At 42.1% G+C, this 60,948-nt stretch overlaps 3 protein-coding genes across 7 annotated transcripts in view; 2 read left to right on the top strand and 1 right to left on the bottom strand.

Annotated features, from left to right (window-relative positions):
* Positions 1-7,665, top strand: part of LOC111217206 (calpain-5-like) — a 42,087-nt gene extending 34,422 nt beyond the window's left edge. The window contains exons 7-13 of the mRNA XM_022738975.1: positions 809-886; positions 1,648-1,843; positions 1,962-2,084; positions 2,183-2,379; positions 3,278-3,399; positions 5,263-5,399; positions 7,483-7,665. Of these exons, the coding sequence (XP_022594696.1) occupies positions 809-886; positions 1,648-1,843; positions 1,962-2,084; positions 2,183-2,379; positions 3,278-3,399; positions 5,263-5,399; positions 7,483-7,665 (1,036 nt within the window). The remainder of the gene's footprint in view (positions 1-808; positions 887-1,647; positions 1,844-1,961; positions 2,085-2,182; positions 2,380-3,277; positions 3,400-5,262; positions 5,400-7,482) is intronic.
* Positions 7,666-20,404: 12,739 nt separating this feature from the next.
* LOC111217060 (unconventional myosin-VIIa-like) lies at positions 20,405-46,785 on the top strand. Of its 3 annotated transcripts, none has more exons than XM_022738748.1 (47): positions 20,405-20,422; positions 23,470-23,583; positions 24,574-24,726; positions 25,430-25,614; positions 25,757-25,878; positions 25,991-26,133; positions 26,278-26,391; positions 26,525-26,678; positions 26,800-26,876; positions 27,299-27,418; positions 27,672-27,814; positions 27,925-28,135; positions 28,218-28,353; positions 28,596-28,702; positions 30,186-30,323; positions 30,558-30,716; positions 30,975-31,067; positions 31,161-31,255; positions 31,505-31,589; positions 31,741-31,959; positions 33,460-33,777; positions 33,882-34,091; positions 34,365-34,541; positions 34,662-34,751; positions 35,243-35,370; positions 36,116-36,242; positions 36,942-37,061; positions 37,364-37,537; positions 38,825-39,052; positions 39,699-39,869; positions 39,946-40,063; positions 40,166-40,292; positions 40,372-40,541; positions 40,981-41,171; positions 41,575-41,699; positions 41,902-42,059; positions 42,349-42,502; positions 42,657-42,812; positions 42,915-43,020; positions 43,715-43,828; positions 44,177-44,264; positions 44,461-44,567; positions 44,734-44,919; positions 45,160-45,276; positions 45,401-45,484; positions 45,674-45,793; positions 46,432-46,785. In XM_022738748.1, exons 1-47 carry the CDS (start codon positions 20,405-20,407, stop codon positions 46,522-46,524), a joined length of 6,543 nt encoding a protein of 2,180 aa, XP_022594469.1. In that variant the 3' UTR covers positions 46,525-46,785. The 3 variants fall into 3 exon arrangements, with proteins under 3 accessions (XP_022594469.1, XP_022594471.1, XP_022594470.1); XM_022738750.1 differs by having other exon boundaries at positions 45,160-45,270; XM_022738749.1 differs by having other exon boundaries at positions 39,702-39,869.
* A 1,047-nt stretch (positions 46,786-47,832) lies between these two features.
* LOC111217061 (glycerophosphodiester phosphodiesterase domain-containing protein 5-like) lies at positions 47,833-60,737 on the bottom strand. 3 transcript variants are annotated; one of them, XM_022738752.1, is made up of 17 exons: positions 60,646-60,737; positions 59,740-59,859; positions 59,211-59,429; positions 57,750-57,853; positions 56,775-56,868; positions 55,748-55,807; positions 54,230-54,328; positions 54,044-54,137; positions 53,710-53,855; positions 52,934-53,016; positions 51,917-52,067; positions 51,253-51,477; positions 50,935-51,092; positions 50,692-50,839; positions 50,053-50,135; positions 49,804-49,883; positions 47,833-49,163 (listed from the first exon to the last, which is right to left on the bottom strand). In XM_022738752.1, the coding sequence occupies exons 3-17, from the start codon at positions 59,382-59,384 to the stop codon at positions 49,081-49,083; spliced, it is 1,782 nt and encodes a 593-aa protein (XP_022594473.1). In that variant the 5' UTR covers positions 59,385-59,429; positions 59,740-59,859; positions 60,646-60,737; the 3' UTR covers positions 47,833-49,080. The 3 variants fall into 3 exon arrangements, with proteins under 3 accessions (XP_022594473.1, XP_022594472.1, XP_022594474.1); XM_022738751.1 differs by having other exon boundaries at positions 59,628-59,859; XM_022738753.1 differs by lacking the exon at positions 59,740-59,859.
* Between the last annotated feature and the right edge of the window lie 211 nt (positions 60,738-60,948).

Raw genomic sequence — 60,948 nt, forward strand, 5'->3', positions numbered from 1 at the left:
CAAACACAATTTATATGTCTGAACTTGATACTGACATTTTACAATTGAAATATTATTAAAAGATTCACGGCTAAATGCTCTGCTGTATATTTATATTAATATCATTAATATTATACAGATAAAATTATTAACTATTAACATCATGTCCGAGCTCAATGCTCAATATAACACATGACATACAGTGTAATATAAGCCCATACCTTGTTTCTCATCTTGTGTCTTCAGTGCCACACCTGGGCCACGCTCGGCTCAGGTGCATTACCTGACTATATAACTAGATGTAAACTCATTGTCTACATGTTCATTTCCACAGCGCCAATTCCATCAGTACAACAACACTCATCTGTACTTCTGAGTTTCTCTCTTTGCTTTTAATTTGCCATTTTTCAATTTTCAAATATTATACCCAGTATGTATTTCACATTAAAAGCCTTTCAGGAAAGTGAGGAATTAAAACAGTTTGAGCAGCTGGAAGGCTTTTCATGTGAAACATCTCTGCAGGAAGTGTAACAGATTATCATTTGAATGTGATGTGTTATTCTGTTGTACAAGAAAAAAAAGTACATTATGTTGAAATTATCAAGACAGCAACATAGAAGAATTACTGAGTTTTTATCAGTCAGGATCAAAAGCAATTAAAGCAGGATCAGATTAGAAAACCAGTGAGGCTCCTTATTAAATATGACCAAATATACTTAGAAATCAGGGGAAATTTGAAATAAAAGCTCGTCTGCAATGTAATCATGTTTTAATTAAAAGCCTGCTTCTCTAAATAAAGTGTTTGCTCGCTTGTCTTTGTTCACTGCAGCTCGGAGGAGTGGAACAAGGTGAGCAAGAGCGAGAGAGAGAAGCTGGGCGTCACCGTGCAGGACGACGGCGAGTTCTGGTGAGAACCATTAATGTACTGATTGTTGTGTTGTTCCCTTCCCCTCAAAGTGATCGTTAAGGAACTGCAGTGAAGCTAAAAACGTATGAAAGTTTGATTATATTTGAATGTTCATGGTCTGATTGATTAATACTGTCCTCACCTGAACTGATTATTCTGTTGTTAGTACAGAAGATCAATATCACTCTCCTGCCTATAGGTTTCAATATGAAGCTAAAGCCAGCAGCCGGTTAGCTTAGCTTAGCACAAAGACTGGAAACAGAGGGAAGAGTTAGCCTGTCTCTGTCCATCACCCCTGAAACCGATTAACACGTTATGTCCTGTTTGTTTAATCCGTGCAAAAACTGAGGCGTAAAAACATCAATTTCTGATTTTATGTGGGTGTTGTGTGCCAGAGTATTTCTATGGAAGTCAGTGTACCAGTGAAAAAAAAATCAGGCTGATGAGTGACATCAATCTTCTTATCTAATGGCAAGATGATGAAAGAGAATTTCCCAAATCATTAAAGTATTTCTTGAAAGAGCCTTTTTCCAAACGAACATTATTAAAGTCATGAGGGAAACACTGTTACAGTTACATCTCATTCCATGTCAACACCAGAAATCCTAGTCTCACTTTAACGTGTAACCCTTTCCTTTGTTCCTGGTTTCATTTCCTCTATTTTTACACCTGTTGAAACTTCTTCTTTCAAGCTCTTCCCTCTAGTCGGTATCCACTTTCTCCGGTCTCCTCTCTCCTCTTCTTTTCCTGCCCTCCTGCAGGATGACGTTCGACGACTTCTGCCAGTACTTCACTGACCTGATCCTGTGTCGCCTCATCAACACCTCCTACCTGAGCATCCACAAAACCTGGGAGGAGGAGGTGATGAGGGGCTCCTGGATCCACCGCCAGGACCCGCTCCGCAACCGATCCGGAGGCTGCATCAATCACAAGGCCACTTTCCTGCAGAACCCTCAGGTTAGCTGTGGTAGTGCTGTTGCGTGTGTGTGTGTGTGTGTGTGTGTGTGTTTTACGGAGAGGTGTGTGTGAGCAGTGTTGGAGTGTGATTTGATTTTCACCTTTTTACTCTTTGCAGTATGTGTTTGACGTGAAGAAGGTGGAGGACGAGGTGTTGATCTGCTTACAGCAAAAAGAAAAGAGAGCCACACCCAAAGAGGGCAAAGGGGAAAACCTCGCCATAGGCTTCGACATTCACCGGGTAGAAACACACACACACACACACACACAAACTAACACACGCACAAATACCGTGAAACCTCCAGAACACTTGAACATGAACGTTTTTCCATCTTGCAGGTGGAGCTAAATCGGAAGTACCGTATGCACTCAGCCCAGCAGAAAGTAGCGGGCTCCATCTACATCAACTCGCGCTGCGTCTTCCTCAGGAAGGAGCTGAAGGAGGGCCGCTACGTCATCATTCCCACAACCTTTGACCCCGGGCAGCAGGGCGACTTCCTGCTCCGCGTCTTCACTGATGTGCCTTCAGACTGCAAGTAAATCTGTGATCCAGTCATCTGTGTTTCTGTCACGTCATACCTCAGTCCCTCAAGCTTTGTAGAGTTCAATTTACCCAGAACACAATGAAACACCAAGCTGGTGTTTTTAAGATTTCAAAGCTTTGGAAAACGTTTTGATAAAGCTCCGTTTCTGTGGTAGAAAAATGCTGTTCCAGTTTGCAGGGAGGCTGAAACGAAGGAGGAAGAGCTTTGAACCTTAGAGCGGTTGTTTAGTACAATACATGTCAGGATAAAGTGACATACTGTAGGTCTGTCTGCAATGTGCACATTCCTCAAATTAAGCAACTTCTTGACTCTACATAGTGTAGACTTTTACTTCTATGTTATTCATTGTTTGGATAGGAAGAGAAGAGATGTACTGGTCAGTCAGACAGTTCAATCAGCAGAACTGCTAGCTAGCTACTCTTCCATTGTTTTATGACCAGGTTGCGTGTCAACAAGTCACAATGCTGATACGCTCACAGAAAGGATTTCACTTTTGTCAGGACAACAGATTTGTGCAGAGTGCTGAGCCTAACAGCCTACGTTGTCTCTCATGAGCTGGTAAACTTTCACAGCATTTACTGCTAAGAGAGGACACCTCTATACCCACCCACTTATCAGACAGTGAAGTCAGAGTCAGGGGTATGAGGATTGTGTGTGTATTAAAGGGTATGTTGTCAAGTTTGTGTGTGTTGTGTGTTGCATGTGTTCTCTTTGCACTTATTGACTAGATGTTGTACTTTGTACCTACACATAAATCTCCTACTGCACCGAACCTTCTGCCAAACGAGTAAATGCTAATGCTAATTTGGTTCTCTTGTATTCTCTTCATACATCAGTCCAGTTAGCTTCCACAGTTCTCTAACATACACATGTGCTCTGTCTTCTGCAGAGAGCTGACTCTGGACGAGCCTCCTCAGACATGTTGGACGGGGATGTGTGGCTACCCTCAGCTGGTCACTCAGGTCCATGTACTGAACGCTGAGGGTCTGCAGGGACAGGACTCCAATGGAGGTAGGACCTCGACACACAGTGAATAGTGGCTGTATCTTGGCTCCACTTTGGGTCATGTGCATTGCATCTGCATATTGAAGACCATGTTGCTGTGTTGTAAAGCGTTTTAAACTCCTACAAACACCCACAGAGCTTCACTGCCTCAATCCCAATAAGAAAAGACTCCTGAGCAAAGCACAAGGTACCACAGCGCCACCTGCTGAAACTACATGCAGAGTTACTTAGTTTAGTTATTGAGTTCTAGCCTTACCTCCTTAAATCTCTTAGTCACCTTTAAAGCCACTGTGTAATTTCAAACTGATTACAGCATCTTTCAGTTTATTCTGATGCCCCAGGTTATAAAAATAATGAGACAATCCCGGTGCGAATTGGTGCAGTCTGTGCACTGCTCCCAGTCTGTTGAGTCAGTCCTGGATCATCGTGCTGACTGCCACAGTGTCCAACGGATGGCACCAAACCAAATCTTCCATATCCTCCACATAGTGGCTTTAATATTGAGATTCCTTTGTTTAGTGAACAACAGTGGTGGAAGAAGTATTAGGATATTTTACTTATGTAAAAGTACCAATACAACAATGTTAAAATACTCAAAAGTGCTCCATTCAACATCCTGCTTATGTAAAAGTCGTTATCAGTTCCAGTATTAACAGTAAAATGTACTTAAGGTATCAAAAGTCAAAGTACTTTCTGCTTCTATATATTATTGGACTGTAAATACTCATACATCAGTTTACTGTTGTGGCTGATTAAGGTGCAGCTTTAGATATTTTATATACAGTTATGTAGTTAAATCCAGTGGTTCTCAACGTAGGGGTCTGAACAAATGACAAAATAAATCTGAGTCAGATTATTGTGAAAGGAAAGAAGAAAAAAATGAATGAAAATTAAAACGGATTTGCTGCAAAAATCTGTTTTAATTCTTTTTAAACCAGTACATTATTTCTTGAAATGAGTGGAGCAGTGTAAAGTAACACAAAATGATAATAGTCATGTAATGTACAAGTACATGGAAATTGTACTTAAGGGCAGTACGTGAGTAAATATCCTTTTTCCACCACTGCTGAGCAGGATGTGAGGTCATTTGATGAATTGTTGTAAAGATGAAGAGTTTGGATTCAATCTGAGACTGAAAAAAAAAAAAAAAACCCTAAAATTCATGTAGGCAAACAGCACTGTTACTTTTCTATAACCTGTCTACAGCCCAGGAAGATCACATCCAAGATAAATGGCTGCACCTCAATGCAATCTGTACTAATTAAGGCCAATGAGCTAATTATAAATGAAACCCTTTACAGAGCTCTTCCAGTTGTGAACAAGAATAACATGTTTACGAGTGTATGGACTGAAGCGTTGTTAATAAGCATTGTCAAACAAGTTATAATTTTTTTTAGAAATATAGAGTGAATGTTGTAGACACTAAATGATGAACTTCTGTTGGTTCATGATACAAATAATTGGATAAGTGGATTAGCAGAAAGTTAACCGGCTATCAATTATTTTGATTTGAATCAGTCAATTATTTTAAATGATTTATTTCAGCAGAAATGCATCTCATCTGTGAGGATTAACTGCTTTTCTTTCTGTCTTGTATGATGGTAAACTGAATATGAAGACGTCATCTTGTGCTGTGGGAAACTGTAACAGGCATCTTTTATTATTTCAACCAAACAATGAACCGACTAATCGAGGAAATAATCAGCAGATTAAAGGATAATGACAATAGTTGTACAGCTCAATATGTTGGAAATGAACTCTTCATCTAATCAACCTGTATAATCTGATGTAAAACCAAACCAAGTGCACGCATATTAATTAGTTTCCTTTATCAGCACAGTGCTCTGATTGAAACATTTTTCCCTGCAGCTGTGGATCCTTACGTGATCATAACCTGTGAAGGAGAGAGGGTTCGTTCGCCGGTTCAGAAGGACGCACGGTGCCCAAACTTTGACATCAAAGGCCTCTTCTACCGCAAGAAACCCAAGGAGGGCATCCACATCGAGGTGAGCTGTCACTCTGCACACATCGCTCCGTAGGACTACACACTGACACCTGGCTGAACTACAACGACCTGCAGCTCAGATCCTGTGAGTGGTTGAAGGGCCAGACCAGTCATCTGAGATGCTAACGTTTCACTGGCAATGATTACATTCCACACATGCCATGTTTTATTGTGCTGCCAACAAATGCTTCCAAAAGTTACACCTCCGTCAATAAAATAAACTATTAAAGATTTTAGCTATCCAACATCTGACCTCACAGCCTCGCTGACAGGAGACGCTCCTTCAGAGGTGGGAAGTCTCCTTATCACCTAAAACTCTTCTCAGCCAAGAGGCCGTTTACCTGCATTTCAAATGAACATGATATATTTTTCATTACCTCTGGTGGTGTCTAGTCATGCAGATCGTTCTGGTTTTATGTGCTCAGGTTTTATGTGAAGTCTCTGGGAAGACTTCAATTTAAAAAATTCAGCAACGTCGTCTCCTCAGCTGCAAAGGCCGGAACTAAACTAGAACCTGAAAGTTCCTTTTGTACGTTTCAGTTTGTGTTTCTCGTGAAGGATACATTCAACCAACAACATTCAAGTGGCATTTCAATCACTTTTTAGACATGAGGACTTAATGACAGTCATCCAGCTGTTTTTGTATTTACTGCACGACTCCATTTGAGTTTGGATGTAATGAATAAATAAAAAGGAGGATAAGTCCTTTGTTTTTAACTTTAATGAACATCAAGAAACGTCTGACTTTCATCCTAATATCAAAGCTGGAGTTCTTCCTTGTTTAATGAATGAAGCGGTGCTCAGGTTGTAGTTGCTGCAGTGTTTGAGGTTGACCAATCAGCGATGTTCAATCCTTTAAACACTTCCCCTTGACTATTAGAAAGTACTACCCCCAGAGCAGGGACCTTTTTACCCCTGGAACTCTAATCCAGGAACTAAATTTAATCCCTGATCATTCCTCCACTTCAAACACAGGTTAAATTTCTGAGTTCATCCCAGGGGAAGGTTCCTGTGGTGGAAACACCTTCAAACAAACATAGCCTGTCTTTGTCCTTTGTCCTGTCTTTGATTCATCTCAGCTTCTGAAACCTAACACCACACTTCTCACCTGTCTTTTCCACTTTCCCTTCATCATCTGTGTGTGTGTGCGAGTGATTATCTCTAAGGAAATTTGCTGAACATCCATAACCAATCAATTACAGCCTCAATATCAGACGATATGCGTGAGCCAGTGTTCTTGTTAGGGAATTATTGTTGGTAATGTTGAATTTACTCAGTCAAACCTGTGAAATTACCTCATCTGTATCACGGTGAAAGGATGCACCAATCTTCTCCCCTGATATTCAAACCCAGGGTATCAGCTGACAGAGTCCCAGTCTGAGGCAACTGCTCTGTTTGTTTTCATAATATAAAATCTGTAAACCTGTCGAACTGATTCAGGGATGTGTGAGATAATGTGAGGCTGTACGTTCTCCTCCATCTCTTCACTGAACTGCTCATCAGCGTAGTCTCACTGGTTGTGTCGTTTCTTAATTCCAGCTGCTTTTAAATTCATTGTTAACAAGATGTCCGTCGTTGTTTCCTCTCTTTTGTATTCTAATGTGTTCTGTCCATGCAAAGCTTCAAAAACAACATCTACACGAGCTTTTGCGTAGCAGCAGCTGTCCGGCCTCCCATAAGTCAGTCTGTCAGATCTTATATATGTAGCCCAATGTCGCAAATCACAAATTGAAAAGGGGATTAACGATCTGAGCAGCGATCGATCTCATGAAGGTCATTTGACCCAAACGTAGCTATAGACTAAAGATTTTCCCTTCTTTTCTCTGTCTTTCAAATAAAATATAAAGTCTTCTACAAGTTAATTATCTTTGAGCATGTATGAAAGGTTCATTCTGCTGCTCGACAAAAAGTCTCTTCATCAGCTCTTCCTCTAATCCTCAGTGTTTTTCCTCCTCGCCTATTTTCTCCTGTGGTTTCTCTTTTGTGACTGCTTATCGCCTTTTGTCTTTTCTCTCCTCTCTTTTCCCACTTTCCCCTTCTACTTTTTTTCGGATCTCTGCCTTCCTCCCACGAGCGGCCAACAGATCTACAACAAGAACATGATCGTGGACACCTTCCTGGGTCAGGTGATCCTGTTCAGCGACCCCAACGAGCGGCAGGAGCAGCACACGCTCCACCTCCGCGACAAGGGCAACCGCCAGGACAACGACCTTCCGGGCACGCTCACTGTGCGCCTCATCACCTCCACCACGCTAACCAACATCTGACGCGACCGTTTGTGCGGTTCTGATGATCGAGCGCTGGAGGGTGGCGTTCAGTCGTGCCCGCTCTTCATCCTTTGACCACCACGGGAGCTCACTGTGTCTATTTTCTGCCGCTTGCGCTCTCTTTGTGTCTCTTATACTTTCCCCGTTTTTCTTTTTTCTTCCGCTTTTAAATTCCACTTTGTTACATGTGTTTCTGAAGGCCTATATCTATATTTCTGGATGGGAGGTGTCCATATCTGGGGTTCGTACTGAATAACTTTGAACACATTCCTGCCAAAATTGTACATTATTTAGTGTTTAACATAATCTTCATTTCCGGTTCTGTAGCCACAATCTCCATCAACAACTGAGCTACAGTTAAACTGATTTTTAAGAAAAGGCTGATGTTAGCCTGAAGTTTTATCAGTTCATCAGTCTGAGCCTAATCCACAAACTTCTCTTTTCCTTTCTCCATTTTGTTATAATTAAAAAACACACACGCAAACACTCATATTCATGCACATACGATACATATGCAGACCTTTCTGCACTCGCCATGCATGTGCCAATGTTTCCAAGGGCTATGCATTGCCTTAAGGCTGAGTCTGGCTCTCCACCTTGAGGAAATGGTGGGTTATGTTAAATAGACTTTTATGTTCTCCATCAGCTTTCCTCGGTGTTAGCACAGCCTCCATACACAGTGTGTTCCTTAAAATCTGCATCGCGCCCCACCTCTTTGTCTTAGTTTTAGTTTTGTGTCTCCTGTATATTGACCTGACGTTTGCTCTTTTTATATCTGTGGATGATCCTCCCTCCCACCCAGACACCTCAAGTCTTCACCAGTTTGCCGGTGCTTCGGAGAGCATGCAGCACTGTCTGTCACTTTTTACTGTGGACTTTACAAACGAACGCCAACAGCAGCTATTCTCTCTCCCCTCTACTGAGAGCTTTCCTGTGTTGTTCTGTGAGCGTGCTCATGTGTGAAATCTTGCCTCCCGTCTTCCATCACTAGCACCGTTCGAAACTCCCTGAGACGCTTTTCTGCCGGTTGCTATGGACGATCTCCAAACTGCATGGCTTGAAAAAACAAAAACAAACTAAACTCTGCCTGTGCTGCACATCTCTTCAGTCGTAGCTTAGCAGCCGGTGCTTCTGATAGTGCTAACCCTTCCTCCTTTGACCGACCCCCCCATGTGTACACCTACCCAGCCCAGCGGAGTGCAAAGATTCACCCTGACATAAATCAAGTGCTTTATGGGACCAAAGATGAGCCAGGCCCTTTGCTCTCTTAGTCCCTTTCGGACCGGCCTGGCCTGGCCTGGCCCAAGCCTAGCTACAAACCACCACCCCCTGTGCCACATCATCTCTTAATGGCAACACCACTGCCTGACGCTTCCTCTGTCTTGAGTCTGTCGGCCTGGGCCAAGGACTCATGCCACGTGACCCCGAGAGACGGCAGCTGTGCTTTTGCTGTTGGCACAGAACAGGGGTGTGTGTGTGTGTGTGTGTGTGTGTGTGTGTGTGTTGGAGAGAGAGAGAAGAGAGTGTGTGTTTGTGTTGGGGCTGCTCGATTATGGCAAAAATCAAAATCAGGATTGTTTTGGTATATATGATTAATTAACACGATTATTAATTGATTTTGGAAACACTGTGCATTTATTGAACTTAAAAAAAACTTTTGAACATTGGATTTCCCTGAATATAAATACACAGACATTTACATAAATAATGTAAAAATAATAAGTAAGATAAACTATGTTATAGTGCAGCTCCACAACCCACTGAAAACACCATCATGTAACAAATCTCTCACAGAATTTGTTGTTGCTCCTCGTCAGACATTGAAACCAAAGTGTTTCCAAACAGCTGGATTGGTTTTACCTTTCGTGTTGACCAAAGGCTCATCCTGGCTCGAGCTAAAACTAAACGTGCCACAGCCTGAGAGAGAGAGAGAGAGAGAGAGAGAGAGAGAGAGAGAGAAGGGGTGCGCTGGATTCTCAACACAAGACAAAACACGAGCGTCATTGCGAAACAGAATGCGGCACAATAATCGTTTTATCTTGTTTTTATAATCGTCGGAAGCCAAAATCATAATTGAAAATTAAAGCTGATTAATCGCCCAGCCCTTGTGTGTGTGTGTGTGTGTGTGTGTGTGTGTGTCCTGCTAGTATCTGTGAGTGCTTGGATGAATGTATATCTGTTAATCCACGTTAAACCGGGAAGAAAACGATCTCTGAGGAAAGGTGTGGACCGAAGGGAAGAGAGCCCTTTAGGCGAAAACACACCTTTGCACTTTACTTAGTTTTACTGGGGTAAAAAAAAGACCCTTAAGGATTAAAAGAAGAGGAGACGTCCTGCCAAACAACCTGTGCCATTGCCTTGGTCCTGGCTTTGCCTCCACAGCAGGAAAACAGCGCGGAACATGGGATGAACTGTTGAACACTTTCAAAGGGATTTCAGACGGATTTTGCATACTGAACCAATACTGGTATAATGTAATCTATCTCTGATGAACCATGGCATTTGTTGCGTAGCTCATGTTGCCATCCAGTTTGACCTTTTTAGCACATTGTGGACTGAAAATCTCATTTTATGTTTTGTTTTTGTTTAGTTTTTTTCAAAAGTGCAATGTCACTACAGAGACTTTTCATTCCACCTTTTATTGACTTCTGCCCCCCCCCCGTGTTTCATAACAAGAATTCAAAATGTAAGTTACTGTCATTATCGAGACATTTCCTTTTGAATGTAAGACAGTTAGTGGACTAATCTCTCAGACAAACTATCAAGTCCGTTCTCCTGATTTCTTTCAGCGCCTTTTTCCATTACTTGAACTGTCACACGTGGCATTTAAATGATCACACACCTTTGTGTACAGCATCTTTATAAATGTGTCTTGCATGGGTTATTTTCTAATATGTTCATGGCCTTGTATTGTACTGTTCAATTGTTAATAATATATATATACATATATATTTATTCTTTCTATCTCAAAAGTCTTGGAGATGCTAGTTCTGAGCAGTCAGCATGTCTACACGAACGCACCTCATGTCAGTCTGATCATATCAACCGGTCTGAAACAGTTATGTCTTGTAACACAGTGATGCATTCATCATGCCTCTAGTGTCGGTGAACATTAGCAGCAGTTGTTGACTATTTAGGTGCTATTTATCTTCTCTGTGCTCTTTTTTTTCTGTTGTTTTTAGTCGGAGAGGGACAGAAAATGAGAGTGAGGTAATAGAAGACGTCACGTCAGCTTGCAGACGGACAGTGCTAGAAACTGTGTAGTGCCAAGCAGCGCGAGGTTAAGACACGGGAGCATGTGCCTGAATAGCTACTGGTTTTAATTTACACACCAGGGTGGGGAAAGAGAGGAAAACCTTCTCCTTCCCTCGCTAAGTACTGCTGAAGTGTCCTTGTGCAAGGCACTGAGGTCTTAACTGCTCCAGTGGAGCCTCCTCACGGTCGGCTATTTGTACAGAGCAGCTTCCAGGTGTGACTGTCCATATTTGTGTAACTCTAATCCCCCACAGGTCAATACTGTGAATCTTTACAAAAACAGCTTGTCGTGTGGAAGGCAGGCTGGGCCGCAGGGTTTATAGAGAGAGATTATTGGTGCCAAAGGCGTAGGTGGCTACATGGATTTTGCTGAAATTGATAGCGCACAGATCAGGGGGGCGACAGTTTGTGCCTCTCATGGATCACCATTACATTTCAGTCACACAGCTAAGCATTGGATTTTCCAAAAAAAAAACAAATATCCAGCGACCTTCAAAGAACCCAGAGGGCTGTTTAATAAAACGGATTACTGTTCTGAAGGTATTTCCAGGAAACTGACGGACTCTTCTGACCATGCAAATGAAAAAAATAAAGATTGAAAATGTTTTTAATCTATATCCTAATCCAAACTAAATGCTCAGTTTGTGCTTGTGCTTGCTCAGTTTACCATTTGTTTGTCTGTATTGGTTTTACTTTTCTATTATCAAACAAAAATATCATGTCGACATACAGAATATCTTCTGTTTTACAAAGAGTCATTTCTGGCTTCCTGGGTAGAAAATACTATGAACTGTTGAGAATCACGGTGCTTACAGAATATTTTTTATTTTTGAGGATACTGGAAATACAGTTTAACGACCATCTGGGTTATTCGGAGATCATCAGGTATATGTTTTATGTTTAGCTTGAATGTAACGGTAACACATGAGAAGAACAAACGGGGATAAGATCACACTGGCATCAACTAAAGAACAAACTAGATGAAATAGCCTCTTTTATCCTGCCTCCTTATTAATGTGGTAACAAACAGATAAAACCACACGGGTTTTAATTATCTCTTTGTATTTTAATTTCACACAGAAGTTTCACAGTGAAGCTGGATGTGCCATAGAAAAGAAAGACAAAAAACCAAAATGGTGTTAATTCTCTATCAGGCATAAGTGATTTTAATAATATCGTGCATTAGTTTTATACAGTAGCTGCTACAGTTCCCATTGGATAAAAGCTGTTAACCCCTTCGTGTCCACTGGAAGCGTTTCAGAGGCGGAGCATCTTCAGCAGCCGCATTTCCTCCGTGACATTTTTCTGTTTTATCAGCCTGTTTCATATGTTCCTGCAGCTCCTTAATGATCTTAGACCTTAGAGGATGAAGCCTAATAACTTTAGTGATCCTTCAGTGATTGTTTTACTTTGCAGATAGCACCCACCGCCATCAGGTCCAATTTTCAATTTGTCCAAATTCTTTGGTTTGTGACCAAAAACCTTTTTTAAAACGAATGATATTCCCGTCAGACATAAACAAATGTTCACATGTTAACAAGCTAAACTAAGCTTATGATCATGGTGAACATCACACCTGCCTCACAGCCACTCTCATGGTTGTAAATTCTTTTTTTGTAAAACTCAACACCAAATGAAATGCATCATTCAATAATAACTTCGGATCTTGTGTCATTAAAGTCATCGATCGTATCTTTCATCTGCGCAGATGGCAGAGCAGAGAAACGAGCGGCCATCGCGACGCTTTGCTCGTGACTCCAGTGGACATCAAGGTTAAAACTGACGAGGGACTCGATTAGTATTCGTTAATGTGCCGTGTTAATGAATGACAGCTTCTCTTCAGTCGTCATAGACTTTAAATTCTAGAGTTTCTCTTCAGCTGATGCCACAACCGTGTTTCGCGCTGAAGATTTTTCCATCAGGTTTTCAGCAGCTGCGTTATTTTGTGGCTCCAAGTTTTTATTATTTGTGTGGATGTGGCACATAAATACAACATTTGGTGTATTTATAGTGTTTGGGCTTTAGAGTCACTGTGTCGCTCACAACCCTGCAGTAATAATAAGTATGTAATGATAATAATAATAATAATAAGAGTAATGTGTGTGAAATCTTGTGGAGGCGTTCCTCTTCAGCCTTCTACTCGTGTGCTGCAGCAGTGCCAAAAAGACGAGGGAAGTTTTGTGGGTGGTGATGAAGTTATACTGTACACTGTAAATATGTTTGCTGTGTACCTGCTGAACAAATGTCAGACGGGACAAATTATAGTTTGTTTTTGGTACCATTTTTACCCTCCACTACATTTCCTCTTCTGTTCCTGTCTTCATCTTGAAGTGATGTCTGTTGCGTTGCTGTCGTTACTCATCGTAATTGTTGCACATTGTGATCCTTTGCCACAAGTGTTATGGCTTTCACTGTTAACCACCACACACACACACACACACACACACACACCACACAACACACACATACACACATAACCACACATATACACACAAACACTCCAGCTACTAGACTAACCAGGCTTGGTTGGAGTGTACGGACCTTCACTGGTTTTTTTTTTTTTTTTTTTTTTTTGACAGTTGCTATGAAGCTTATGAGTTTTCTGTAAATATATATATTTTCCGCACGGCCATGCCAAAGCTGGTTTTCAGAACACGAAACCACTTGGATGACGCTGAACTGCTCACTATGGTGGTGACCTTTTGTACGAATCCAAAAATACCAGTGCATGTAGCAAAAACCGCTTCAGATCTGCTCGCGCCATTACAAATCACAGAATATCTATTTTTGGTTCTCACCGTGTTGTAAAACATAATCCGCTGTTGCTACTTTGATAAACATACTGTGTGAAGTACGAGGCTTATGTTGCACACTTGCATGCATTTAAACAGTATACCAGTTTTATAATATTTTATATTCAATAACCTGCAATATACAGTATGTATATAAAAGTAGCAGCAATTTGACTTATCAGTTATTATTATGGCATCCATGTTTTGATGGATGTTATACAGTATATATAGACATTTATCTCGAGAGGAAGATGTTCTTGCTCACTACCTCTAGTGATCAGCAAGTGAATGATGGACCTCGTTCCTAGTCCCATGATACCTTGCAGGAGTTACGAGTGTGACTTAGTGTTATTACCCTAAAAGAAGTGCGCACCATGTTGGGAAATTCACTTAATCGCTTTCTCACCAAGAATTAGATGAGGAGATCGACACCACGCTCATGGGTAGAAACAGTTTGCCTGGCGCTGTCCAAAGGCAACAAAATCCACCTCCCAGCACCTCTAAAGCTCATTAACCAACCCGTTTTACCACCTTTTTTTAATCTGGTAATATGGGACTTTAAAGCTTCCTCTAAAAAAAAAATAACAAAAAAAGGTCTTAAATATATTTTTTCTAGCCCGCCATGGGCAGTAATGTCATTTATAATATGTTGTAAGTGATTTTAGCTTCGAGCTTATCGGCTGGAAATATTAACCACGTTAACCGAGGCCACTCCTCCTTCAGGTTGTCCTCACGTTATTCCCCCAAAGTGTCCAAGAAAAGGGCAGACATAATTCGCACACAAGGCATCATGGGAGTAGAAATAAGATGAATAGACAAAAATGAGAAGATGTGGGACTCAGAGTGCTGAAAAAGTAAAATTCTTTTGTGATTATTTTAAGAGGCTTTTTTTTTTTCTTCCGTTTATCACTTCTAGAGAGAACGATGAGGCGGTCGCAGCTGAGGTTCGCTTGCCTGCTGATCTTATAGCCTTGTCCACTTGCATACCGCTGCATGTGTCTAAATTAACAAGACATTTGTGATGGAGTCCCGGAACGAGTACACCAGGTATTATGTTTAATCTCAATGACAGCATCATGTAGACTGTATCCAATTTGACTCTTGACATTTTTATCCGAGATCGAGTCTTTGTCCGCTCAAGGAATGAGCTTGTGATTCTTCTTGTATTTTTCTGCTGATGTTTATTAACTGGAGACTGGAATACCTACTGCATGGTGACACTTCTAGAAGATGCTACGGTCTTTATAACAAGTATCTTTTATCAGTATTTTATAACCTTGTTAATTTTATATATCCACTTTACCTTGCGTTCCAAACTGTTTACTGATAGCTAAGTATCAGAGAGCTGTGCTGTATGTGTTCTGTACTGTGTGCTTGTCCGTGTGTTATTTTCAGCGTGAGCTTTCCCTTTTTTTCTTTTTCAATGCGTGTGTTCGTTGGATTTGGTTCTCGGTTACACTGTGGTTATTTTATAGCTACGATCTGAAATTATTATTTTTTCTTTTGTATTTAATGTCAACTTGTGGCATGACTTTGAAATAAAACAGGAAAAACCTACTGGACTGAGTTTGTCATCATTGTATGGGAATGAGCGTAAAGATAAAGTAGAGGATGAGGAAGAAAATAAGTGTTTTTATGTATCATAACTGGAAAGAAAGCAGATTTCAGGGCTGCCGAACAAGTCGTATCCTTTCAATGCTTCAGTTGTAGGTGGAGAATCTGTATCAAAAGTCCCATATTTTACACTTTAACTGTGTTTTATTTGAAGTTTTCATATCTATACCTCCTCACACTCACATCTCCTCTCTCAGGCGTCTCTCTGGAGCTCTAGCAACAACAGGTCGGTGAGCCAATCAGAGGAGAGGAGGCTCTGAGCCTCTCTTCTGATTGGCTGACTGTTTTCTGAGTGATCCAATGGAAATATAGCAGATTTCAGGTAAACACTAGGGGGGAAAATGAATTTCACAGCGATCCATCCAATAGAAGCTTGAGGCGTTGGAGGAAAAGTCGATAGGAATCGTCTCCTGGGGACCATGAATGTCTTTTTTGTGATAATCCATTGAATAGCTGTTGAGAAAAAGTGGTGGACGAACAGACCGGCATGTTTTTCCAGAAATAATTTCACTCTGGATAATCTGCAGAAAACACAAGAAACAAACACACTCTCCTGAGGAAATGTTCTGTGGATCCAGAGCAACATTCACAGTTTCTGAAAAGACATGTTGCTGTTTTGTTTTTGTTTTTTAAATTTCTGTGAAATTACTTATTAGCATGTGGTAAGAGTGTGACAACTTGGAAATCATGACCTGGGTCACCTCCCTCTTCACCTCCCAGCTGGTCTCTGTATCTGCCACCAACAGGCTCCACCTCCCGGCTAATCAGGATCAGCAGCCATGAATGAGACGCAGCGAGAGAGTCTGGAGAGCCCCGTCACTGACCCAGACATCACACTGTAACTGGGCCGCAAAGAAACACTCAACCGCGAGCAGGAGGCCGGGACCCCACGAGAACGGAAAGCAGGTGAAAGAATGTGGGAAAGATTTTTCAAATAAAGAAGAAGAAGAAGAAGAAGAAAGGGATTGACAGAGAAAAAGACAGGAGTAGAGAGAAATACTTCTTCCTCCAGCTTCTTCTGCACCATCCTGGTCAACCATCCTGTCCACTCTGGGCCTCACACCCTCCCAGACAACACAAGGACCAAAGGGGCCGAGTGAGGAAGAAGAGGGGACCTCACAACATGTGTTGAGAGGTAAGTGGGGCAGGTGAACGTGGGTCAAGGCGCAGGGCTTAGCCTGCTACCAGGCCACAGTGCTGCTGCGCTGCTGTAGCTTTAGGCCAAAGCCTCTTACTGCTCACTTCGTCCTGTGCCAGCACTTAAAGGAGCCATTATGTTCCCTTCAAGGAAATACAGTTGGCTCTAGTGTGTGTGTGTGTTTGTTGTATAAATCTGAATTTATTTATTTTTTTTACTTCCAATTTAGATTCCATTAGAGATTATGTCTTGTCAGATAAGACAACAGTCTCTGTGATAAGAATGGATTCAGTGCAGAGGACTGAGAGGAACATAATTCCTGCTTTAAAAGTTGTTTGAAGGAACTAATAAATGTAAGATTAAGTCAAGGTAGCTTGACCAAAACATCTTAACTGATTAAATCAACGATTAATCTGCTGATTGTTTTTTAAAATGATTTTTTATTAATGCTACAGACCATGAAATGGTCAAAAAAAGACTGGACAGAGCCCAAGGCAACGTCTGCAAATGTCTTGTTTTGTTCTCACAAAACTTAAAGATATTCATTTCACAGAGAATTATAACTCCTCAGGGCCGCCCAAACTCGAGGGCCACGCAACTGCTTTTTACTGAGCTTTGCACCGCAGCTTCATGACCATAAGTTTCAGCTGAAAGCTCCATTAAAAACGCTAGAAAATGGACCTCAAGGAAGGATTTTCCGACGGGGGTTAAACTGCTGTTTCCAAGCTTAAGAATAAACTTTTACATTCATAATGAAAATACTTGGCACACACAGTTTAACAGCCACTACAATCAGGATGTGTTCTTAAAGTGTTTTTACATCAGGAATACTGACCATATAAAGAAGCTAAAACGTGTTGAGACGCACGTCTTGGTTTGAGCCTCACTGCTGCAGCTGAGCTCAGAAAAATTGGAAGAATTAGCTTTAAACAAAGAACTGGTTCAGTGATAATTCAACTTCATTCTGCTTCACTCCACCCAGTGAAATGTTGATTTTCTGTTTCTGCCTGCACAGAGAACTGAACCGTTTGTTGACTGCTGTTATTTCCTCACATTAAACCTCACTCCGAGCTTCGTTAAAGGAAGTTTGACGTTTGGAAAATGCACTTACTGACTCTCTTGTCAAAGGGTTAGATGAGAAGGTTGATATCACTCTGACTGTTAAAGATGAAGCTACAGCTAGGAGACATTTAGCTTAGCATAGCATGAAGACACTGCAAACAGGGGGAACGCTAGTTTGTCTTTCTTCAAACTGCCTCATGGGGTGAAAAGTAAAATATTTGTCACTGAAATTTAAAGTAGAGGTGCATTAAATAGAAATACTGAAAACATTTTAATTTATTTTGCTACTTTCCACCACTAAACTCTGCGTTAAGAGTGTGAATATTATAAATGAACACACGTCTGTGTTTTGTTTTTTGCAGATACTAAACCACAGAGCTCGTGAAGACATGGAAGCATGGCTCTGAATCTGAATCCCTGCCATGTGAGTCAGAACTGATGCATGTACAGTACACGTACTTGTTACAGGAGCATTATAGGCCTCACACGCAGATTAGCAGCTGAGGCTTTAGAAAGATTGCTGTTGGCCTTTACATGAAAATCTCTGACCAGGTTGACTCAGGGTTTCTCAAGCTGAGATGACAGAGAGCTGAGTTTTTGTTTTAACTCTGGGGTCTAATAAAGCTTCTTCCTGATGGTGTATTTTGAATATTCTGACTTTGTGTGACGGATATGAATCAGTTTTGACTGTGTGGTGCTTTTAGCTCTTGAAGAAAGTTGTCGTAGTCACGGTAGAAAGACAGATATACCTGTGATGCTACTTTCCATCCGTGCTAAACTAAAATCTGATTTAGCATACATGTAATTATAAAACTTTGGGAAAAGGGTCTTGGGAAATTACAATATGGTAATAAAATCATCCAATATGAGCTGATCATAGAAGTAAGAAACTAACAGTCTGACTGAGGTGAGATTTTCCTACATTATGTGAAGGTTTCTCATCTTTTTCTGGCCACATTAGGAGCGATGAAGGTCAGTTAACCACCGTGGGTTCAGACTAACATACATGTATCTCAACAGCTGTTTGTGACTAAATACCTCACATTCCCATCAGCCTCCTGCCAAACTCACAGAGCTGCTGCAGACACACAGTCATGTCAGATTCAAGAAGTGTTGTCTAACCACTAGAGCTGTGCACAGGCCTAAGACTGAGGGACCATACGCTGGTGCTGTCAGACACCTGAGGCTGTACAGTATTTGTCTCATTTCCAAACTGATGCCAGAGAAACAATAACAGATACCAATGTATTGACCTGTGTTTGCGTCTCATGTGAGGGTTGAGACCCTTAACGGTTGAGAAATTACATTTTATCCTCAACAAGGGATTAAACAGCAGTGTGTTAAGTTTTACAATCTGTTGTTTCAGCGCAACTTCGACACAAAGCGTTGTATTATTTCATCAGGCGGTCGGTTACTATCACAGCTTCTGTGGCAACTCCGTTCACCTCACAGGTGCCAGACGTTCAGACTTGCGTGGTCAAGGTTTGAATTCTTTACAGCAGGTTTGTGTTTGTACGGCCACACGGTGGCTTTCAGTACAGACCTATAGGTCTGTGTTTGGGACAGTTGCCAGATTGGCACCCTGCGGTTCTGGATAAGAGGCTCTGTCTTGGAGTAAGCTGAACATATGAGGGACCAGAGACGAGCTGCATATGGATGAACTTGGCTGGAAATCAACTGCAGATGCTGTAAATCTGCGCTGCTGCTCCCCCAAAAGGTTTCCTGCCCCTATGTAAAATCTGTCTTTAATACAGAGTCTTTTTGATTACTGTGTGTTAAGCTACTTATTGCACCACTAATGGATCATTAATACATTTAGCCGACCACCCAACCCCACCCCCCTTTATCTCCATCACTCATACAGTCTGGGCTGAGTCTGCTATTTATTTTACCAGCGTTTATATTCCCTAAAATAAATCTATTTGATTTAATTACATCTAATTAGCAGTCGTCATACTAGAAGGATTTACTAGGGTAGCTTTTACACTTTCAACCCCTCAGTACACAACAACTGCAAAATGTGACCATGTAAAGATTCAAAGTTCCTCTTTCTTTGCTGACTGTAGTTACCCTGAAACAAAAAGACTATCGTCCTCTATAATGTAGCACGTCACTGTCGTTGTGAATGAGGGTAACAAAAGGAAAGACGGGGGGGGGAGAAAATGATTCAGCTGTCATAACTGTAACAACTATGCCATGTACTTAAGCGTTGGGATTAGCCCCAGGAATCCAAGTAAGCCTTTGACAGCCTCCAGCGGACCTTTTAACCCCCCACCCCCCCCCTCAACCCCTCCTTTCTCCCCCTGGTCTCCCATGTCTCTGCTCTGACCCTGCTGTGTGCAGTGTTTGAATGAACACGTTCTTTTGGGCACAAATTGGCCTGTTAGCCAACACTTTATCTGAGACACTGAGTTGTTAGAATAAAGACGGTAAACAAATGACAGTACGTCTCTAATCGGTGCTTTTACAACTGTGTAATTTGAAAAGCAGCTGCTCTTCAGAGCTTTTACAATTCACAGAAAATTATGACAATTTTGGCTTGAAAATTTGACAAATAATGAATCCTTGACAAATCAATTAATTGACAATGTATTTCATCTTGAGTTTTGAGGGGCATTAGCTGAATAGAGAAAAGCATTTCTCAATCTTCTTCGTATCTTTAACAGTCTGAGCACGTTACAGTACGCTGGGTGCTGCACAGTTGAAGACAAAGCCTTGTTTTCAGTGTCTGTACACCAGATTAGTTTTTCAGTTTATGTATAATTCAGTCTGAAGAAGTCGTTTGTTCTCTCAGTTGTGTGATGTCTGTAACTTGTCGTCTCTGCAGAGGCCACACTTGGTGACTTCTGATGTCCTGGAATCAACCCGAGGCTGAACCATGGTCATTCTGCAGCAGGTAGGTTCATGTCGGGTGGAAAAGGCTCCAGCAGCTCAGCAGCTCGTCTCATCTGATTCTTTTTAATCTCAGGTTTTCACCAGGCCCCGCTCTCATTCATGAAGCTGACTCTGATTTCAAACAAATCCAGGTTTCTCATTTGTAGCGGTCTATCATGGAGTCTGGTCTGAAATGACTGTATCAGCTGTAGCTAGATAGCGTAGAGCTAATGCTAACACTAAAACTGTGCTGTGCTGTTTCCTGCTGACTTTTTAATGTTTCTTGATGATACATTTTAAAATGGAAAGCCTGTTGAAGGGTGGTAAATCTGCATGAGATGACTACATACACGCAGTAATGCTAAAACACTGAGGAGGCAAAAAGTCAGTTTCCTCTCCAGTTCATAATCCATAGAAGACATGATGGAAATAACGAAGCAGCAGATCTTCTCTTGCACTTTACAGCTACTTAGCCCTAATTTTAAGTTTGTGCTCTAATGATCCTATCATCAAACAGTCTGTTTCACAAGTAAAAATGATTTAAGGATGAGGAATAACCAATGAGTTTGACAAACGCAACGTATTTAATGCGAACTTGTTGCAACAATTTGAGAGTTTAGGGCTTCTGGGTAATGGCTGTTGAAGGAGGGCAGAAGGTTACTCATTATATTTTCCCTCCAGATTCTCCTCACAGTTTTGTCTTTAGGTTGACGAAGTCATTACGTCGCCCGTGTAGGTGACACTGTGCATAAAAAAGTCTGCTTAAAACCCAGATAAGCAGAAGGCAATTATAATATCATTACAAGATAAGATGGAACTTGATAAATACTTGAGATTATCGCAACAGCAAAATCAGATGCAGCAAAATAAAAAGGGAAAGGAATTAAGAATATAGGGAAAAGGAGGGTGTTAAAGGGTCAGTTCACCCAAACTAAGGAACGCACTTTCTCCCTGATCCATTGTGGTAAGTTTTGGAGGGATGGTCCTATGATTTAAGATTTCCTGAGGAATTGAAATAAAGTGCAAATATAACAAAAATTATATTTAATGGCATAAAATAAACTGTGTGAAAACTTAAAAAGTTTCAGTAGAAGAGTGTAAAAAAAAATAAGGATTTGTGCATCGTCATTTCACATCTCAGAATCACGGCCATGTCCCAGCTCTCTAAATATAGCAGAAGCCGGCTCGTCTCCACACTCAGTCGGCCGTGGTTACCTCCTATCAGGCCATCAATAGTTTCTTGTCAATAACTAGATCCCGGTGCCTCAGAGTCCTGCGGGGCGCGACTCAGACACACTGGACTGTTTCAATCTGGGCTCAGAGCCTCGGCTATGAATCTCGCTCAGCGGGAGACATCTGGATGTTGTTAAATGGAGGCAGGAATAGCATCGTTAAGGTCACGGTCTAGACTGTAGGGGTGAACGCTGAGCCCCCGTGCTGCAGTGTTTTTTTCTGTTATGGAGAGATTTACCGGCAGCTTCTGTTCTGCTTCGCATCCGAACAAAACTGCGGACAGTCGAAATGTGCAGGGATTTTTAGAAAGTGGCGTCTATAAGTTTGCGCCTGTGATTCCTGACGTTGTTTCATTAACGAACAAAAGACTAACGAGTGAATCATTTCACCATCTTCAAGGTTTTTAACCGTTTTTATATTGAGATCTTAATTTAAGCCGAGATCAAATTCTTTTTCAGGAGCATTTTCACCTCATTTAAAACTAGAACATGTTCAGACATTCACAACTTGAATTGAATAAAATTTGGTTGCAGGTGGCATATGTTTTATTTTATTTAAATATCTTAACAGTTATTGGATGGACTGTCATGAAATGTGTTGAGGATGTTCATGTTTCCCACAGGATCAATTGTAGTAACTTTCCCTGAGTTTTTCTCTGGCTCCACAAGAAGAAGTGAAGTTGAAGTTTTAACTTATCCACTGAAATATATCTCGACATCTACTAGATGGTCCTCTTACTTTTCCTTTTAGCGCCACCATTAGCATTTAGCTCAAAGCACAGAGTCGCTAGCTTGTGCTTGTGCTAACCCGACTGTTGTACGATTGCGGGCAACTTAATAAGTGTTGTAGCCAAAGTGGAGTCAGACTATAGTAGTTGAGTAAATTCAGTATAACATGATCACAGGATATAATTACAGCAGTGTTTCTGATGACCTTGCCACTAACGGTGGTAGAGTGATGATATCCACAACCACTGAATTAAAGTTTCAATTTTACTTTCAGGTTTAAATATAATATCCAATAACATCTGAAGCTGTTCCACTCCATGTGAATTTGTTCCTTTTGAAATCAAAAGGTTTAAATTCATCTATCCAATAAACCCGTGTTTTAAATTAAACTGTTTGGTACAAATCCAGTCTTTACTGAAATCAGTGGCAGTGTAATTCAGCTTTTTTTTGTGTGTGTGTGTGTTATTGAGGTGTTCATTTTTATTGGCACAAGCAGAGAGATTTGTTCTTTTCGTGTTGAGAAATATGTGTTTAAGTACTTCAAGTTTTTTCAAGGGGACGTAATCTGTGACTTATCGGTAAAACCACTGCGACAGTATCAACACCCCGCAGGCAAGGATTCCAGCTAAATGACACTTAAAAGATAAAATCAGGATTTCAGCTGCACCCCACTAAAAATGAAACCACCCCCAGTCTTACATCCCAGCCCAAACAACATTAAGCTTTAAGGTCAGGAGTTACATCATCCCCTGTGTGGGCTGAGAGTGGTCTGTTTTAAGCCTTTTTCAGACTAAATCCACACAGAGAGTTGGCAGCTGAAAAAGTGTGAAAAGGGAAAACAACTCCTGGTCTGTGATGTAACTGTAACATTTCCTCTTTATTCAACATACATAAGAAACTAATCACAGGCACGAATCAATAAGATTGTAGGAGAGCATATAAAAAGGATAAAAGTAACATAGAACAACCAGCTCCTACCAACTTTTCCACTTCCCTTTTTCTTTTTAATGTTTAGTAAAGGTTTGATTGTCCTGAGTGCAAATTTATTTTCCTCTTTTAATGTTATTTTATGATCCATATTTAACCACAGCTGTGTTTTATGACCCAGGGGGACTATGTGTGGTTGGACCTTAAAACGGGCCGAGAGTTTGACGTCCCTGTGGGAGCCGTGGTCAAACTCTGCGACTCCGGACAGATCCACGTCCTGGACGATGAAGGCCGGGTGAGTCCACAGCAGAGCAGGAAGTAAACGTGTGCTGTTATTGTCTATGCACGCTAAGTATAACCCTGTAGATACTGTCCAGTGTATCATTAGATGAAATCAGGTGTTGTTTGGATCGACTGTTGTATACTTCACTAGACTTACCGCCAACCAGTCAAGTCGCAGGAAATACGGTCACAGTCTCTTGTCCCTGAGTTACAGCGTTGAATAATGACCAGAAGTGTTTTTGCAGAACATTATGATGTCACAGTGAAGTTGACCTTTGAACTTTTGCATATAAAACGCCATCACTTCATCATTTTATCCTTTTAAACATTTCCTGGTAAATTCCGTCATTGTTAGCGCATGAATTCTTGAGTTGTGGCCAAAAACCTATTTTGTGAGGTCACAGTGACCTTGACCTTTGACCTCTGGCCACCAAAATCTAATGAAGTCATCACTGAGTGTAAGTGAATGTTTGTGAAGAGGTTCATGAGAATGGGACGGACAGCCGGCCGGCGCCGAGGCGTAATAGTGGATATTATGATTAATTGATAAATCAGGGAAGAGTCACAGTGGTGGTCTGTGTGAAGCCTTTAAACTTAATTATAAGCAAAATCAATCAAATTTAAAATGCACATCTCATCTACTTACTTTAATAACTGCTTCTTTTTCAACCGGTTTATTTCAACTTATTTCTGTAGTTTTGACCGTTACCTCCATCAATAATAATTACATTGCACTTAGTAAGTTAAGTGAGGTCACTGATAAACGTGGGAGTCATTCGTGATATTGTGACTGAGCGTACGGCCTTTAAGAAACGTCTGACAGCAGTGAGGGATAATTACCATCGTGTCAGGCATGCGTTGTGTTTCCCGCCTCGATAAATGAGCAACGAGTGCGACGTTCTCACAGTTGATGGAAGAAACTACCAAAACAAGACCCAAGTTGTAACGAAGCTTCCAGGTCCCTGTCCCTCTGACTTACTCCCCCTCTCCCCCTCTCACACAGGAACACTGGATCTCCCCCCAGAATGCCACCAACATCAAGCCCATGCACCCGACCTCCATCCACGGGGTGGAGGACATGATCCGTCTGGGCGACCTCAACGAAGCCGGCATCCTCCGCAACCTGCTCATCCGCTACAACGAATGCGTCATCTACGTGAGTGTCCCCCTGGAAACGGCCCTGCAGCTCTGTCTCTGCAGAGCGCGCAAATGTGTACAGTCACCTACAGTGTGACGGGGTGAAGAGGAGTAACTAGTCACCTCAATTCACCCAATTAAGTTCTTACTCAGGTTAAGCTGTTTACTTGTGCCTTCGATGCCTGCAGCAGAGTTTACTTGTTACTATAAATAAAGCCGAATGTCCTCAGCTCACTCTGTGACTGAGAACTAGAGGTTCATTTTATAAAAGGGACAGAAACAGATTTGCTCATATCGTATTTATCTCACGATTAGAGCTGTGACAATTAAGTGATTATTCCATCAACTCGATCTTTAGGTTTTCAACTGTTTGTCAGACAAAAGGAGACAATTTGCCAACATTTTACAGATCAAACGATTCATTAGTTAATTGAGGGAATAATCAGCAGATATCTGATGGTGACAGTAATCATTAGCTGCTCATTATTGTGACTTGCTGTTTTATAATTACGAGATAAAAGGCGGGACATCTTATTATGTGACCTCTGAAATGAGGAAGTTTTTGTTACATTGACACTGCAAACACGTTATTTCTTCAACATTGTTCGTCATGTAAAAGTCGCAAAGCGACATTTTGAAAGTCGAGATTTTCCGTCTCTAAAATAAAAGACAGTAAATGAAAGTCTGAAACATCCGCTCTTCTGTTGCCCGGTTCTTTGCAGACGTACACAGGCTCGATCCTGGTTGCAGTCAATCCGTACCAGCTGCTGCCCATCTACACTCCAGACCAGATCCGCCTCTACACCAACAAGAAGATCGGCGAGATGCCGCCGCACATATTCGCCATAGCAGACAACTGCTACTTCAACATGCAGCGGAACAACAAGGACCAGTGCTGCATCATCAGGTATGTGCGTTGTATGTGAGTGCATGGGCTCCTTGATCTCATCTGGTCGCTTATGACAAAAACCTACTAAATGAAAACCTGTAAATGTGGAAAATATGTGGAAAAAAATGTGGAAAAAATAACAGTTGTCTCCGTGTGACAGCGGTGAGTCTGGAGCCGGGAAGACAGAAAGCACAAAGCTGATTCTGCAGTTCCTCGCAGCCATCAGCGGCCAACACTCCTGGATAGAGCAGCAAGTCCTGGAGGCCACGCCGATCCTCGAAGGTCAGACAAATCCAATCCACGTTTGTTAAATCAGTCATCTGTACAGTCTTTGTATTCCGCCTCTGTGCTTTGTTCCATCGCCTCACTCTCTGATTTGTGTAAATCCATTCAGCCTTTGGCAACGCCAAGACGATCCGTAACGACAACTCCAGCCGCTTTGGCAAATACATCGATATCCACTTCAACAAGCGAGGGGCCATCGAAGGAGCCAAGATAGAGCAGTACCTGCTGGAGAAGTCGCGAGTGTGTCGACAGGTGAGACATCAGATCATAGTTTACACCACTCTGCCTGAATTAAACACTTTCATACTTTCAGGTCTTTTTGAATCTGGTGCCAATCAATACTTGTCTGGAGTCTATGAACATTTTAGTTTCTTCTTCTCCTTTTTCCTCCTCCAGGCTCCAGATGAGAGGAACTACCATGTTTTCTACTGCGTGCTGAAGGGGATGCCTCCAGAGATGAAAGCTAAGCTGGGCCTGGGCCTCGCCACAGACTACGCCTACCTCACCATGGTGAGTGTACGGCTGTGAGAGAGACCGTTCATGCTGTATTCATACTTATCGTCAACACGTTGTCTTGTTTGCGTTGGCATCCAAACGAGGCTCCCAACAACCGGCTTTAATAACCTAAAGTTTAACCCTGCAGGGTAACTGTACGGAGTGCGATGGCCGAGACGACCTGAATGATTACTCCAGCATCCTGTCGGCCATGAAGGTTCTCATGTTCACCGAGACCGAGAACTGGGAGATTTCCAAGCTGCTGGCCGCCATCCTGCACATGGGAAACCTGCGATTCGAGGGTATGTCACTCTGCACGCACACTTCAGTCAGAAGCTTCAGTTTCTAATATCTAATCTAATCTTCTAATCCCATATTTTTCTGAGCCGTGAGGAAAAACGATTCTCTTTCTGGTGTCCTCAGCTCGGACGTATGACAACCTGGACGCCTGTGTGGTTGTCAGATCTCCTGACCTGGTGACTGCTGCTTCACTCATGGAGGTGTGTGTTCATATGAGTGTGTACTACAAGTGTTTGCACTGGGGTTGTGCGATCTCATCCATAGTCAGATCGTCCTATCATCAAACCAGAGAGCGAGCCTGTGGAGTTAAAAATAACTATCATCACAAATAAATCATTAATTATTTACATTTTGATAATCAGTGCATTCACAATAATCCCTCAAAGTCAGCAGGAGCAGGAGTGAACTAACAGCTGTTTATGGCTTAATAAACAGCTGTTAATTAAACTTAATATGAATTAAATACTACAAATAATGATAATAATAATAACTTAATACATAAATGGAAAAACAAACCAAATGTCGTCTTGAAAAGATTGAAGCTTCTTTACATTGAAGTCAAAGTTGAACTTTATTCGTTCCATCACTGTTTAACACTAAAGCTGCTTGTTGTTTTCTGCAGGTGGAGCCGAAGGACGTGATGGTGTGTTTGACCACACGGACCCTGATCACTCGAGGTGAAAGTGTCGTCACGCCTCTCAGTGTGGGGCAGGGCCTGGACGTCAGGGATGCGTTTGTCAAGGTGCTGATCTGTGACTGCGTTAAAGCCCCTGAAAACTTGTCTCCTAATCATCACTAGCCAAAAATAAGCAGCTCAGCATTAAAAATTTAAGTACAAAAGGTTGAGAACGTCGAATGGTAAAAGCTGAAAAGATGAGTCAGAGCAGAGATTTACAGAAATCTTACTGGTCCCTGAAGGGGGCCTGTGAGGGATGAAAATGTTAGTAAATGTAAAAGATGGAAGGTTTGTTTTTATATTGACTTTTCTCCTCCAGGGGATCTACGGCAGGCTGTTTGTCTGGATTGTGGATAAGATTAATGCTGCCATATTCAGACCGCCGTCCTGCGAGAGTAACATCATACGCAGGTCGATCGGGCTGCTGGACATCTTTGGCTTCGAGAACTTCATCGTCAACAGGTCGTTCATACTTTGTGGTTTTCGTAGCTCCAGTTTTCATTTTCAAACTGCGTTATGTTTCTGTTCATTTAATACTCTCACACCTTCTTCTTCTCACTTTTCCCGCGCAGCTTTGAGCAGCTGTGCATCAACTTCGCCAACGAGAACCTGCAGCAGTTCTTCGTTCGCCACGTCTTCAAACTGGAGCAGGAGGAGTACAACCTGGAGGACATCAGCTGGCAGCACATCGAGTTCACGGACAACCAGGACGCGCTGGACATGATCGCCAACAAACCCATGAACATCATCTCCCTCATCGACGAGGAGAGCAAGTTCCCCAAGGTACAATCGCATTAGAAGGTGTAACTTTGAAGACCACTGGTATATGCTCTATAACATTCCTGGTTCTTTGTCGTTGCCTCAGGGAACTGATGCGACGATGCTCTACAAGCTCAACTCACAGCACAAGCTCAACTCCAACTACATCCCCCCTAAAAACTGCTATGAAACCCAGTTCGGGATCCAACACTTTGCTGGTGTGGTGCATTACGAGACCAGAGGTGCGTTCGGTTTCATCGCTCTCATTCATTTTGCCGCGTGTTTTCATGCTTTTATCCTCGTTCTCTCACTCATCTCTTGTTTATGATGGTTATACAGCAGCTTCCTGTAGTTGCTCTCAGCAGCTTTGTGAACACCTCTGGTGCTAGAACTGAAATAACAATAATAATAAATATCCAGACTAAATATATCAACATACGGGCGTGAAATCACTCTCACAGTTTCTCTCTCGTCCTTCCTCCAGGATTCCTGGAGAAAAACCGGGACAGCCTCCACACCGACATCATCCAGCTCGTCCACTCGTCCAAGAACAAGTTCATCAAGCAAATCTTCCAGGCTGACGTGGCCATGGTGAGAGCCAAAGGATTTTACCACACACCAATACTTGTAATGGTGGACTAATATTTTTCACCTCCTTTTTTTGTCGCTGTTGTCTTTCAGGAGATAATGTCATTGGTGACTTTTGCCTCCCTTTAGCTTTTCTCCTCACAGCACTGGCTTTTTACTAATGGCACACCCCTCCTCTCATTCTGCTGTCTCTTCTCTGTGTCCTCCGTCTTTTCCTCTGACATCAGTTTCTGTGTGGCTATCAGCAGCCCAGCACCCCTGCTCCCAAGGTAATCAACGGCCTCTAGCGACATGCGCTCACTCAAACCCTGTGTGTGTGTGTGTGTGTGTGTGTTTAAACTGAATAAAAACCCAAGAATCCACACATTCACGCCTCCATCGAGCAGCATCCCTCTCTCCTTTTAAGCTCTTCTCTTTTATTCCACAGGTGTGAACTTTGTCGTAGCAGAAACAAAAAAGGAAAACTGTTGATTTGAGGGAATTTATAGAGAAGTTTATGAACATTAATGAGCAAACTCTCTGACACCTGATTCTCTCTCACCAGGTTTAATATGTAAAGGCAAAAAAGTCTAGTGTGGTTCGAGGGAGTTGAACCTCTCAGAGGCGTTTGAGGCTTTTGAAACAGGAAGTTATATTTTGGCGTTACTGAAACAACTGCAGCGAAGAGAGGTGTCAGAGATTTTGTGTTGTTTCCTGTTATATTTGTAGTAGCAGTAGTAATGTGTTTGCACCCTGTGTTTGCGTTGTGTAACTTATGCTTGTGTCAAAAGTAGTTATTAATCACCGCTGTGTGGAAACACGACGTTTATCTGGACAAAACTGAAAACCTGATTGTTTGATAGTTGAGATTGTTCACACAGAAACATGGAAAGCAATAATCTTATAATAAGCAATCATTAGATATAATGATAGAAAATATATAAATGTTTAGCTTTAAGACGCTGTGAAATTATGATCAAATCATAAAAATCTATATTGAGTTAAAGTCAGTAGAAACACAGTGGAGCTCTATGACACAGACCAATGAGCTAAGCAGGCTTAAACTTTTTCTTTCTTTCAATAAAATGTAGATAATCACCAATCATGTCCTTTAAAAGGTTTTTTCTCAGACGTAATCAGAAACCGAAAGGAATGTGCGGGTAGGTCACTGTCACAGATCACACTTTAGCAATACTGCTATGACTAAATAAATTTGGAAATTAAAATGACGTGGAGTAGGAACGATTATCATTTAATTTTCTGCATTTGCACAAAATATATATTTATTAATATATATTTTCTGGCATTTTACAGACCAAACTTTTAAACAACGGTAAAAAAAAATTAAAAACAGTCAAATATAAAGTCATAAAGACACATTTTCAGTCGTGTGACCCAAAATATTCATGAATACACAGCATGCCATGCAACATGAGTGAATCTGTGTGTGTGTGTGTGTGTGTGTGTGTGTGTGTGTGTGTGTGTGTGTGTGTGTGTGTGCGTGCAGGGTGCTGAGACGAGGAAGCGCTCTCCCACTCTGAGCAGTCAGTTCAAACGCTCCCTGGAGATGCTGATGAGGACTCTCAGCGTGTGTCAGCCGTTCTTCGTTCGCTGTGTAAAACCCAACGAGTTCAAAAGACCCATGGTGAGTGAAATTTGTGTGTGTGTGTTGGAATTAATTCAAAACCTTATCGCAGTTTTCTTTGTCCCAGTGTCATACACCTGTCATATACCTTCCTAAAATAACCGGCGACATTGAGCTGCTGCAGTAAAATGTCTCGGTCCTCTTACGCAGGTTGTGCTGGTTGGTTTCCTTTGACTTCTAGATTTAAAGTTACATGATTTGTTTTTGTTTTGTTTTTCTTGTGTTTTCTCTCAGTTATTTGACAGAGAGCTGTGCATTCGTCAGCTGCGCTACTCCGGCATGATGGAGACCATCCGGATCAGGCGGGCCGGTTATCCCATCAGATACACCTTTGCTGAGTTTGTGGACCGTTACCGAGTCCTCATGCCTGGCGTCAAACCTGCTCACAAACAGGTCAGCAACATAAAACCACTGACACCTGTCACACACCTGTCTCTGCTGCCTCCTTCAGTCCTGGTTAGTCCCGTTTGAATGAGGCGCCAGTGTCATTAATAAAGGATCAGTTCACTCAGACGACGACTACTACTTCTACTATAAAGAATTAGCTCCAGCAAAAAGAAGAGAATATGTTTCTGTAATATATAAAATAAGTATCATACAAAATTAAGAGTCTGGGAGTCGTCACCTTGACGAAGTTCTCTCTCCCTCCAGGAGGACCTACGAGGGACCTGCCAGCAGATCGTCCAGGCCCGGCTGGGGAAACATGACGACTGGCAGATCGGGAAGACCAAGATTTTCCTGAAGGTTGTGCATCATTTATACTGACATTAAAAAAAAAGTAGATTTAATGAGGTTCCAGTTTAATTAATTTCTTTGGCCGCTGTGTGTTTTCATCAGGACCACCACGACATGCAGCTGGAGATCGAGAGAGACAAGGCCATCACTGACAAGGTCATCCTCATCCAGAAGGCTGTGCGCGGACTTAAAGAGAGGTCAGGAACTTATCGGACAGAGCTGTAGATCTACATGCAGAATACAGAGCCCCTGAAGTCCTGAAGGATCACATTATTTTATTATCTCGTACACGTTGTTGTTTTTCTTTTAAATAAGAGTGTGTTTGATGAATGAAACCTCCATGTTCCTTTTCCTGTTCAGCTCTAAAGGAAGGATTCAGGAAGCGGTTCTTTTCGGTCCCGGTGTCAGATCTAATTTCTGTCTCCTCTGTCGTCACTCTTCTTCAGGACTAACTTTCTCAGAGTGAAGAGAGCTGTGATTTTTATCCAAAAGGTCTGGAGGGGTTATCGGTGCAGGAAGGATTACCAAATTGTGAGTCCTTTACACCGTCAGTGTGAAGATTTGTAGTTTTCCCTAAAGCTCACTGTTTATTTGCTATGAGCTGCGTAAGTCACGTGTCACCATGTCATTGCTGCAGCTTCCCGACAACACTGCACCTTTATTTTTTTTTCCTCTCCTCCAGATGCAGTCGGGCTTCCTGCGCCTCCAGGCCGTCTACAGGTCGAGGAAGCACTACAGAAGCTACCGGATGACTCGCCTCCGCGTGACTCTCATCCAAGCCCGTTGCCGTGGTTTCCTGATCCGGCAGACATTCTGGCGGCGTCTGCGTGCCGTGTTGACCATCCAGGCCTACACCAGGGGCATGATAGCCAGACGCCTCTGCCAGAGGCTCAGGGCAGAGGTAAAGAGTTACTATATTTACTACTGCTACTTGAATCATGTTGATGACGAGCCAGACAGAGAGGGACACTCGTGTTGAGGGCGGACGTCACACATTTTATTATTTACTTGGTTGAAAGAAACTGTGAAGCCTTATTACGTTTGTTCATGTAATGCCGTGATTAGATACTGTTGGAGGTTTTTCTCACACAAACACCAACAACTTGCTGGATAATGTGTCAGCAGTATTTAGCTGATTTTAAGGGATTCATTTTGGGAGACACTCTTGTTAATATGAAGCTACAGCTAGCAGCTGGTTAGCTTAGCTTAGCACAAAGACTGGAAACGGGGAAACAGCTAGCCTTTGTTAAAAAAGCACCTCTGAAACAACCTAATTAACTCATAATATCTAGTTTGTTTAATATGTACAAGTTGTGATTTTCTTACCTTTGGAAAGAGGCTAGCTGTTTCCCTCCATTTTCTTTATGCTAAGCTAAGCTAAAAAAGCTAAAATAAATAGATTATTTTCAGATTATTTTCTGATTATATTTTCAAATAGACATACCAAGAGTAAAAGGTGCTGGAATCCGAATCCAATCAATAACTAAAGTTTATTTCCTTTTCTGAACATGTTGCCAATGACAAGAGTATTGGGCAATTGCAGAATATAAAGTTTTAATTATTTTTCAAATTATTTTCAAAGTGATTGTTTCATTTGTATATTTTAAATAATTTATTCCTGTTCAAATATCTTTCATAATTACTTATTTATTTTTATTTATTCATTTTGTATTGAACAATGGCCTAAAACATGTCACCGTAAAAACCTTCTTTTTTACCGTCTTTTTAAATGAGTTTGTTTGAACATGATTTCATGTCTTTGTGTTGCATCATAGAAATGTTTGTGAGCTTTTTAACGATGTTTGTGTTTTTAGTAAACAAAAAGAAAAATGCAGTTTTTTTTTTTCTGCCATTGTTGCACATTTCCTAAATAAATCATTTGTTTTGTAAATGTTTGTTTAATCTCAGTTTGTTATTAAATTGATTTTAGAAATTTAAAAAGCAGCTTTTGGAGAAATGTCAGATAATATTCCTGAGCAGGTTCCAGCGACCCGACGATGAAGACGTCAAGTGGATGAACTGCAGCTGGACGTCGAGTGCGGACCAGAGGCGGCTGCTGTTACATGTTGTCATGTTGTGTATATATTTGTGTTATGACATTGACCTCCACACTGCTTTTTTATTATATTATACTAAGTTTAGATTTATTCTGCTGTAGCATTTACCATAAGCCCTTATTAACAGGTAAACGTACTTTATATTGTGTTCAGCTTTGACTAATGGTGTCTAGTCATGTAATTCTTAGAATAATGTCTTTTTGTTTAAACCTGTGATGTTTCCCCTCAGTTCCTCAGTTCTAGTTTTAAACAGACAAGAATTAAAGAACAGAAGAAGTAAAATATTACTCGGCTCAACACCCTACCTGCCTCTGTGAACCCTGGTCTGTTTCCTCCCCTCACAGCTGCAGCGTCGCCTGGAAGCCGAGCGCCAGCGCCTGGCGGAGGAGGAGCAGCTGCGAAACCAGATGACGGCTCGGCGGGCCAAGGCGGAGGCCGAGAGGAAACACCAGCAGCGGCTCGTACAACTGGCCCAGCAGCAGGAGGAGAGGGAGCGGGAGGAGAGGGAGGAGGCGAGGAGGAAGAAGGAGATGCTGGAGCAGATGGAAAGGGAGAAGGAGCAGCCCGTCGATCACTCTGACATGGTCGACCGTGTGTTCGGTTTCCTGGGGAACTCGGGGCCGTTACCCAATCAGGACGGACAAGCGCCAGCTGGCTTTGAAGTACGTGTTTATGTTTTTTGTTTTTCTGCTGTTTCTGTTTCCGTCTCATCCTGACTGGGTATTTTATTGATGCGTTGCTTTGCGTGTATTCTCCCGCCGCGCAGGACTTGGAGAACACTCCTCGTGGCGAGGAGGCCGAGGAGGAGGTGCTGAATGAAGCTCCGCCGTTACCTGATGAAGAAGAGGAGGATTTGTCCGAGTACAAGTTCTCCAAGTTTGCGGCCACCTACTTCCAGGGCGTTTCCACTCACACCTACATCAGACGGCCGCTGAAACAACCTCTGCTTTTCCACGAGGATGAAGGAGATCAGCTGGTGAGACTGACCTGTGATCTCAGCTGTTCACTCAGTTATTCACATTATTTAACTCACTTAAAGGAACAGTTATATATTTTAGGATATATGATTAATCGCTTTCTTGTCCCAGGGTTCGATGACGAGATTGATACCGCTCCCATGTCTGTGTGTTAATTAGCCTAGCTTAGCATAAGTGGGGTTTACTCCTTAGTTGTCGTTAAAGATCAACAAAACGAAGCACGTGTGTTACTCACCTTTCTGCTGATTTAAACGTCCTGTCCTGTCCTCCAGGCTGCATTAGCCGTGTGGATCACCGTGCTGAGGTTCATGGGGGATCTCCCTGAGCCCAAGTGCCAGATGGTCATTAACGACGGCAGCGAGAAGATCCCCGTCATGACCAAGATCTACGAAACCCTCGGCAAGAGGACCTACAAGAGGGAGCTGCAGGAGCTGCAGGTGGAAGGAGAGGTGGGAGGAAATTAGTGTTGAGCATTTTGCCAGCATGCGGAAGGAGGACGGTCACATTACTGATGGTCACGTCTAGCACTAACAGTGGAAGCTGTAATCAAACTGTCGTTGTGTCTACAGAACAGCTCCATAGACATCCAGAAGAGGAACAGCGTCAGACATAAACTTGTGTCTCTCACCCTGAAGAGGAAATCCAAGATCACAGAGGAGGTGAGATTCAAACCAGCAACAACTTCTGATCTTATCACCAGTGTTTTATCTTTATACATCTGTAATTTTAGCTTTTAGCTGCCACTTACACTGACAATTCAAATTTATTTATATAGCACAAACAATCAACACAGAAAATCAAACATCAATAGAAAAGAAAACAGCAAAACAAACAGGCAAACAAAATGAGGGCGACAGCTTATCGTGGCTGGAACTCTGATGAGAATAAATATGTTTTGATTTGATGTTATGATTGGAAAGAGATGATGGGTGGATCTGAGTGACACGAGCAAGCTATCCCACGGCCTGGGGGGCCGTGTCTGAGAACGTGCGGTCACCTCTTGGTTTAAAGTCGGCGGGAGGGACGGTGAGGAGGCCACCGTCCAATGATCTGAGGGGCCTGGATGTAGTGTACAGGGTTAACAGGTCTGTGATGTTAAGTGTTTGTCGTCTCTTTTTATTAATTTTTATCTCTTTAATGTCTGCGGCAGGTCACCAGGCGGCTGACAGATGGCGACTACGCCCTCCAGGGGAACAGCATGCTGGAGGACCGACCCACCTCCAACCTGGAGAAGCTTCACTTCATCATCGGCAACGGCATCTTACGCCCCGCCCTCAGGTGACCTACGAGCAGCTGTGGTTTTAATGCCGCCACTTCCTTTTAATAATGTCTTCACAGAATCCAGACTTGCAGCTTTAAATCCATAAGCTTTAAAGGTTTTAATGCCTCACTAGCGCCCCCTTGTGGCCGCAGTGTCGCTGACACCCTGCTGGATTATTGTGCTGAAAAAAATCAATCACATACTGAGATTTTATGTTCTTATGAACTGACTTGTGGTTGGTACTAGAAAACAAACCCTCTAGTTTTAGAGGAAAGTTCATTGAGCATCCAAACTGGAAAAGGTTAATCCTCTCAGGAGCATGAATGTGCTGAGGAAATAATTTAGATTTTGTAGAAGGGGAAATTCTGGCCTGATAGTCGAGGAAAGATAAAGGTAATATTACACTGAAATCCTATTTTACTTAGTTTCCCATTATAATCCTACTGTAATCTCAAGCCGGCTCAGGCAGATCCAAAGGTCAGAGGTCACCTTTGTTCTTCTGTGACTGAACGGATGCACTTGGTCGGCCAGTACAATTATTATTCTATTGATTTTCTTTCACTATTTAGTACATTTAATACTTTTTAAGAAATGAAAAACTCTGTTTTTGCTCACTTCCCTGTAAGTAGGAGCACGTTTTCTGGATAAATGTGTTTTACTCTTCACCCTCAGTGTCGAGTTATTTCCTAAGTTTCTTCTTCAGAGAGTTCTCTAACTGCAGAAGTTTGATGGTTTTGATCTGCTGTCGTTTCTCCGCCTCAGGGACGAGATCTACTGTCAGATCTGCAAACAGCTCACTCAGAACCCGTCCAAGAGCAGCCACGCCCGAGGCTGGATCCTGCTGTCGCTCTGCGTGGGCTGCTTCGCCCCGTCCGAAAAGTTTGTCAAAGTAAGAAACCTCTGACTCCTCTCCATCTCTGTTGGGTTTACGTCCTGATGTGAGGTGATATTGAAGTGATATGATATTTTTCTTCCTCATTTGTTGCTTGTTTTTACTCTTTGTTGCTCATGTTTGTAACTATTGATGCAAACACTCAGGAAATGAAGAGTGCAAGGGATGAAAATACACTTAAAGGGAGAGGGAAGACGTTGAAAAGTCAGCAATCTCACTGAAACCAAACAGAATAAAAGATTTACAAAGATGGAGTTTTACTCAAAGAACAACACAACAAAACAACACAACAAAACAACACAACATCTCCTCTGTCCGTCGTTCCTGTCCAATGTCTGCACTTCATCGATCCCAGACTGACGAGCAGTTTTTGTTGTGAAAAACACAATATGGAGCAAATAAATCCTGTTTATTGTCCTAAAAGGCAGAATCCACCTGAGGGAATAGACGCAGCAAATCAATTACTGGAAACACTCACAGTCACAACGTCTCTGTGTCTCCATCATAAAAGCTCGGGAGTCTGAGGTTGTATCAAAGAAAGAAACCGAAATCCATAAAAGCCATCAAAGAAAATAAATAAATAAATAAAAGACATTAAAGTAAATAAAGTTAGTAAAGGAAGAATCCACTCAAATACTGTTTATATTGGTTTAATGAAGGTTTCTTTCTTCTTGATCCTTTTCCCTGTGTTTCTAGTATTTACGGACGTTTTTGATCAACGGTCCCCCTGGTTACGCTCCGTATTGCGAGGAAAGGTTGAGGAGGACATTTGTCAATCGTACACGGACTCAGCCGCCATCGTGGTTGGAGCTGCAGGTATTCAACTTACTTCTTGCTCTGTGTTTTCTGTTGTCAGGGAATCTTCAGGACCTAAAAAGTGTAAAAAAAAAAAATCATAAAACAAGTCCAAAGGAAATTTTACTTATTTGCATTTGAGCTCTACATGAAATACAAACAAATATTATTTTATTCAAGGAAATTCTTTAATAAAATTGATTTTCTTTGAGAAAAGTGGAATTGTTTTTATAAATGTGAGATTTTTAGGACATAATGTTGAATTACTGTTGAACGCTTTGTTATTAAATACTTAAATTTGAATCTGTTTTTTTACCCTTAAGGCCACTAAATCTAAGAAGCCCATCATGCTGCCAGTTACATTTATGGATGGCACCACCAAGACCCTCTTGGCAGACTCGGCCACCACGGCCAGCGAGCTCTGCAACGCTCTGGCGGACAAGATCAACCTGAGAGATCGATTTGGCTTCTCGCTGTACATCGCCCTGTTTGACAAGGTAAAACCACAACCATGGACGGATCCTGATACACTGGGGCCCCTGGGCAGAGGCATGTAAAAGCCCCCCACCCTCATATTTACCCCCAAACTGAAAGGGACATAAAACGACTACAAACAATGCAACTCCAATCATTTTGTGTCTCTTTGTGGTCATTTTGAGTTGCTTTGTAATTGTTTCTTTTTTTGTGTCTCTTTGTGGTTGTTTTTGTGTCTTTGTGGTCGTTTTGTGTCATTTTATGTCTCTTTGTGGTCGTTTTGTGTCTCTTTGTGGTTGTTTTGTGTCGTTTTGTGTCTCTTTGTGGTCATTCTGTGTCTCTTTGTGGTCGTTTTGTGTCTCTTTGTGGTTGTTTTGTGTCTCTTTGTGGTTGTTTTGTGTCTCTTTGTGGTCGTTTTGTGTCGTTTTGTGTCATTCTGTGTTTCTTTGTGGTTGTTTTGTGTCTCTTTGTGGTTGTTTTGTGTCGTTTTGTGTCTCTTTGTTTTCGTTTGTGTCATTTTGTGTCTCTTTGTGGTCACTTTGCATTTCTATGTAGATGCTTATGTTGTGTTTCTTAGTGGTCATTTTGTGTCTCTTTGTAGTTATTCTGCGTTTCCTTATGGTCACATCATCTTTTGTGTCTGTTTGTGGTCGTTTTGTGTCTCTTTGTAGTCGCTTCTTCTTTTGTATCTGTTTGTGGTCGTTTTGTGTCTCTTTGTAGTCGCTTCTTCTTTTGTATCTGTTTGTGGTCGTTTTGTGTCTCTTTGTAGTCGCTTCTTCTTTTGTATCTGTTTGTGGTCGTTTTGTGTCTCTTTGTAGCCGTTTTACGTCTCTTTGTGTTTTTCTCTCTTTATAGTCGTTTTGTGTCTCTTTGTAGTCAATTCATCTTTTGTGTTTGTTTTGTGTCTCTTTATAGTCGTTCTGTCTCTTTGTGGTCGTCTTGTGTTTCTTTGTCCATCCCATAAATATCACTGAGAGTAGTCTAAACAACAGAAACTCCTCTCTGTAGGATGTAATACAATTCAACAGCACCACAAACTACAGCCTCCAAAATGACATTGAACATCCAAAATGACATTGATGACATTAAAACCTTCATGAAGGTAGGATTATTGCAGAGCTGTTGGTTTAGGCTGCGTTAGTTTTAGCTAAGTGTCCCTGTACATTGTGTTTGTTACAGTACAGTGTCATATTGGCGTCTCATTGAACAGTTGTCTCAGATAGGATGGAGGCTGTACATAGTGGTTGCATATTCGCCATTTTACTGAATAAATTGGTGAAACATTGGTGTTGTTTTTTTTTTTTTGTCAGGTGTCGTCGCTGGGCAGCGGCAGCGACCACGTCATGGACGCCGTCTCCCAGTGTGAGCAGTATGCGAAGGAGCAGGGCGCCCAGGAGAGGAACGCCCCCTGGAGGCTGTTCTTCAGGAAGGAGATCTTCAGCCCCTGGCACAACCCCGCTGAGGACTACGCCGCCACAAACCTCATTTACCAGCAGATCGTCCGCGGGGTGAAGTTCGGAGAGTACCGCTGCGAGAGGGTGAGCAAATACATCCATTTACTTAACTAAATATTTACTACCAATCACCAATCAGCTGTGCGCCGATTTAGTACTCCGCCCGGAAACTGAAAGTGAAACTAAAGTTCCAACCTTCTTTCGATTTGCTTCCTTCTTTTAAAAGACATCAACATCTGCACTGATATACATACATGAGAATAAAAAAACAAAGAACAGTACAGAGTTCAGGATAATCCCTCACGGAGACCTTGTGGGTGTAGTGCTGGTCACACCAGTGGAAACGGCCTGGAACTAAATTTGATGTTAATCAGTCCAATGGTTGCGATATTATTTCCAAAGCTTAAACGGTTTGAAACTACAAAACGTTTAAGAAACATTTGGTTCAGGGCTCAGTCATCCTAAACAAGCCAAAATTTCAAATCTGCTCAATGAATCAATAAATATACTTCCTCAAAATTGAAAATGTGCAGCCAGAAACTTGTCCAAATAAAACATAAAACTCCACATACAGATCGAGGGAATGTTGCCATGCTCATTATGTTTGAAAAGGTTGTACAAGTTTTCATAGAGACTGACGGGCAGAAAAAAGAAAATCTTCAGTTACTTCATCAGATACGTGTTTTGTTTCCTTGTGATCTCCTCCTCGCTCCGTGTCTGCGTCTGGAAGGAGGAGGATTTAGCAGAGCTGGCCTCTCAGCAGTACTATGTGGATTATGGCTCCGAGATCCTCCAGGAGCGTCTGCTCAGCCTCATCCCCTCCTACATCCCCGACAGAGAAATCACCTCGACTAAGACGGCAGAGAAGTGGGTTCAGCTCATCATCAGCGCCCACAAAAAGGTACCTGCCACAGTCAAAACCGACATTTTGTTTTTTAAGGATCTTGCTGTTGAACTAACTGCGACTGATTGTTCAGGGATTATACACGAAGAGGAGGATGAACACGCAGAGGGTGAAGGAGGACGTGGTGGATTTCGCTCGTTTAAAGTGGCCTTTACTCTTCTCACGCTTCTACGAGGCCTTCAAATTCTCAGGTTGGTGAACACAAACGCACCAACAGTCTGTATTCTCATTGTGTGTCGCAATGAATCTTTGTTGTTCCTCGCGGATACGACGCATGACGTGTGCGTTCACAGGGCCGAGTCTGCCCAAGAACGACGTGATCGTGGCAGTGAACTGGACCGGGGTTTACTTTGTGGACGAGCAGGAGCAGGTTCTTCTGGAGCTTTCTTTCCCAGAGATCACCGCTGTGTCCAGCAGCAGGTACGACGGCACCAAGTTTCAATGATCTGATTATATGAACAATGCAAAGTGTATGGTTAAAGTAAATTTCATTTCGCAGAGGGGGTAAACTCCAGGGCCAGAGCTTCACCTTGGCCACCATGAAAGGAGACGAGTACACGTTCACCTCCAACAACGCAGAGGACATCCGCGATCTGGTGGTCTCCTTCCTGGAGGGTCTGAGGAAGAGGTCCAAGTATGTGGTGGGACTCCTGGACTGTCCCAACCCCGGTAAGACTCAGCGATGGTTGGAAATGAAAGCGTGTTTTGACACGTTGTGACATCACCTCAGAGAGACTGATGGTGTAACTGCTCAAACTGCTACTGTCAGAGCCGGAGACGTTTTGTTTTTCGGGTTGTCCGTCCTACATCCCATTCTTCCGGACGCGATATCTCAGTAACGCCTTGACGGAACGTCTTCAGATTTGGCGCAAACATTCACTAGGACTCAAGGATGAAGTTATTAGATTTTGGTGGCTAAAGGTCAAAGGTCAAGGTCCCTGTGACCTCACAAAACACAATTTGGCCATTACTCAAGATGCAACAGTTATGACAAAATTTCACACAAAACGCTGGATAAACAGGGATGTAACATGGAACTAGTCTGAGTGAAGGAGGGACACAACCACGAGGAGGTGATTCTAGTTTTGATGTGTTCTTCATCTCACAGTGGGGGCGGACTCCCCGTTCCTGAGTTTCTCCAAAGGGGATCTGATCATCCTGGACGAACACGACGGAGAGCATGTGATGAACTCCGGCTGGGCTCACGGCATCAACGACAGGACCAAACAGAGAGGAGACTTCCCTGCTGACTGCGTCTACGTGCTGCCCACTGTCACCAGACCACAGTACGACATAGTGGTGAGTGGGGCCACGACAAGGATCAAACACCTGTAGATTATTGATTACTGCTCTGTCTAGAACTTCAACACCGTCGAACATCACCACGTTCATTTTGCAGTAATCTGGCTGCTATAAACAGGAAACCTGCAGGGATTTAGAAGGTATCAAAACATCTTAAATTTGATTTAAACCTTAAATCGTAGGTAGAAATGCATCCAACACATCGACTACAGAACCAACTGTTCCATTTGCCACCTTCATGTCTCCGCAGCGTCCCGGACTTTGCGTTAACCCTTGTGACATGCAGCCCTCTACATGTTTTATCAGATCTATATAATTACGCTTCACAATGAGGTTTTTGTTTTTGAGTGCACTCTCCTCTTTTCTTCCCTCTCTCTCTCTCTCTCTCTCTGCGTCTCAGGCTCTGGTCACCATGACTCCCGATCAGAGGCGAGAATCCATCGGTTTGTCCCAGATGAACCTCTCCGGCCATGAGGACAAAACAAAGGCCTACACGCTGGAGCTATTCTCCTACGACTACTTCAGGTGTTTTTTTGTTTTTTTTTCTATCATTTAGAGACCTAGTCCATATTTATAAGAGTAATTTTGGTGCATTAGCCTCTTGTGAAGACTGACCTTTTATTAGAATCATTTTTAATCATTTTTTTTATTGCAAATTTACAGCGAGTGTTTGAGTGTTTTGAGTCTCTGATGCTCAGATCTCCCCACCCCTCCTGCATGTTTCCAGGGCTCCTCCTAAGAGCACTCTGAGCAGGGTGATGATCTCTAAAGCCCGAGGGAAGGAGCGTCTGTGGAGCTGCACCAGGGAGCCTCTCAAACAGCCTCTGCTGAAGAAAGTCCTGGCTCACGAGGAGCTCTCCCAGGAGGCCTGCCTGGCCTTCATAGATATCCTTTAGTGAAGGGTGTGTCAGTACTGCTGTGTGTGTGTGTTTTATAAGGGTACATAAGGGTACACATAATGGACAGACGTGTAAATGACAACAACAAAAACAATAAACACAAGAAATAATAAATCTTACAAAGAAGATGCTTATATGATATTGTAAAACATATGTAAATAGAATATTATAATAATAGTCTGTTTTGTGTGTTTTAAATGTTTTCATCAATGAACCTGCTTCCACCACACAGTTCAGTGTTTGTATTTTGTTGGTGTCTTTAACTGAGTCTGTACCTGTGATGAAGTACATGGGCGACTACCCGTCCAAACGAGCGCGCTCTGTCAACGAGCTCACCGATCAGATCTTTGAAGGAGCGCTGAAGGCCGAGCCGCTCAAAGACGAGATCTTCTGTCAGGTTCTCAAACAGCTCACCGACAATCCCATCAAGTAGGTCTGACGTTCACAAACAAGCAAAGAAGAGAAGGTTTTGTTTCTTTACCCTCAAGCGTGGAAGAATATATGAGACCTCTGCACATATTTGAGTTGTGTGTGTGTGTGTGTGTGTGTGTGTGTGTGTGTGTGTGTGTGTGTGTGTGTGTAGGTACAGTGAGGAGAAGGGCTGGGAGCTGCTGTGGCTCTGCACTGGTTTGTTTCCTCCCAGTAACATCCTGCTGCCTCACGTCCAGAAGTTCCTCCAGGCCAAGAAGCACTATCCTCTGGCTCCGGACTGCATGCAGCGGCTACAGAAAGCCTTACGGTAACACACACACACACACACTTGATGTCTTTGTCTTTCTTGAACACACTCCTCTGTTCAGTTTACATCCATATCATCCCTCCTCTCTTTTATTTGTTGTAGAAATGGATCGAGAAAGTATCCTCCTCACCTGGTGGAGGTGGAGGCCATCCAGCACAAGACCACTCAGATCTTCCACAAAGTTTACTTCCCCGACGACTCAGACGAGGTGAGCGACGTCTGTGTTTCATCACATCAACCTAATGCAACGAAAAGGAAGTGCTCTGACTCCGTCTGTCTGCACCAGCGGTTAGAATGAGCAGTTTTATTATATAATGTGGATCTCAGCGGTCTGACAAACGTCCACTGTTGTTGCACTGGGATCATCTGGTGGAGTTACTGCTGTATTAGTCGTGGTGACTGGTCACAGTGTGCTGGTATTGTCCTTTTTAAAATGGGATATCGTAACATGAGCTTCTTTTTGAGGCCTTCAGTTAATATAATATTTTTTCATTCTCAGTGGAGACTCATCTGTTAGTTACACTGTTCACTTTTCCATAAAATGGCCTTACCGTTGATAATTGATTATTCATAATAAGAGTAGCAATTAAAATGTAAATTATGTCAAATACTTGGGTGAAAATATGTTTTATTTCATGTAGAAAAATCAGATTTCTGTGTTTTTTTTTTCCTTCTCTTTCAAAATAAAAAACAATTATTAACGCAGATTCTGTTGAGACGTTTTGACTCCTTGTATGTTGTTACAGGATATGGTATATGTTGTTGTTGTTACAAGGTTGGAAAATAGTTGGAAATGGATCATGAAAGCAATCGGCTACAAGGTTTACATCCAACAGCATCAGCGTTCATAAACTGTACCTGCTGTTCTCCTCTTCTTCAGTTTGTCCTGTTTGTGTTCACAGGTGTTTGAGGTGGAGTCGAGCACCAAAGCCAAAGACTTCTGCCACAACATCTCCGGACGTCTGATGCTCAAATCCTCCGAGGGCTTCAGCCTTTTCGTCAAGATCACTGACAAGGTGAGGAGCGGCTGATCGTCTGGACTCCACTACAACAAATAATTCAAAGCACACAGCTCTGTCTTCATCAGTGACTGTCTGCTGCTGCTGCTGCTGCTGCTCTACTGACTGTGGAGCAAATACGTGAAAAGATAATTTCATCTTTTAATCATGTGAATTTGTTGTTTAAATGTTTTATTTATTTATTTATTTGATAAGAAAAAAACTGCACATGTAGCTTGAGTCACAGAGACCTGGGTTTCATTTTCATGCACTGAGGTGGAAAGCGGAAGTTCGACAAAAACAAGGTGCATTTAGTAGCTGTTCCCGAGCTTGGTAGAGAATAAATGTTTGTGATTGGCTCTCCAGGTTATCAGTGTGCCCGACGGAGACTTCTTCTTCGACTTTGTGAGGCACCTGACCGACTGGATCAAGAAAGCCAGACACGTAAAAGACGGTAAGAAGATCAGCTCGTCTTTAAACTGCTGCCCGTGCACAAGCCCGAGGATAATGTTTCCAAAATAAAATTTAGAAAAAGTTACTGTTTACACTTTAAACTTAACAACCAGAAAGTCAGAATGAGTAGAAGAGATACTGAACCAAAGTTAGAGGCACTAACATGGTAGAAACGTCACGGTCCCCTTGGTGTGCAGGTGTAGTGCCTTCACTGACGTATCAGGTGTTCTTCATGAAGAAGCTGTGGACCAACACCATGCCGGGAAAAGACTCCATGGCCGACTCGATCTTCCACTACTACCAGGTGAGTGATGAATGCATTCAGCTCCTACTTAGTCTCCAGTAGTTCTTGTTTTAATGATGATCTTCCAAAGATTGAGACGATTGAAACGCTGTGTCTGATCTCGGGAGTTGACTGTCCCCTCTCTCTCTCTCTCTCTCTCTCTCTCTCTCTCTCTCTCTCTGTGCAGGAGCTGCCTAAGTACCTGCGAGGCTACCACAAGTGTTCGAGGGAGGAGGTGCACCAGCTGGCGGCGCTGATCTACAGGGTGAAGTTCGACGAGGATAAATCCCACTTCCAGAACATTTCCAAGATCCTGAGGGAGCTCGTCCCACAGGACCAGGTCCGACACCTGTCCCCCGACGACTGGAAGCGGGTGAGCTGACATTTAAAAGCTGCAAAGACTGAGAGAGATCTGGTTTAGGTGTGAAGGTGGTAACACTCACACATGAGCTTACGGCCTCAGATGTAGAATAAAAGTGTTTGTTTGATCATGTGTTTTTCGCTCCTTGTTAACTCGCCGAGCGTTTCATTAGAAACACGATACACATCGAGTGTTCTGTAAATGTTCAGAAAATGTTTTTAACTCGTTTTCGTGTGTGTGTTTCCACCTCAGTCCGTCTTGTCGCTGTACAACAAACACGCAGGGAAGACTCGAGAAGAAGCCAAACTCTCCCTCCTCAAAATCATTTACAAGTGGCCCACGTTTGGCTCCGCCTTCTTTGAAGTGAAGGTGAAGACGTTCATTCACTCAGTCACTAGTTCAGAAGAGCTGATGATGAAGATGGTGATTACAACTGTCATCATGACACTGTGTGTGAAGTATTTTAAATTCTCCTGTTTTGTTCTCTCTGCAGCAAACGACTGATCCAAATTACCCAGAAACCCTCCTGATAGCGATCAACAAACATGGAGTCAGTCTGATTGATCCAAAGTCTAAGGTGGGTCCAGACTGATCGTATTTGTGCACAGTAGTTTGTTTCTGTGATTAAGATCTTTCCCTGTTGTACACCTTTTCAGTATTTAAAAACACTAAACTGCTATTTTCTATGATCCAAATGCCGAAAGCTGCAGAGTTCAGTCTATAAAGTCTGTTTCTGTGCTCATCTGACTCGTCGTGTCTCCTGCAGGACATCCTCACCACTCACCCCTTCACTAAAATCTCCAACTGGAGCAGCGGCAACACGTACTTCCACATCACCATCGGAAACCTGGTCAGAGGCAGCAAACTGCTGTGTGAAACCTCACTGGTGAGCCTCTGAATTTACAGCGTTTCACACTGGTCAGAATAACCACAAAGTAAGAGTCTGGGCATTTCGCTTTCAAAATAAAAGTGTCAGAGTTAAATTGAGATAAATTATAGACTTGACTGCGTTTACACAGGTGGCGTTCAGGTACAGTGGCCGTTCAGAATGACTATAACTACATCATTTTATTTCCTGTGTTGTCGGACAACACCTGAGAACAAACTTGTTCCTTTCCAGCAACAAAGCTGTAATCAGAAACCTGTGGCTTCATCAGACGTGCGCACCTGCGTCCTGACACACACCACAACACACAGCGTTCGGTGGATGTTCCTCTCTGGCCTCTGCAAACAGCAATAACCTCAGATTAGCGTTTTAAAGATGGCCAGACGCACTCGTAGCACAGTGTGGATGTAAAACTGTTAGGAGGATCTGCTTAAAAAAAAAAAAAAACCCTCAAAGATAGATTATGAAATGTTATTATTATAAAGAAATATAACTTTCTTCTGCTTTTCTTCATTTTATGTAACGAGTGTTTTCCCAGAGAGTAACTATTTTAAACTCAACAGGGCCGCTCATCCCAATAAATAAATATCAGTTTAATACCATGTGTCTGACGTCCGACCACCTCCTACACCCCTCAGGGTTACAAAATGGACGACCTCCTGACCTCTTACATCAGCCAGATGCTGACGACCATGACCAAACAGCGAAGCACCCGGGGCAACAGCAAGTGAGCAGACGACGGCCGGAAACTCATCGATCACGGTCAATCAATCCTGCATCCACACACACACACACAGACACAGAGCTGTCCACATACACACAGTGTGAATACATGTAAACACACTTATTGTCCCACTGAGGGTTTATTAAGACAGACGACTGATGGTGAACTGTGACACTGTACTGCCAACGTTTTCATTGATGTTATTATGTATCGGCCCTGTCTTAAAACTCACCCATTGCCTTTAAATGACCTTTTCCCAACACGTCACACGTCAATCTGGAGCTTTTCTGAGCTTAAAGTAAACTGCTGCTCACAGTGTCTCACTCTACGGCTCCAGTAACCTACGTTATAGAATCAGAGGTTTCTCAGTTCATCATCTCTGTGCTGTGAAGTTTTTTTTTTTTGTTTAATGAGCTTTTTTCGTTGCAACTATGTTAAGACAATAAAACGGTACAAAAATAACTAGATTGGAAATCTGGGCCTGAATTTATCGAGAATCTCCAGAGTAGAAACTTCTCGGTGAGGCGTTCGTGGTCACGTTACCTGCTGGTATTTAGGAGAACTAGAGAGGTGAGGTCACCTGTACAAGCTGCAGCAGACGGAGGTCAGACCCACATGATGATTGGTAACTACAGCTATACGCTTATTTTAAAAATTGCAGCTTTGAAACGGTGATGATCACAACCAGTAACCTCTGCAGTAATCAATCAAACTGACCGCTTGATAAATACAGGCCTTGATCTCCAACCATTAAAAAAAAAAGTAGCTGGGCCTGAAACAGCTGCAGACCGATGACAGCCACGACCAAAATCCTAGATAAAAAGATGAAATCTCTCTTGTTGCTTGTTGATTATTTGTCTTGTAAGTAGCTTTATTTTTCAATTGCATCCGTATTTATGTTCAGAGTCGTGTTTAAGTTTACCAAGCCAGTTTCAAACATAGAGCCACTTCTGAATGTGTTTTAGATTGAAATCTCTCATTCAAATATAAAATAGAAACCACACCAAAGGTAACCTGTCACTCACAAATGACCCTTCAGACTCATGTGATATTTTGTTTTGGTCCTTTTGCCAATTTCGAACTTGGACACACTCCAATCTGGATTTAAAACTTGCTGCAGAGGGCTGGTGATTTTTATTTTTATTTTGTATTGCATTGTTAGTTACGCATGTGCAAGGAAACAGACCATACGTGTGCCACAAAGTTCAAACACCACCTGTCTGTATGAGGTGATCCACGGTAGTTAGACTGTTTCTAGAACATGTCCGTTGTACTCATACTGTAGCCGGTGAATGATTTTACTCTCATTTGTCTGTTTTTTTTTTTTTCTAAATATATGAACCATTAGCTTTGATTTTTAAGCACAAAGAAATAATCATGACACTTTTTTGGACCATGTTTATTGAGGAGAAATTGTTTCATCCATCTTGTGACCACATATCCTGATGTAGACGTGAATAAAATGACATTTTGCAAAGAACAGATTTATTCCTCTTTAATGCTCTGCTGCGCCTGGGGACTGTGGTTCTCGGAAATGTCTCAATAAAAATACTCTTTTCATTCTGATATGCCACATTACACTTAAATCAGTGTGTTCAGACAGACTGAGAAGCCAATTTCAGAAGCGGAGTGATTTCATATAAAGTCAATGGAGAGATCAAATTGGATCAAGGCAGAGAGATCGGAGGTTCGGACGTTCATAATGTAAAACCTGAGCGAATATTCACATGTTTACCAGGACGTTTTAAGTTCAGTCGGAGGCCGAGGTAAAAGTAATGACACAGATAAGATCTGTGCAGATGGTACACGAGCTGTCTGGGGGGGAATAAAGACAAATGGTCCAGCGGTCCGAGGAGGATATTCGCTTTGCTTTCTCACGGTGAAAACCCGCTGGAAGCAAATACAGTGTAAACAAGAAGTTTCCACAGTTTACACAACGTCATGCACTTCTCTTTCTGTAATCCTGGAGGATCTTCAAAGCCACCAGATGAATCCCCCCCCCCTCATCGCTGGTCAGTGTCATGTGACTCTTTGTGTCCCAGAGAAAATGAAACGTTTCAGCGGATCTTCACCGGGACTGAACTGAACACACCTTCAGACAGATCCTCTCATTGGCTCTCAGTGGTGACATCAATTTAAAAACAAATCATGTCACTCTAATCTTATGTGTCTGTACATTTGGCACATGACCGCCATCAAACCACATCATCATTATTACACTTTGGTTTTTATGCAGAGATCAAACAAACGAGATAAAACATGTTAATTAATGAGCTTCACAGGAGTTGGTAGGTCACTCGTTTATCACTGGATGAAATGATGAATATTCCTCTTAAAGCTTTCATCGGCTCAAAATAAACTAAACTTTTTTAAAATCATTTAAACATTCAACCTGACAAGAAGATTAGATTTTTGTGCAGAGTGCTGATAAAACAGCTACTAAGAGAGTGAAGGAATGTTTCCATCACTTTATTTCATTAAAACAAAGTGGACTGAGATCTTACAGGTTGGCAGTATGCGGCTCAGTGTTGCCAGGTCGGCTCCTCTCAGAGGCCGATGTCGGTCAGTGCTCTGTGACGGTTGCCAGGTTTGGCGTCCTCTCTGCTTGCGAGTTAGCGCTGGTGACTGACCATATGTCGCTCATCTCTGCAAGTGAGGATCAGATTCAGAAGAAGGAGCGGATTCACATAAAATATTCCAGTCACATAACAACAGTAATGGAAGTCGGTGAATACGAAGAAACAGCATCTGATTCAGTTTAAGGCTGCAACAAAATATATAAAACACATAAATATTTTAAGTATTGATTATTTTCCAGGTTCATTGTTGGTTTATAAAGTGTCAGTAAAAAGTGAAAAGATGTCAAAAGATAGTTAATTTATTATATTATACTATAATGTGACACATTTTTCCATATTATGTTTTATTCAAACATAATATCAGACTTTCACTATCAGTCAAATTCATCTTTAAGTTGTTTATTGTGTGTTTTGTCTCTTTTTTGGCAAATGAATTAGACTCTAATACGTGTGTGGTGCGGTGGAGAGAGAGAGAGAGAGAGAGAGTGTGACCAGAACTGAACAAGAGAAGAGAACAGTTATTCAAACGGTTAATAAATAAAGAAGCTCAAATATAGTGTAATGGGCTTTTTAAAAAATCACATGTAACTCTTCTTCTTTATGAATATTACGTCTGTATCACGACATTTGCAGCCTAAATGTCCCGGACGCTAACGAACAAACAAACAGACGGCGGAGCAGATGCGTCAGGAACATTAACGTCTCACCTGTCTTGAACTTGCTGTAAGTGCCGTTGTCCAGTGTGATTTTGCTGCCCGAGGAGAACGCCAGCCCTCGCTCTCGCCACCTGCCACGCAAACACAAAATCAACACTGTCATCTCTGACAGCAGCAGAGCAGAGCTTCAGATAGTTCTGCCCAGGTGGAAGAGTCACCACTACATCTCCCGTGTGTTCAGGTAGGATGTGCTTAATTCACCGTCGGTGTTTTTAGTGTGAGAGTGTGTGAGAGATTCACCAGTGGAAAGTGAAGACGATGAGGATCAGCACGAGGGACAGCAGATCGGTGAGAATCCACATCAGGTTGTATTCATCTGGACTCTGAGAGAGAGAGAGATGAAACAGAGAGGTCAGGGATTCACACAGTGGCAAGGAAAAGTAAGTCAACCCTTTAAAATGATCTTCATTTATGTAGAAATCTCTCTTAAAATATAATAAGATCTTAACAATCTACTTTAACTGATAAACAAACCATTGTGTCGTTCTTGTCCATATTGAAAACATCACTCAGTGTGTATGTTAGAAAACGTATGTTAAAAACCAACTCATTCTAAAGGGTTCACTTACTACTTCTTGCCACCGCACACATTCACATGTACAGGTAAATAAAAAGGCAACAGACAAAAATATAATTTTCTTTTTTCGTCCTTATAAAAAGACAATTTCTCCTTTTGCACATTGAACATTTTGGCACTTTTTAATACATATAAATTAATAATTAATAATACATTAACTCAAAGTCTGCTAACTAGCATTTTCCTGAGCTTTTAGCTGCATGTCATAGTCTTCATTAACATGGAGTTTTCCCGCTTGTGGGAAAACGAACAGGCAAGGACAGAGATGGGAGGTGTCGGGCAGAGGTTGAACTCGGTCTCACCATGAGGAAGAGGGGGGAGCTCATGGTGCTGAGCAGCTGGGGGGAGTTGGTGGTGACCGAGTGGACGCCGCTGCACCAGGCCAGAGAGTAGAGCCACGGCTGGCTGATCACATACAGGTTGGTGGTGATGTTCACAGCCTCGTACTCCCTGCACACGAGAGAGGAGAGAAGCATGTTGTGTTACTTAACACCAGGAGCATCACTGACACACACACACACACACACACAAACACGCAGTGTGACCTGACGAGCTCAGCGGACATGGAGCTGTAGTGCAGGTTCAGTTTGACGATGTTGTTACTCTGCAGCTCCTCTAGAGGGAGCCGACTTCCAGACGTCTGCTGCAGCTCGGGATCTATTTCCTGCACCAGAGCCCTGAGATCTGATGGCAGCCACAGCACCTGGTGAGAGAGCACACACATACACACACACACACACACACACACACACACACACAATAAAAGACACATTAATACAATATGTACAACAAACTTTTACTAAACAACAAGATTTAACTGATCAACAGGAGAATGATCCGTGATGATTGTGCGTTTGTCTCACCTGTGAGGAATGGATGGAGGACTCGTTCTGGATGACCTCCAGCGTGCGTTGGATCCAGGTGTCTCTGTACGGGTGACCTCTGGGTGGGCGGTAGAGGTCAAAGATCACCAGTTTGTCTGTCTGAGCTGCCAGCTGGAGGAAGGCCTGCAGGCTGCAGACCGACTGGTTTCCCGCCCGCTGTCGCTCCTCTGCTCCCAGAGAGCCGGCTGTACCGAACGGATTGTGCTAGAAAGGGACGACCATCAATACCTAATTAATACTGTGACATAACAAGCTGTATAACGGGCCAATACCTTCTTCATCTGCTCACCGATTACTGTGTGGTACTGCTGTACACAGCTGCCAGTGAGTTGATCCACGTGCGAGTTAAAAACAACCAATACTTTCTACCTCAGAGCCAGAGACTTTAAATAAGTTCAACAAACAGAAAGAACGTGCAGAAGTGACACAGTAAAGACACCGCACATCTGCTCCACCTCTGTCTGAGTCCCTTCTACGTCATGCAGTGATGAATAAAATAATAATTTGAGATTTGTGTGCATCTAAATAAATTAATAGTTTGCTTTGTATCTGATTTAAAAGCCAGTTTAAAATCTAAAGGTCATTTTGTTTAAGAAAAGCCTGAGTAGAGGAAAGTAAAGGAAGAAAAGCTCGTGTGACTCACGGAGAGGAACCAGGCGCCGGCGTTCAGACTCTCCAGTTCGGCCCAGGTGAACATGGCGGCCGGAGCGTCGGTCCGGTTGGGGAAAACCTCGTGGACGTTGGTGGTCCGTCGGAGGGTGCGGTCATGCATCAGGAAGGGCACCCCATCAAAACTACAACCAGGAGACAGGACAGCAGCATTGACTTGTGTCAGTATAATTTATATATTTAATATGTGTCGTAATTAAACCAAATCTCAGTTTAGACGACAGATAACTTTGGTAATCTCTTCACTTTCACCCAGCTCCATTTGTTGATTCGAAACACAGGAAACCTCTGTTCATAAATTCACATGAGAATCAGAATAAACCTGTTTTTATGGTTGTGCTTTTAATCAAATCAACCTTTGAGATTTCTTTTATATTGATCTGTGGTTTTGCTTTTACTACTGTCAGTAGTTTTATTATAACCAGGATCATCTCTTATCTCTCTCTCATCTTATCTCTTCTTTCTTTCTCAGGATCTTATGCTTTATTGTCTTTTATTGCTTTAATGTGTGCTGTCTTTAACTATGTGTATTAACTATGAAAGGTGCTTTATAAATAAATGTATTACTAATATTTTTATTATTATTATTATTATTATAAAAAATATTCCAATTGTGGAGAAAGTACTCAGATGTTTTACTTCAGTAAATGTAGTAATACAGCACGGAAATACTCTGTTGCATATAAAAGTCATGCTTTCAAAGTTTTCATTTTAGCATTTTATGACTAATCAGAATCTGAGAAGTAACTAAACTTGGTAGAAGTATAAAGTAGGAGAAAATGGAAATACTCAAGTGAAGTACAAATACCTAAATTATCTACAAAACTAGAAAAAGAACTTCCCATTAGACAGAGACCAAGTCTTGTTAGATTCATACCACTATTTTTATTACAGTTTCCAATCAAATAAAGCCACTGAATCACTACTACACTGCTGATCAGTGACGATAAACATTAAAATAACCAATAATGACTCATATATAGCAGCTGACCTGATAGTGACGTCCGTCTCCAGACCTTTACTTCCAGCTTCCACCGCCTTCTCAAAAGACATCAGTGTGTTTTCTGGAGCGAGCTGCAAAACGGATTTACACACAGTGATGATCAATACACCGTCAGCGGAGGTGCAGCAACTTGTGCGTCAGTGCATGTAGATAAAATGCAAGTGGCTCATTGACTTAGTGTAAATATTTTAGCACAGTTTACAGAGCTAAAGCAGAAGCATTGTGGGTGGGGGCTCCAAACAGTTTAGACAGGAAGGATGTGAGCAGGGAGCCCGCATGTGTAGCTGAGAAAACATTACACAGATTACCAAATCAGCTCAGTTTGTGGTCTTGGAGTTAAAAATCTCACATAGAGCAGGAAATGTGGATCGAATGATTTCATTTTGCTGGTGTGAAAAGATGAAGCTTTTTCAGAATACTCTGACAGACACTAACTGTTGTAGTTAAAGCGGCGACCATTAGTCCATACATTTTTCTTTCTTATAATTTCATCCATAATAATCATTTCAGTTCTTTTACAAGCACAAAGGATCAGTGTATTCTCTGGTTTCAGATTCTCAGATGTGAGAATTTGCTGCTTTTCTTCAACAGTCTTCAGCTTTGAGACTGTTGGTGGGACACAACAAGCAAAGGGAAGACACCACTGTGATCTGAGGACTTACAGACTAAATGATCGACAGAATAATCATCGAAGGAAATAACTGTCGCAGCCCTAGTTGTTCACACAGCGTAGGAACTTTATTAGATCGTCGGCTCCTGCTCACCATGGGTGCTCCTCTGTGGCCGATGAGGGGGGGTGCGGGGCCCAGGGTCCGCTCCTCTTTGATACAAGGAGAATACAAACCGAGGGGCACCAAGTAGAGGGCAAACAGGATGGTCAGGTACACCCCCATGATCAGACCGCGCCTCGCTGAAACACAAACACATTAAAAACATTAACACATAAACAAGAGTAAGAGGTTTGACTCAGATTCAGTAGTAGATATTTTAAAATCAGGCTGAGAAACAGACTTTGATGTTTGATATAACGGAGGAATCCTACAGTTTTTATTCATTTAACACCGTTACAATACAAATTAAACAAACTGTGCATCTCACCTCTGCTGTTCATGCGAAAGAAATGCAAAGCTACCGGCCAAGCCAGCGCCGTCATCAGTAAGACTCCACCCACATGCAAATAAGGTGCTGTCACCTGGTCAGGACACAAGACAAAATCTGGCATCAGGAAGTGGAAACCAAACAGGGGGGAGTGAGGGTTGTTGTGAGGAGAGGAAGAAAAGTCACCTGGAAGGAAAGAAGTAACGTCTTCCACTCTTTACTCCACAGGTCGGACAAGACGGCGGTGGCTACGATGGAGAAAGTCAAACTCACCAGGATCCCAATCTGACAAAAAGAAAACTCCATCGTCATCCATCAGATCATGAACTCTGAAAAGACATCATGCTTTCACGCCTGTTGTAGAATAACAATCCAGACTGTTACACCTCTTTAATTCTTCAGGCTCTGAGCTTCAGCACACTCGATTTAAAATAAAATAATGGAAACTACATCAAAGTGCCAAGTCTCAGCTTTGATTTGAGCTGCTTTACATCGATAAAGACAGAAGTGTGTGAGAGACAGAGACCTTTTAACACACAGTGCCCAAACTGCAAGGTTCAAAAGTAACTAACAAGTTTCTTGCAGCTCAGAGCTGACTGAGTTGACATTTAGATTTGATGTGGAGCTGTCTGTCTCTGAGGAGTGAAGAGGAGACCATGCCAAAATAATGAGGCTAAAGAAATCTATCGGAGACATATCAAAGGTAGTGCGTCAAGTGGTGGGTACTTTCTAAAAAAGCAGGTGCACGGAGGAAAACTACCAAACGACCTGGTAGACGAAGGAGCACAAGTGTTGTGGATGGGCAGAAAATCATGTGCATGGTGAACAAAAAGCCCTTCATGACTGCACAACAAGTCAAGAATGCTCTCCAGGATGTAGGCGGACATGTTTCAACTATCAAGAGAAGACTTGATGACCAGAACCTCAGAGGATGTAAACCCCTGGTACCCCTCAGAAACAGAGAGCTCAGGCTGCACTTCTCAGAAACACACAAAAAAGAAACCAAACCAGAAGGAAGTTCTGCAGACCGATGAGACAAAGATCGAAAGCCACCACCTCATCTGTCAAACAATGGTGGCTCGGGCTTCTGTGGCTGCCAATGGAACTGGCTCTCTGCCATTTATCGATGATTATTTCACTGCTGATGAAGCAACAGGATTGACGCAGATGTGTACGGGAGCATCCTGCACTCAGATCCAAATACATGACACAACAAAAGCTGCTGGTTGAGCCTTTCTATCTGGCGCGGCTACAACGTTAGCACTTGAGCTAACCATGCTGGAATAATGTGTGAAGTCTCCCAAGTCTCTCTCTTCCCATTCTGCAGCATTAGTGCGGCTAGCATGAGCGTTTCACGTTAGCTAGAACTGTTTTGGAAATAATGAGGAATTTTACTGGTTTCCAGCATGTTCCTATATTTTTCTAAATACTGACAGTATTCATATATTATCATTACATCGTGGCAAATAGTGTTCTGCCCCCATGCTTGTTGCATGCAGGTTTGTAAACAGGAAGCCCATTTCTTTTTTGGTGCTTGGAATTTATTTATTTAGCATACTACCACTCAACAGGGACAGAGGATGCTGAAGAGCGACTGTAACCTTTATGTCGTTGAGCATGTAGGATGAGCGAGAGGACAGTCCATAAACAAGATGCTTGTAATCTCCTAAATTACAGCACTCAGTCAGGGGAAGGAGCCGTTACCTTGTGACTCCAGTGTAGATAGAGCTTCTGGCCCTCCGACACCAGACACACAGCCAGCAGCTGCACACAGCAACAAGAAACAGAAAGACCAGTTCAATCTGACGAGTGATGCTGTGATTAAGTGTAAAGAGTCGTGGTTTATCAGTTCACACCACAGACCCACTTTTACACAGCGTTACATACATATTACGTACATGGGAAAGTATGCTTATTCACATTTTAGGAGAAGCTTAAATTAGTAGAGTTACAGGGGAAGATTGATGCCACTTATTTCACATATTACAACCTAGTAGCATCTTAATTAACAGGTGCTAATTCTTTTGTTTCATCCATACAAACAGTGAAGTGTAAAAAAAAAAAAGACAATTCACTGGCAGCAGTCACTTTCTGGAGTAGACTGGTTGCCTGGCAACTGCTCAAAGCCAAAAATAAAACCCTGCAACATGGCAAACTGCCTTTTTTTTTTTTACACTTCAGTGTTTGTACACATTAAACCAACGTGATGTAACATGTTAATCATTAGTGAGTCTAGGAGGTGCTGGTAGGCAGATTTTACAACTTTGGACAAAGCCAGGCTAGCTGTGTCCTTCTGCTTCCAGTCTTTATGCTATGCTAAACTAAGCTAAGCTAAGCTAAGCTAATCACCTTCAAACCTGAGCGGTATCTCCTCTGCTAACTTTTTAAACTTTAGGGAATAAGTGCCAATAAGTTCCCAAAAGTCCAAAAATAACCACCAACTTTGATCAAATATTGCCTAAACACACAAAATGTCTGACAGCACAACCCTTCTATGGAGGACCACAAGTGGCACGGAAATAAATACAAAGCATTTGAGTGACTGATTGAAAAATAGAATTAGTATTTGATCAATTGACATTTAGCTTTGCAGAGACACCAGAACAGTGTTATTGTGTATGTAATTAAAACAGGCTGGGTGGCACTAACGAGCCTAGATCCAATTTTTCCTAAAACTCTTCCTTTTAATCAGGAAACCATGTTGCCGGTCAGTGTTGTGTTGGCGTCTCACCATGAGCACAGTGATGTAGGTGAAGAAGCCGGCGGCGATGACCAGCAGCACCACAGACCAGGGGAACCAGAAGCCCAGGTTCCCGAAGTTAAACCTGGTTCCACCCAGAGCGATGTCAGGTACATGGGTGAAGACAGAAAGACAGAGGCAACACTAAACCAAGAGGTCCAGTATGTCCATGTATGTATCTGGTTTAACAGCATCAATGTTTGAAAAGCTGTCATTTGTAAATAGTGAGTACCCCAATTTTAGGAATGTACAACGTTAAATCAGTGGATTTCTCTTAACAAATAATTAGATAAGAAGGACGATGTCCTAAAAACTGCCGGTCAGTATTCTCCAGACTACTGTTACATGATTAAACTGAATTTTGAGTGCAGGGGTTTTGTCCCCAAAGAGAAGCTTCAGCTGCTGCATCATGAGAAACTTTTTTTTAATACAGACTTTGCTCCAGAACACTAACACTAACATGTTTGCGATGGGTTGTGGGTTGGTCTCCACTGGTTTTAGTTCAGCTGACTCAAAGGCTCATTTGACATGGATGTCATTAAACAAAAGGAACCTTTGATCAGATTTCCTTTGGAGTAACCTGCACGTCCTCGTCACGGCTACAGCCAAGGTTGGATTACCAGATGTGTGAAGCCCTCCAGGTTTATTAAGTGACATCTGGTTTGTGTTCATTTAATTGTTTGGGGACAATGCTTCTGCGTTATTACCTGATCTTGAATCTTGTTTTCGGAACTTCATTTTGTAAGTTCTTCCTTACGTGTTGCACATTCCTAAACTGATGAGTTTGATTATATCACCAAACAGAAACTGTGGGGTCAAGGCAGAGACTGTACACGCTGCATGAAGAGTGGGAGTAATGGAGTGATAGAACAACCCATTGAGCTACAGGGATTGTTTATGTGTGCAGTGATTACATGATGCAATTTACTGTAGTAGGCCCAAACAATAAGTGTTTACTCCACCCACCAGTCAAAGTCATTGTAGTCGTTCTTTGCTTGTCCCCAGAAGTAGAGAAACACCAGAGTTAAGCAGAAAGCCGCCACGAGCAGAGCGAAGCTGGCACCTTCCAACTGTCGGCAACAGAAACAAAACAACAGACCTTTGTTGCACTGCCCTTTAATATTTTTTTTTTTGCTTTTTTTTTTTTTTTCCCATTTTCCGCCTTGTTTCCAAGGAGATGAAGACTGATCGTTGACCTCTATGGAGAAAGCAGCATTCAAACAGGAAAGCTCTTTACTGGCTTAACTGTGATTGCAAAACCGTGACGCAACCTGAGAACGACGGCTCTGGCCTCATTACTGAACTGATGCTGTTTACCGCGGCATCACTTCAGTAATGAAGACATATGACATTTTAAAGTGTAATTTAACTGAAGCCCCGTCTTATCTGAAAACCATTTCTACTTCATAAATTGACAGTTAAGCTGATGCCAAGATGCTGAACTACAATAACCGTGAAGAAGAAAATCAATAAAACAATGAGATATAATTGCCCCTCTCTTCCCTACAAGGAATCAATACATTTCACTGTTTTATTGATTTGTTCTGCCGTCTTCCAGCCTGCATTAATGATTCATGTTCTCCTACAAGGACTCATTAGTAAGTTGTTTGACTTCTGATTTAAATTATGAAAGACATCTTGTTAATTACAGAGCGTGTGTGAGACTTGTGCCGGATGAATCTGAATTCTGTGATTCTGAATGCAGCAGTTTGACTTGTCTTTAAAAGCCAAAAGAAAATGTAATTGGGTCACATTTAATTTTAAATTACCCAGTTTATGTTAAGTGGTTGTTACTGGATAAAAGCGCTGACCGGTGCTTTTTCAGCTTGTGGTCTCATAAAAACGAAACAATGCCAATTACTGACACTTGAGCAGCTGTGACCAATTCAACCACTGAATAATTTTTGTTTTTAATTAATTTTATTGGTAAAATTTTCCAGAAAATCCCCAGAAACAAAAGCAAACATTGGTAACTCTTCACTTTAAGTCCTTCTGTTTAGCATTTGTAAGTAACACTTGGTTTATTACAGTATAATATAACTGTACATAGCTCTAAGAATAGCTACATTAATGAAGTGTTTATTAATGCAATTACTGTGGGTTATAGTTACTTACATAGAAAACTGGGCAAACCAACAAATACTCAGATTTTAGAAATTGGAGCAAGAGGCATTTTTGCTTAAAAAAACAACATAAACAATTAATAAATGAAGTTAATTATCTCTCAATCAGCTACCTATTTAATCAGCTAATCATTTCAGCTCTTGAGTCCTGGTTGTTTTCTGTGTGTCTGAGGAAATAATGAAACTGACATGTATTGTTGGGCTGTGCTCCAGGACCGCCTACTAGGTTAATCCAGCCATAATATTAAGACACTGACTGGACCAGATGTGCCTGGTGCATCTCGTGTGTCGGATGTTGTCTGACCTTGTTGCAGCAGCAGTCTCCGGGCTGAGTGCGGCTCCTCTCGTAGCGTCTCCACCGGCAGCCGTACAGACCGGCCAGGCAGGTCACTAAAGGCTGGTGTTCATAACGCCTCAGCAGTTTAGCACGAAGACCACGCATCCGGCCGAACTGCAGCCGGGACAACGTGGACGCCATGGCTCACACACGCCCTGACGCACCCTCCATCCCGCTCACACACACCTGAAAACACAGAACCCAACTAAATATCACAGTCACAATTCTCTTATACAGACTTTACAGGGACATTATGATACACTGATACAGTATAGATAAGCTTCAGTACATTTGCTTGATACTGACACAGTTTTACATCACAGTTTTGTGCAGATTTATACACAAAATGATAAGATGGCATCTTTAAAAACATGGATTCCTCACACCAGCCTCAGTTGTCAAGTTTCAGCAGAACTGATTTTGTTTTGTTATACAGAAAGTTATCAGGAACATGTTCAGATTTGCACAGTTCTCATCAGTTTGTTTCGTCCTTCACCCTCAGTCTTCTTCAGATATGGCAGCTCTTGTGCAACTCAGGTGTGTTTCAGGAACATTATCTTTGTTGGGGAACAAAGGACAGCTCGGCTGGTTGTAATCCTCCCTGAAGGACAGATATCTGTGGGATTTAAAATTACACTTTGAATGCAATTCACTCACAATTTTCTGCTGTGTGCACACATATACTGACATAAAGCGTTTGAAGAGAGGTCTATATATAAATATATATACATATATATATAATCACAAAGGAAAACCCTGGTTTCTAGCAGGATGTGAACTTAAGCAAGTCTGTGGTTTTTTGCAGTTTATAGATGGTCGATTGTTTTTATCAGAATTTGTATTGTCATATGGCGGGACCTGTTGTACTCAAACTAAACAAACTCAGACAAATAACCAGTTGAATTCAGAATAAAATAATAACTGTATAAGACAGAAACATGAAAAGGACTGTCAATTGAAATAATGTATTAACATGACTGAAAACAGTCTAACAGCAGATTGGGACCAAAGATGAATAAACTGCCATTATGCTGGTAAATTCTGCACTGACATGATCCGTCAATCGTTTCGTCTAATTGTAAAATTAATTTCCAGATGTGGTGTGCAACTTAATTCGTGTCTTTATGTGTGAGCCGAATTTAAGACTGGTGGCTAATAAATCGTAAAATCAGTAAGTCATTTATAATCAGTTTTCCGCCTTGGCAAGAAAACACGAAATTTCTCAAAAGGACGAATTTTTACAAAGCAGTTTGGTGATACTCCACGCACAGAGGAAAGAACGGGACCTATTGAGACCTTAGAGCTAAAGCGTGAACCTGATCATCACTGAAAACACATCGATGCCCGAAGCAGTTTCCGCGTCTCCGCATATTATCCTAATATCAACACGTTGTTGTCCTACCTCCAGGCCGGTTCTACCTCCCGGGGAACGGCAGAGAAGCAGCCGCAGTGCGCAGATCTCCCTCGGTTACCGTTCAGTACAAGTGGCCTCGGTTGATGAGGTTGTGTGAAGCCAAAAACATTTACATACACACGCAGAGGAAATGAAACGGTTTGCCTTAACAACAAAAAAAAAAAAAACACGCAGCTCTGACGTTTTCACACTGGCGCAGAAATATAACACATTTGGATAAAATAAACAGATATATGTCATTAAAGTACATTATGCAGTGATTTTAGCTTTATTTCAACCTCTTTATTTTTT

Source organism: Seriola dumerili, unplaced genomic scaffold, assembly GCF_002260705.1.
Source record: "Seriola dumerili isolate Sdu_G_001 unplaced genomic scaffold, Sdu_1.0 BDQW01000040.1, whole genome shotgun sequence".
Classification (NCBI taxonomy): domain Eukaryota; kingdom Metazoa; phylum Chordata; class Actinopteri; order Carangiformes; family Carangidae; genus Seriola; species Seriola dumerili.

Coding starts and splice junctions, on each gene's coding strand:
- LOC111217061 (XM_022738753.1), bottom strand. CDS start 59,384: ATGGCGTCCACGTTGTCCCGGCTGCAGTTCGGCCGGATGCGTGGTCTT. Junction 50,136..50,691: donor GCTCCCCCCTCTTCCTCATG/GTGAGACCGAGT, acceptor TCTCTCTCTCAG/AGTCCAGATGAATACAACCT. Junction 49,164..49,803: donor TTACAGCAAGTTCAAGACAG/GTGAGACGTTAA, acceptor CCTCACTTGCAG/AGATGAGCGACATATGGTCA.
- LOC111217060 (XM_022738748.1), top strand. Junction 31,256..31,504: donor GTGCGCGGACTTAAAGAGAG/GTCAGGAACTTA, acceptor ACTCTTCTTCAG/GACTAACTTTCTCAGAGTGA. Junction 31,960..33,459: donor GCCAGAGGCTCAGGGCAGAG/GTAAAGAGTTAC, acceptor CTCCCCTCACAG/CTGCAGCGTCGCCTGGAAGC.